The 72,089-nt window shown below is 34.7% G+C and overlaps 1 protein-coding gene across 2 annotated transcripts; it reads right to left on the reverse strand.

Annotated features, from left to right (window-relative positions):
* Positions 1-11,851: 11,851 nt before the first annotated feature.
* LOC145665790 (uncharacterized) lies at positions 11,852-24,374 on the reverse strand. 2 transcript variants are annotated; one of them, XM_081732909.1, is made up of 7 exons: positions 24,181-24,374; positions 21,446-21,535; positions 20,034-20,201; positions 17,985-18,140; positions 13,674-13,829; positions 12,436-12,588; positions 11,852-12,110 (listed from the first exon to the last, which is right to left on the reverse strand). In XM_081732909.1, the coding sequence occupies exons 1-7, from the start codon at positions 24,213-24,215 to the stop codon at positions 11,990-11,992; spliced, it is 879 nt and encodes a 292-aa protein (XP_081589035.1). In that variant the 5' UTR covers positions 24,216-24,374; the 3' UTR covers positions 11,852-11,989. The 2 variants fall into 2 exon arrangements, with proteins under 2 accessions (XP_081589035.1, XP_081589034.1); XM_081732908.1 differs by having other exon boundaries at positions 20,034-20,204; positions 24,181-24,370.
* Positions 24,375-72,089: the final 47,715 nt, after the last annotated feature.

Here is a 72,089-nt window from a genome sequence, read left to right on the forward strand (position 1 = left end):
TCTAGCTGCACTTTCACATAATTTATACGGTTTACCCAACATTGTTAGGGTCGTCAAGTCTAGGAGGCTTAGGTGGGTGGGTCATGTAGCTAGAAGGAAGAAAGTAGAAACGCTTTCAAAGTCTTGACTGGAAGACCAATCGGAAAACGACCATTAGGAAGACCTAGGCGCAGATGGGAAGCCAATATTAAGATGGATCTCGCAGAGATAGGAATACAAAGTTGAAACTGGATGCAGTTAGCTACGGACAGAAGTCAGTGGAGAGCTTCTGTGAACGCGGCATTGAACCTCCGGGTTCCATAGACCATAGAGTTAGTTAGTTAGTTAGCTGCACTTTCATTTCCATTAATTTAGTAATTTGTATGAGCATGGATTTTATTGAACTTTTAAGCAAGTTTGGATTTAATAGTGGAAAGTTTGGATTTAGTAGTTAGTTTTTTTTTCTTATTGATGTCATATAACAGATTCAAGAAACTACAAAGGAGATATCTACAATTATGATCTAAAAGCTATTTTTGAAGTCATAATTGTTATAGAGAAAATAAGTTGTATTTGTTATTTCCTTATATACAGATGTTGAGAGAGGTATCACGGAAGCGTGTGTGGATGCACATAAAACGAATTCAATATTTTATATTCACACGGATCACTTCTTATAACAAATGATCGTCTTTTACAATGAACAAAATTATGCATGCAAGTTTATAAAATCTTAACCTCCGGACATGTAATTTAAAAAAAAAACTCTAGAAACAATATGTTTTAGCGGTATGAAAGGTTTCGGATTGTATCACTGTAATATTTAAGGAACATAGAGTTATATATTGAAATTGTGACAATATCAAGACCCATAACTCCTCCTTTAAAAAATCCCTCTGTAAAAAAAAAAGAAAAGAAAAAAAGAAAAAAAGAAAGAAAGAAAAAAGAAAGAATGACCCTACAGATAAAGAACTATACAGAGTTATAGTAGATTGGTACATTTGTAGTTTAATGTCCATTTTTAGCATCGCAGCTAGTCAAGAATTAGGCTACATCTCGATGTGAGGCCGAAAACATATGGGTTCGTCCTGGGAATCGCAACAGGCTCTTTCACTCCGAAGGCATGTCTGCTAACAAATTTGCACGAGACAGTATACAAACTGAAGAACTGATTAACACCTGAATTCGCAAAAGAAAGAATACTCACACTTCGACGGAATTTGTTCCATAAGTTTTACGTTATTAAAGTTTTAGGTTGGCTAGCATAAACTGATAGACCGTGGATCGAGTCCCGGCCTGTGCTCCTTTGTAGTCAAGTAAGTAAAGTGTTCAGTTTCTATACACTAGTGTTGCCACGAGACGAGACGAGACGAGACTTCAGGTTGTCTCGTCTCGTCTCGTGCAAAGCTTGTCCCGTCTCGCGTCTAGTCTCGAAAAAGTATGCTCGTCCCGTCTCGTGTCTCGTCTCGAGAGGTTCTGTCCCGTCTCGTCTCGTTTGTCTCGTTTTGTCTCGTAAAAAATATAGCAGCATACCATGGGAACGAAAGTAAAATCTAGCAGGCTGCACCATGCTAATCAAGATACAACTAAGTTATTACCCTGAACACACAAGACAAGAACAGAGATGGATTGGGTCCGTGGATCGGTGGGTCAGTGGGTCAAGTGGGTCGTTTTCTGAGTGGATCAGTGGGTCGTGGGTCAACAGCATGTGACCCACTGTGACCCACCACCCACCTTGATCAATTGCGACCTCCCACCCACCGTGACCTACTGCGACCTACCACCCACCGTGACCCACTGCGACCTACCACCCACCATGACCCACTTCAGCCCACCGGCTCAGTATGATCTACCGACCCACTCTGCTCACTGCACTGTAGACAGAATATTCTGAAGAATGTAAATTTTTTTTCGTTTTACTTTCAAGACCTTCATTTCCCTTCCTTTTCCATTTATTTCTGTCTACTTACCTGAGATGAGTAAATCTAACCAAGTGAAAAAAGATCTTCAGGCACTTTTGGATATTGATATTTTTAATTGTAAAAATAGCAATAGGACTTACACTACAACTTGACTTTCGAGACCTGTGGCTTTTAGAGTTGAGTTGAGTTGATTTTGAGTTTAACGTCCCGTTCAGCAGCAAGGCTATATGAGACGTGGACCTACTGATTAACGTGGAATCCGAACCACATGAGCTCCCGCCGGGAATCGAACCCGGACCTCCCACGCCAAAGGCGCGTACGCTAACCGCTTAGCCACGGAGGAGCTCTAATGTGGCTTTTAGAGGAACTAACTACTGGAAAAAATACATTTTTGAATCACTGTAATATATAAATTATTATATGAAAAAATGAATGTAACTATGTGTGCCTGATCATCACGGTCAAATTGCAAAGTCAAATGAAATGAAATTCCTTTTGGTATATAGTTAGGCCTTAATCCAAACTGGGATGTTATATTGCTTTCATTATAATGCATAATATCCTAAGGAGGTAGTGAGGATCCGAATTTTTGCGAAACAAAATGAGTATTTCGCAAGCCGTTAAATTTACGGAGCTGAAATTCAATGTATTAACTGTTTATTGAAAATAAACATCCTAGCAGTTTTTAAAATTCTCCTTTATGGGGGAGGGGGGGCACATTCTATATATGGAAAATTGGTAGTGAGTTGGTTTGTAAAAATGATCGAAAACGATCGATGTTATTTAAGAAAAAAAATCAGAAGCAAAAAATACAGTGTTTGGCTTCATATATCCATTGCTTTCTACTATAATAATTGCTGAAGCTTGTGTTTATTATATAGAGCGCTTACAGCACAGGACAATCAACCCATAAAGTTGTGACTAAAATAGGCATAAAATTTGTACTGTAAGATTAATTACACGGAAATTTTAAGTTTGGATTGTACGCATAATTATATGGAAAATTTTACACTATTTTTTCTTTACGTTCGTACACTTACCTTAATTTGGAAGTTTCAAATTTCATCCTTTGTTCCACTCAAAAGTATCGATGATAATTTAATTGAAATTCATCGTAATTTGGCACAGGGCAAACAGTAATGTGGTAATTGAACAGGAAGAAGGAGGGAAATTCCTATTCACCTATGAACACTTTCCAGGAACCTCGTTCCCTTTCGCTTTCTAGACGGGGGAGGGAACTTGGGAATGGCATCAAACCTTCATGTGTAATTACAAAAATTAAATTTATAAACAAATAAGAAATCATCAGTTTATCAGGCTTTAATTGATAATTTATTCACAAGATTCCCTATCGAAGGCGTGAAGTTTCTGTTCTCCATGAGTCGACATTGCCAACTGGCATGGTCGATATGGAAAAGATGTTGCATGGTGATAGAGAGATGATACTTCTTGCTGGGTATTTCAAAACTGACCAAGAAATATCGTTATCAGACTTAAGTCTAACAAGCAGATTGTCGTTGGCTCAGTGGTAAAACGTTCACCTCTGGTGCTTGAGTTCTCGGGTTCGATCTCAGCCCCCGCCAAGTAAACTTTGTGGTGGAAAAACACCGTGTGCGTGGGTTTTCTCGGAGTTCTCCCGTTTCCTCCCACTTTCTTCATTGCACCATTTCATTCATTACTTATCATCACCGTCTCCTTTAGCCTAACCGGCATAATCGTGGGACGTAAAACTCAAAGATTTCATTTCATTTCATTTTTCGAATGTGTGTGTTTTCTGGAAGTTGTCTAATATCCTACCACTTTCTTCATTTCATTAATTTTCCCATCATCATCTATTCGGGGTGGGCCAAAGTTGCCTAAAGGTCTTAAAAAATAAAATAAAATAAGCTCACAAGGCAAGGACAAATAGTTTACAAGATAATATATCTCTGCTGTTAGTTGTCTGAGGCTTCTCGACCCTGTTGGTTTTTTTTTTTTTTTTTTTTTTTTAACATTTTGAGACATTAAAATTTGTTTAACCAGTTTCAATACACGAATATACAGTAAGTTGCTCATAGGTACGTCGAAGATGAAGACACTTATGTCAAATAATGTTTACACGACAAGCAAAGTTCGATCTAAAGGTGTCCCCGACACTATCGTATACTATCAGCGCACTTGCTTTATAGTGTCTGTATATATATATATATATATATATATATATATATATATATATATATATATATATAGAGAGAGAGAGAGAGAGAGAGAGAGAGAGAGAGAGAGAGAGAAAGAGAGATGGAAAGATATATAGATAAATAGAGAAATAGATATGTATGTACACTTTGATTTCATATATTCCAGCCTTTAGGCTTCACAGTGTTAACCACACCAATCCAAAAACTACTTTCCACTTTAGCATGTTTAGATTTGTTGCAATTGTTTTTTTAAAAAAGAAAGCTCGGAACCAAATAATTTTATTGAGTAATGGAAAGTATTGGATTGAAATTTTATATGTTACTGCACAGTAAGCTCTACTTAAAGTGCCATAGTAATGGGAGCTGAACGACACATCGGACGAAAGAATGCTTGGAACCAGTCTTCACCTCCATGGTACAAATCTGTTCCCATAAAAGCGGGGTTGTGTGACACTATATGGTGGTTGCCCCGTTTGTGTAACAAACTCATGACAGTACACCCAGATTAGCTAGTGGTCTAAAAAAGTTGATTTTTTGTGGCCATTTTGGATTAAAGTTTCTTATATTGTCGTGATCTATTCGCAATCATACATCGTACATCTTCATACCAAGCCGAGCGGTCTGCGGCGATAGACCGTCGGCTTGAAGGACCTGGGTTGAGCCCGGAAGGGTCTTGTGTATGGATTTTAACAGCATTTGTTTTTTCGTATTATGTCAGGGGGCGAAATCGTACGGGATAAAAGGATTTCAGTCTGAAAAAAATTGGAGAGAATATCCTCCCCAGGATATTTTCATTTGAGTAAGGAATTAGTAAAAATATAGGATATACATTTTATAGCAGGTTTAAAAATATGGTTTGGGTATCCTATTTCTTTTCTGTTAATTATGTTCTTCAATGTTTGAATTTTGATCATTCTCATGATATTTTCTGCTTTCAACGGAGTTCCATGAATATTATACCAAATGTTCTTTACACTCTGTAAGAAACCATTTCTGAAGATAATTCAGGTCCTAATGAATATTATTCACTAGGAAAGGGAAGTATTCCCCTCCTCACAACATGGAAACAGAGGGCAATTTTGCACTCTGGTCAGATGAAACATTTCCGTGTAGTAACAAAACGAAGATCCCCCTGTAAAACCTCTTCACTTTCAGTGTTATTGTTAGTATCATAAATTTGCTGAAAGGAAACAATTTGAAGGGTTCGTCAATAATATCTTTGTTTTCTTTGTTCTTTACCCGCCTTCCAAACGAAGAGGTGAATTTTACAACATGACTGCTGTATAATAAGCGAGCGATTGGTAAAATGGTAAAAGTGTGTCTTTATGTGTGTGTGTGTGTGTGTGTGTGTGTGTGAGAGAGAGAGAGAGAGAGAGAGAGAGAAAACAAAATTTTAGTTGCAAGATGACATACTTCAATTGCCGTTTTCGGTTCATTTCGGTTCATATAGCAAAAAGAATACCGTCACCAGAGAATAAAGACAAGTGTAGTCTGTTCTGTTCTCTTCCGCCATCTCAGCCAGAACTTTGAACTACAACCTGTAATGAGTATAGACCTTACCCAGTTTTCAAATTGAATAGATGGTGGTAGTAGTTCGGTTTCTTGACCTTGTAAAAAATCTTCCCTGTCTTTGATTTTGTTTGTCATCATTCCAGCCAGAAATGAAAAAAATGAGAATTCCTCAGTTTACAGCAAGGGGAATTGCGGACAAGACATTAAGGATGATATTCCTGGAAGCTAATGTATCACGATTCTTTCATTCAATAAACCAAGGACACTTCTATGAAGGCTTTTCAACATGTTTTCTCACAAAGGGGATTTTCCTTTTGCAATCTATATGGCCACTGTCAATTTCAATCTTGGCCATTCCCGCCAGCATTTTCATTTTCGAGACACGAGACGAGACGAGACGCTTCACGAGACGTCCCGTCTCGTCTCGTGTCTCGTCTAAAAGGGTTCTGTCCCGTCTCGTGTCTCGTCTCGTTTACGAGACGAGACGAGACACGAGAAATGTCTCGTCTCGTGGCAACACTACTATACACATGATTCCTAATTGACTCTAAGATGCTGTTTCGCTACGGATACAAATTTCACTAGTGCTCGGATTCCGTTTGAAACAGTAGCTCCTACTAGGGGTGTTCGATAAGGCTGAGGACCTATCGAACTTCGGGACTGAAAATTTATCGAGTTGTCATCGGTTACTCGAAACCTTTCGAGTAGGTATTTGAAATTATCGAAGTTTCGGGTATTATCGAAATTTCGAGTATTATCGAAGTTTCGGGTATTATCGAAATTTCGAGTATTATCGAAGTTTCGGGTATTATCGAAATTTCGAGTATTATCGAAGTTTCGGGTATTATCGAAATTTCGAGTATTATCGAAGTTTCGGGTATTATCGAAATTTCGAGTGTTATCGAAGTTTCGGGTATTATCGGAATTTTGAGTATTATCGAAGTTTCGGGTATTATCGAAATTTCGAGTATTATCGAAGTTTCGGGTATTATCGACATTTCGAGTATTATCGAAGTTTCGGGTATTATCGACATTTCGAGTATTATCGAAGTTTCGGGTATTATCGAAATTTCGAGTATTATCGAAGTTTCGGGTATTATCGAAATTTCGAGTATTATCGAAGTTTCGGGTATTATCGAAATTTCGAGTATTATCGAAGTTTCGGGTATTATCGAAATTTCGAGTGTTATCGAAGTTTCGGGTATTATCGGAATTTTGAGTATTATCGAAGTTTCGGGTATTATCGAAATTTCGAGTATTATCGAAGTTTCGGGTATTATCGACATTTCGAGTATTATCGAAGTTTCGGGTATTATCGACATTTCGAGTATTATCGAAGTTTCGGGTATTATCGAAATTTCGAGTATTATTGAAGTTTCGGATATTATCAAAAGTAGAGATGGACAGTTTGGTTTCTTCACCTCTCGAATGATTCCTTCTTGCAGCCAAACTAGTCAAACAACATTTTTCATCTGATAAGTTATTGCAAAGTTGTATTTGTGAGGAGAAAGGAAACCGTGCAGAAAGGGATTGCTTTTTCGTCCCCCCCCCCCCCCACACGCACAGAGAAAGCGTTCTTTTTTTCCTGAATTTTATCTCTTGTTTGTTAGTTGCTAACAGCTAGTGTATTAGTGTTGCCAGAGATACGGTCTTAAGCGTACAAATAAGGTAATTTGCTCTTCATATGATATAGTATACACCCAACACCTCAACCATATTAATCACGCACGGTGTTGCTAAAATGTTATAGCAAAATTTTATTTTTAAGCCAAATGTGTTATCTTCTGTCATGTTTGCTTTCTCTTAATGGCCACTAGTTCACACATTGCCGCAATCAGATATAATGATGCTTTGGGCGCAAACTCCCCCTTTAGCCTTTCAGTAAAATAAATGTTAGTCAAATCAGTGGTGATTTCAGGGGTTGTTCAGGAGGAATATTTCCCCACAAACAAATCTCTGATCATGTTCACCGTGGTTTACCAGTATTTTTGCTACTTTCACCCTCCGTGTATTCAAAATCTCCCGGGGTAGGATTACCATAATTTCTGGATATTTTTAAGAATGATGTGTGTGTTTATTGAGAAGTTAAGAAAAGTCTAATCTTAACTTCCTAAAATGCTTATGCTCATTTTCTATACTTAAAATATATTTTTTATATTATTGTCTTAATTATTTTCCTGAGTAAAGTATTCTTGCGAAGAACACCTTATCGTTATTGATTTTTTCATAAATATCAGCACAAGACAGAATTGCAAGCCAAGCACTTGACCAAACACAGCGAAATTTCTCAGTCTTCCATTTTCCCTAAAATTTCGGGCATTAGTTAATCCCAGACAATTTTCCGGATCGGGCTTGAATCTAGGACGTATGATAAGACTACGCGGGGGAAACCTTGAAATCATCACTAAGTTTAATGAAGGTGAAAAACGGAATAAATCTATTTCCTCGACAGTGTAGCATATGTTCTATACAGTAGGTTTGTACATTATGATGAATCCACACACTAGCGGATCCAGAAGCGCCGTTTGGTGAAGACAGATTGCTTCCTGGACAAATAATGTAGGTTTTAAAAACGTAAGAGTTTGGCATCAATTTAGAATAACGTGGTGCATTATTTTATATAGAGTGTTTCAAAACAACACCGCCAACGTTTGGGTTGCCACATTACCTAATTTTAGCGGATACCACCAGATTTTCAGGTCATATTCGTCCCCCGCTTAATCATCTCTTAATCACGAAAAACCACCCGCTTTTTTGGATTGGAGAAAAATCTAAGACGACTTTGTTGATAAAGTGTTGTTATATTCAACGTAAACCGCTCAATCGCGAATGGACAGATGACAGAAACAAGATGAACGCAAAAACTGTCAAATTATTACTACGGGTTTTGTACAATATGAAAGACGTATCATACGTAGAATTTTATGATAAGATTTTATGCCATCGAGATTTTTTAAAGGAAGTTAAAGGGAATGAAAAATGTAAAAAAAAAAATGGCATAATCATACACATTTTGGTTCAACCCATGAATACTAATGTATGATCTCATGGGTGCGTATTTCTTTGATAACATTCTGTCCAGTTCAAATAAACACGTCTATGTTGTTACGTGCCGTTTTATCCAGTGTAAAGCAGAATTGAAGCCCATTTTATCCAGTGTAAACCTGAGCGTCAAGGGGAGGGGGCTATAGCCCCTTAGCCCCCCTTTGGATCCGCCTTTGTGTTCAACTAGTCTTTATATATTCAGAAATGATTGCAAATTGAACCTACAGATCGTTAGCATATTGTTTAGATTAGATTCATTATTAGTATTTTTTGTTTTAAAATGTTTATACTGTATTTCATATATTGTGAAACTGTGGTATTTTCGTATGTTAGTATGACTTCAAGTAGAAATCTTTGAAAATGATAAGAAATTTTATAAGAGATGGACCAAGACTCTTAAGTATGTTTTAGCTTTCTTACGATAAAAGTTTAGAAATTATTTTGTATTCCTTAGAGAGAAAACCGTATGAACAACATCTGCCATATTTCGCTTGCTTTTTTTTTTTTTTTGGAAAACTTGTTTTACAGAATCCTTATTAGAGATATTTTACTGTAATACTTATTCAATACTTACTTTACAATTCGAGATTCACATTTGTTAAACTTAATAAAACATTAAAGGCAAAAACTAAGTTTTCTTTACTTTATTTTCTTAGAAAAGTACATTGGAAGTGTCGAAATCACTTAAAAAAAAAATGGTCAGAAGGATCGTCAGTATTTCTAATACACAAATTCACATCAGTACTTACGGTTTAGAATCCCCCGCTTTTCTAATTTCAAAATATGGCAACCCTATCCTGAGACCAAGATAAAACAAAAAGTATAGACCAACCTGGGTGCACAAATGCTTCCTTTTGGAGTTATAGGATGCCAAAAACATGAATAAATGAACTTTATAGGTCCATAGCTCCAATACTATAGGATCTACCGTAGTCCGGTCAAGATTTTATTTAGGAACTAGTATGAGCCCTATCCAAATATCCAAGTTTCAGAATGATCCGAATATCCCACATGACCTTTTCGTTGACATTTTCACTACAGTAACTTAAACACACTTTCCAGTACTGTTTCAGCTTGAATTAGCAGTATAACCTTGTTTCAATTAGAGAAATCTGATTACAACCGAAGTGCAATGTAATCGTAATCGGTTTCAAAGACATTGGCTTCTTGTTTCGGAAAAGAAAGAAACAATGATAAGTAGTCTATTGTATGCAGGACACAACAGGAGAGATAGGGTCTAATATTTCTTTCAACAACTGCAAAGCAAGTAACTGCACGACCATCTTTCTTTGAAAGGCTGTTTGCAACAATATACGAAGCAGCTAAAAGAACTTTTGAGGAAATAATGTTTTCTATTTTTCCTTAAGAAGTGACCGGAAGTTATTTTAATTTGATATGGAAATTGAATCAGAGCCATTGAAATGTAAGTCAGAGGATGTGTTCTCCTACCCTTTCCCCTTCATCCCTTTTGTCCCTCCCTGGTTCGATCCCCGACCAAGTAAGTTTGTGGTGGACAACATCGTGTCCGTGGGTTTTCTTGGCGTACTCCCGTTTCCTTCCACATTCCCATTCCACCAATTATTCCATCATCATTCACTTGCCTTAATCATACTTCTCTCTTAGCTTAACAGACATAATAGTAGGTCATTAAACTGGAAGATTTCACTTCATTTCATTTTCCTTTAGTCTTCGTTCTGTCATATGTAAAGTTCTCCCTTGTGCATAGCACCATGCCATGAGGGCATGTAGGGAGTGTGCCCTCAATCGTAGATGAATGTGGTGTTGTCGGCACCACGCATCGACCGCATCCCCCCTCCCAGGTACGCATTGAATCTGAGGTTGGTAATGCCCAGAGCCGCACGGCATCTTATGCAAAAAATCAAATATCGTAAAGTAACCAAGAGCAACAGATACTTGACATATGCATTTAGACCAATCCTCTTTAGAATCGGACAATTCATTCGAAAGTTATCGTAGCTTTCACACGCCTACGCCCAAAGTAAGAACAAATACTTCAATTCGGGAAAAAATCCCCTTGTAGTATGGCAACCAAAACAATAGGTGTCTGGTGAAAGCAAACGAGAGCATTTTAAAATGAGTTCCATCAAAATCGGACAATCCGTTCGAAAGTTATCGTCGGATGCCACATACAAACAGACAGACAGGACGGCTTCGCACCCAAAATTCTAAAGGTTTGTTTCACGACAATCTCAAATACTCGAAGGCATTCGAGCGCCGGAAAGTAAATTTTCGAAACGAAAGTTTGATAAGTCTTCAGTCTTATCGAATTTCCTTACTTCTACCTATATCAGTAGCTGTCTCTATACAGAACTTTAAATTAAACCTTCGAAATCATATGTAAAATTATTTTTCTGCCTGCTCCGCTATTGGCGCAGTCGGCAAAGTGACTATTAGTAGACTAATGGTGTCTTGGATTCCAATTCCATTCAGGTGATGCATGTTTTCTCTTCCTCTTTCTCTCTTCTGACAGACTGCTTAAACCTTATACAGATCTGTGGGAAAAAAAAAACTTTTCCTTCACTTCATTGCTAAGGGAAGAAGTTTTAATATGAACACCCTGCATATATGTAATACATATTATATACAACTATGATAACCTCGAATGCATTGTTTCTTCCGAACACTCCGATAACCCCGAACTTTCCAAAATATTCAAGCGACTCAACAAATGCGATCATATTGATATATTTCTGTATTTGCTGCTTTCAAACAATTCGAGACTCTCGAAGAGTTCGAGTGTCTCGAAGCTGTCTAATGTTTTTTACATTTCGAGAGTCCCGAACATTTCGGGAGTCTCGATCATTTCGGGAGTCTCGAACATTTCGGGAGTCCCGAACATTTCGAGAGTCTCGAACATTTCGGGAGTCTCGAACATTTCGAGAGTCTCGAACATTTCGGGAGTCTCGAAAGTTCGATAATTCGATAAAATTAAAATTCTTTATCGATGAAACGGTTTTGAAATTTTATCGAATTGTTATCGATTACTCGATTATCGGAACAGCCCTAGCTCCTACTCCTGCAGTCTCGGTACTGAAAACAGACATGAAAATCAAATGAATCAATTAATATTGCTTCCCTCACTACAATTATTTTCATTATCATCACATTTATGATTCTCAACCTATTAAGCAATACGGCATTATCTTTATTATCTTTGGACGTAAAGCTCAATAAAACAAACAATAAGTATATTGGACAATCACTTGATTTTATTTTCTAGCAACCTTGCTGGACATAATACAAAAAGTTTTCTGGGTATAATCTAATTTCTCTTCTCCTGATAATGAGGTAGTTATGACTCTGGGAACGAAAAATATTTCCCTGTTTTGTACTTCAACGGTCATGCTCTTCATATTTCATGTCCTGTCGCTGAATTTCTGTTTCGTGTGGTGGAGTTCTACATTCTTCTGATAGGAAGATTTCTTCGTCTTCATTCAATAAATATTCAAAGAATCTGTAAGAATAACACATTGCGAAGGAGTTATGTGAAACAACTTTCTATGATAAATTAAAGATTAAAATATTGCTACTGTAATACAAACAACACTGAAAACTTCTTGAACTACTATATGAAAACTTAACGTTATTTATATACGTATCGCAAAGACACTACAAATGTTTGTATGATGTATTCCATTTAGAGACAGTAAACAATATGTCATATAAAGTACTATTACGTTTTAAAAACGATAATTTACATTGATAATTAAAATAAGAAATCCCTTAGCTAAAGTTTGGGTTTGGTGCCTCCTCCCAAACATTGATATTTTGATACGTACAAGTTTTCTTTTCCACGTTCTTCCTCTTGAGTATCCATCACTTTGTTTGTTAATCTATTGGCTTCTTCTTTCCCAAATGCTTGGGTAATTGAGAAGCTCCATCTGTAAGTAGGCGATGTTTGAGGACTTCTTTGTAGCAAGGATTCTAAAGACCTATCATTGAGAAAAATCAGTGGTTAATATGCTCACATACAGAAATAATACATGATAAGTGATGCGATTTGCACTCAATTTACTAGAATACAGTACAAACAACTGAACCCATTGGATGCCAAATAACCTAACTCCAAAACTGAAAATTTCCACCAGTGAAATTTGAAGTTTAATATCTCATGAACAATTAATATTTCTGTTTTGTTTGCAATCAAAACCATGACTATATAGTTTATGGTTTTGTAATTTATTGTTTATAAAAAATTTTTAAGAATGTACTCATCTATAGAAGTGAATGAAAACATTCGTCCATTCTTTTAATTGGCATCCAAGTGGTCCAATTGTTGTGCTGGGTAACATAGTGATCCAAAGAATATATGTCTACATTTTAAAAATTGAAACTAAACCTAAGCTTCCAGTACAAGTCTGCAGTGCAGCTTATAGGATATAAATTAAGAGCTTTATTATATTACCTGCCAAATACAAGCATTGTAAACCAATTTTCAGAACAGAATGGAAATTCTAAGCTTGTTTCTGATTTTTAAATTATTGTTGACTCTACTGTACCCAGGTCCACATTGTTTTAAAGAAAATATTCAAATTAAAATTGAAACTTAAATTTCTATTTTAACGTCCAATGATTATGCACGGAGACTAAAGGAGACGGAGATGATGAGAAATGAATGAAATGGTGGAACGAAGAAAGTGAGAGGAAACGAGAGAACCCCAAAATAATCCACCCACATGATGTTTGTCCACTACAAAGTTCACTTGGGGCGAGCTGCAATTAAATCAGATCCCACGTACCAGAGGTGAGCGCTCTACTGTGCGCCCCCCTCAAATATTCCAAAAACTAAGAAAAATTATTACCAATAGTGACACTTGAAATATACTTTTATACACTGAAATTTTTCTCATTGCAAATCAAATTTATTACGAGATTGAGAAGAAATAACATTCAGTTTCATACGTAACTTAATCTCAATTTACTATAACAATTCTAAAATACAGTAAAAATCACTGAACTATAAAACTTATTACGAATATTAACACTTGAACTTGTCTTATTCTCAGCCTGTACTTACATGATTTCTCTTCCTATATGATTATCTTCCTGTCCCTCTTCGTCCAGCCCACTTTCTACAGTTGGGACTTCCTTTCCAAACGCTTGAGTTAGAGAAAAGTCCCAGCTGGCGGATAATGATGGATGTGGACCTTCCAATAACAAAGATTCCAGGGACCTATAATAATAATAATAATAATAATAATAATAATAATAATAATAATAATAATAATAATAATAATAATAATAATAATAATAATAATAATAATAATAATAATAATAATAATAATAAATCCATTAATATTTATCCTGTAATAGTTTAACTTCACTAACCTAGTATTACAATCGAACTTTTCTATGGGAACAGAAAAACTTCAACTTTTCTTTCTTAATTGAGTTCAACATGTCAAAATAAATGCTTATACAAATTTTTGCAATTCATCCGTCATTAATTTGGGTGACAGAATGTATTTAAAAGTTCCACTCGTTATAAAATGTTTCTCTTTCGGCAAAATTGTAGACTTTACGTAGACGCTTATAGCTCAAGCCCTAATTAAAGTATAAATATGAACTATGCTTCATTTGAATTGCAATTAATTAGCCTTCTCTTTGGTATATGTTTTATTTGAATACTCCCCAAAACAGCGAGACAACAGAGGAGAGTTTTGAAAAATAATTTGACAAAACTGTTCGTTTCTTTGTTTTATTCGCTTACAACTTTACAAATGCCTCGGAGAAAATCAAAAAGCGTTAAATGTCAAAGAAAATGTCTGAGTGTTGTGTTTATTGTTGCAATAATACTTTAGAAAATATGCAGTAGGCCTACATTATCAAAACATAGTAGAGAATTAAATTCATCAAGATGAAATAAAATGTTTAGCCATTCACGTTCAAACTGAGTTGTAGGCATAATCTATAGTACGTCAAGGTGACCAGACGTCCCGTTTTAGCCGGGACAGTCCCTTTTTTACAACCGTTGTCCCGTCTTTTTCTGATTCTCGAACGGGACGCCTAAATGTCCCGTTTTTAAGTAAAAATGACCTAGGTATCCCGTAATAATTATTCAAAATATAAATCGTAAATGCAAATTCCACTCTCTTCCGTACCAACACTCGTTGCCGAGATTCAACCGTGTCTAGAACTTTTGAATTTTAGGAATTGAGTGTTCGTGGTTGAAGTGGGAATTCTGAGTGTTCAACAAGTTAAAAGAATTGTTGGGTAGAACTTTCAATCGGGAACCATTATTTGTTGTGTGGTACACGTAAAGTTAGAAACGGTATGTTATCACTCTTACTTGTGTATTTTGTAAATTGAGAACACTGCTGAGTCCCAAAATGCAATCTGGAAGTCAGATATCCCCCCCCCCCTTCCGTAGCCGATTCGTATGCGTCCCGTTTTCGCAAGTGAAAATTCTGGTCACCTTGTACTACGTACCTTCTCTGAATTGTATTTAAGAGAGATTTTTTCAATAATTATTATACTTACTGTTGGACAAAACGTACGAAAAGGAGTAATGGAAGAATATTTTGATTATTTCCTTTAAATCGTCCTCTCGTTTGTAAGGTACCTGATTAATACTTGAGAATCATGTCTTTGTAATACGCATTACAATTAGTTCATATCCTTTTATTCCGGTAACGTATTCTGCAAGTTTTGTGTTGATATCTCTAATAGCACCTGAGACTATTGCCTAGATTGCCTATGAATAAACTACATTGTCTAACTTCGTGCATATTGCACGGCTGGAATAGAACCGAGGCAGTGGCTAGAAGTGATATATTTTTGAGGGGGGGGGGTCAACAGCATAAACTGTATATTTACGTTGTTGTTGACACAGCTGACTACTATTACATATATTAAGAAAAGACCCAAGCTGTAAGGGAATCAGGAAACAAAATTTTCAACATTTTCCTCTGTTATATCTTTGTTTTTGAGATTAATGAAACTGGATTTATACCGAATGAAAGGCCACTTAATTACATTCAAACAATCATAGGTTGCACCTACACTCCAGTTACAGTGAATGAACACTAAATTCATGTTTGGTGAATTCAATTTACTACTTTTTCTTTACGATTGAGAATATGCTTTTTTTCTCAGATACTACTGGGACAATGAATGAAACATTCTTACATTATCTTTGAAATAGAATGTGGTATATTCTCCTTTTCCTCCGGAGGTAACAGCTCCTTTTCAGTCAGTCTCTGAGCAGTGCTGAAAACTTAAAAGTGAATAAAGTAAAGAATGGAACATGTTTGCATGAAATTTTCAAAACTGTCCTCTGTCATTTCCAAGTTTGGATGTTTTCTAACTAAACTTGCGCCGGTAAGAAAGCCTCTTCATTGCAATTCAAATGAAATATAACTCGCATTTTTACTTTAATTAGCGGTTGAGTTATAATGCTTTTGCTAGAAAAGAATAATTTTGTAAGCATTATTTTCTGAAAAATCAATGGCGGTCGTGTTGCAAAAGTATTCATGAGCCAGGGCCGTAACATGTGGGGGACAGGAGGCAACTACCCCGCCCCCAGGGAAGCTTCCTTCTGTTTGAAGGGGTCCCATTTTAAGACAAAATTTTCTTAGTTCATATATGATATGAACACGAAATCATAAATGAAGCATCAAACTGGTTCAGTACATTACATAAACAAAACATCACACAAAAGGTAAATAAAACAAAAATGAATCGTGGGCCCGTTTCGATATATATTAGGAGCCCAAGAAATAATAATTATTCGTATTCCTTTGAGATTTGTCAATATTGTTACCCTAATTAATTTGTCATTTATGGAATGGTCTCAGGGGCGTAACCAACGCCCCGCAGACCTTGCCGTGCGGAAGAGCTCACGAGTTCCGGGAGTCCTATAAAGAGTAAGAGAAAGACGGAAACAGGGGGTACCAAGAATTATGGTAAACTTTTTCTAGGAGGCCCAAATACGAGTATTAATGCTTGCTTGCCTCCCCCTTCTCCAGAAAAAGATCTAAGTTACGGCGCTGCCATGAGCACTTATTTTGACATGTTGAATATAATGGAACAAGATAAAATAAATTATTTCTTTTTGCCTCCATCTCAGTGTTTGTTTCTACATTCAATATTATTTTTCTTAAAAACTGTGTAATTTAATGCACTGAGACTACGAAAAATAATTGTGCACAGAACCATATTAAGAAGTAATTATTATGCTGTTAGTAAAAAGTGTCAGTACATGGATAAAATTATAAGTGCAGTTCGTATACTAATTTGAAAATTATGAATGCAATGGAAATCAGTGGTTAATATGCTCACATACAGAAATAATATATGATAAGTGATGCGATTTTCACTCGATTTACTAGAATACAGTACAAACAACTGAAGACAAATACCCTAACTCCAAAATTGACATTTTCTAGCAGTGAAATTTAAAGTTTAATATCTCATGAACAATTAATATTTCTGTTTTGTTTGCAATCAAAACCATGACTATGTAGTTTATGGTTTTGTAATTTATTGTTTATAAAAAATTTTTAAGAATGTACTCGTCTATAGAAGTGAATGAAAACATTCGTCCACTTTTTGAATTGGCATCCAAGTGGTTCAATTGTTGCCCTGGGTACCATAGTAATCCAAAATATATAGGTCTACATTTTAAAAATTGAAACTAAACCTCAGCTTCCAGTAGAAATCTGCAGTGCAGCTTATAGGGTATAAATGGAGAGTTTTATTGTACTACCTGCCAGGCATTGTAAAACAATTTTCAGAGCAGAATGGAAATTCTAAGCTTGTTTCTGATTTTTAAATTATTGTTGACCACTACTGTACCCAGGTCCACATTGTTTTAAAGAAAATATTCAAAGTAAAATTGAAACTTAAATTTCTATTTTAACGTCCAATGATTATGCACGGAGACTAAAGGAGACGGAGATGATGAGAAATGAATGAAATGTTGAAACGAAGAAAGTGAGAGGAAACGAGAGAACCCCAAAATAACCCACCCACATGATGTTTGTCCACTACAAAGTTCACTTGGGGCGAGCTGCAATTAAATCAGATCCCACGTACCAGAGGTGAGCGCTCTACTGTGCACCCCCCTCAAATATTCCAAAAACTAAGAAAAATTATTACCAATAGTGACGCTTGAAATATACTTTTATACACTGAAATTTTTCTCATTGCAAATCAAATTTATTACGAGATTGAGAAGAAATAACATTCAGTTTCATACGTAACTTAATCTCAATTTACTATAACAATTCTAAAATACAGTAAAAATCACTGAACTAATAAAATTTATTACGAATATTAACACTTCTCGTCTCTAATATTTCTCGTCTTATTCTCAGCCTGTACTTACATGATTTCTCTTCCTATTTGATTATCTTCCTGTCCCTTTTCCTTCCTCCCACTTTCTACAGTTGGGACTTCCTTTCCAAACGCTTGAGTTAGAGAAAAGTCCCAGCTGGCTGATAATGATGGGTGTGGACCTTCCAATAACAAAGATTCCAGGGACCTATAATAATAATAATAATAATAATAATAATAATAATAATAATAATAATAATAATAATAATAATAATAATAATAATAATAATAATAATAATAATAATAATAATAATAATGATAATAATAATAATCCATTAATATTTATCCTGTAATAGTTTAACTTCACTAACCTAGTATTACAATCGAACGTTCCTATGGGAACAGAAAAACTTCAAGTTTGCTATCCTAATTGAGTTCAACATGTCAAAATAAATGCTTATACAAATTTTTGCAATTCATCCGTCATTAATTTGGGTGACAGAATGTATTTAAAAGTTCCGCCCTTTATAAGATTTTTCTCTTCCGGCAAAATTGTGGACTTTACGTACACATATATAGCTCAAGCCCTAATTAAAGTATAAATATGAACTATCTTCCATTTGAATTGCAATTAATTAGCCTTCTCTTTGGTATATGTTTTATTTGAATACTCCCCAAAACAGCGAGACAACAGAGGAGAGTTTTGAAAAATAATTTGACAAAACTGTTCGTTTCTTTGTTTTATTCGCTTACAACTTTACAAATGCCTCGGAGAAGATGGAAAGATGGGATACCAAGAATTAGGAAAACCTTTCTAGGAGGCCCAAATACGCGTATTAATGCTTGCCTCCCAGAAAAAAGATCTAAGTTACGGCGCTACCATGAGCACTTACTTTGACATGTTGAATAGAATGAAAGAAGATAAAATACATTATTTTTTCCTGCCTCCATCCCAGCGTTTGCTTCTACGTTCAATATTACTTTACTTAAAAACTGTGAAATTTAATGCACTGAGACTACGAAAAATAATTGTGCACAGAACAATACTAAGAAGCAATTATTATGCAGTTAGTAAAAAGTGTAAGTACATAGATAAATTTACGAGTGCAGTTCTGATACTAACTTGAGAATGATGAATCCAATGGAACTTCTTTTATAATTTATCCGTGAAAGGTGTTACGAGGAATACGACCTCAAAGCGGAAATATTTGACGCCAATGGTAAAAGCGCTCCGGATCCTATGGACAGATAAGTTTAAAAACAGTTAATTGAATTCAAAATTCTGAACTCGGTATTTTAAAAAAAATGCAATTAGAGAAATATATCGAAGCGTAGGCACCTTTACCATTGGCATAAGCGGTACTTCAAACCTCCCAACTTTTATTTGCCTTCTGGTGATTCCACCGACGAATGCATTTAAAACTATTCCACTATATTCAGCATGTGCCCATCCTTTTATACATTTCTAATTACACTTTTTATACTAATTTGAGAATTGCATTCTATGGAACTATTTTTTTTAAATATATGCATCCATGGAGTGCCTAGGAAAATGATCTCAAATTTGGGATATATAAATCTAAATATCTCAACTCTGAGTCAATTTTTCCCAATGACTTGAATGGCAGATACTTGGTATGTTTCACAATAGCTCTATTGGATTCAGGATCCTCAAATTTGTGTAAAAATCATAGAAATGTATCAAAGTCTGAGCACTTTTACTATTAGTATAAGAAGTATCTCAAAGTTCCCAAATTTATGATAATTTTTCTCATGACTCAATGAAGAAATATGTTTAAGAATAGTTTTATCGAATCCCGCATCCTCAAATTGGTATACAAAGTGAATGTGCACCACTTATACGATTTCATAAGCGATACTTCAAAGATCTCAACTTTGAGCTAATTTATCTCATGATCTTTCATGGACTGACAAGTTTAAACTTGTTCTGCTTAATTCAGCATTCTCCAGTTAGTACAAAAAACACAATTAGAAATTTATTCAAGCGTGGGCACTTTTCATTAGTCGCACGATTTTTAGTTCTTTGACACGAGTTTCACAACGTAAAAGTTTCTATTTCCGAAGTTTATGTGAAACCTACCTGTTTTCTCCTGAATGATGTTCTTGTAGATAACACATATCTTTCTCCTCCTCGTCTTTCTGCTTCTCACCCCCATTATTTCCTTCCTTGCCAAAGACTTGAGTAAGAGAAAGGTCCCAGTCGTAAGATGATAGGATTCCGTCCTCCATTACTAGGGACTCTAAGGACCTACTTTTTTAAAAATCAACAATTTACATGTCAATAAAATACAATTCTTTGTCAATTAACTCTAATTCATCATAAGTAAAATGGAATATTTCAATATTAATAGTTGGGAGAGAAAGACAGGAAGGTAGTGTCATAGGCAAATATGGCTTAGGTGAAAGATGTGAGAGAGCGAACTAATAATTGCGAACACTAGGTTCAATCAGCACAAGAAAAGAAGATATACATAGGGTGCACCGAAACTGCGCGAATTTTCACTCCCTTATCTGTTGACACAGATAAAGCCTTAATGAGCAGGCAACAAAATTGGAAATTGCGCTAAATATGTTGTGCAACTTTGCCATCATTACCATAAGCCATCATGTCTATCTGTAAGATTGCTTATAAAATTTAAAAAAAAGTCAGAAAATAGCTGTTGGAAGCAAATAGTTATTTGAAAACAGTAAGGAAAACAATCTATAAAATACACAAAAAATGAATAATTCTAGAAGTTCCCTGTTGTTGGCAACGTCGCGGTGGAAATTTACGCAATTTCTGCATTTTCTGCTCCTCGTTGATAAGTCATAGATTACAGAGATTATTAACGATTTAATCCTTAGAAAAATTTGCGCAATGTCCTTGCACCGATACATAGAAATTTTCAACAGACTGCCGAAGATATTAAATAGATTATATTATGGTTCAGGACAACACCAATGGCACCCCCTTCTTATAGTAGAATAAATTTCTAGTAACTGATGCTGAAATTAAATTAGGTGTATTTTTTTTTATTTATTTAAACAAACCTTACGCCGTATATTTGACATTTGTATCAAGTAACGAACAACGTACGATATTTCGAACATCTAATCTTTCACCTATATAGTTACATGAAAATAAGAATTATGACATTTTAAGGAGTAAAATGCCTGTCATTTGTTGTTTCTATGCGCAGAAACATAGCAATATGAATGCTTCCTTGTGAACTCAGAATTTCTTCCATTTGACAAACTTCTTAAATTAAAAAAAATAAAATAAAATATCTTTAAACAGCACAAAAACTTGAAAAGAATACTGACTACTCTAAAATATTTCACACTAGTTCTAGTTAAGTCAAATTTACGTTGTTTTTAACATTCTTAATAAAAACTATCATTGTAACATAATGGATCTCAAATTACATATTTCCTGTTTTACAACGTTCTTAGTGAAAAAATGATCATCATTTGAAAGATCATCATTTAACAATGTACTTTCAGATAGCATACCTCTGAATTTCGTTTTCTCCACCTGAGTCCTTTTCTTTCTCATTTCGCTCAATTTCTCGATCAACAGCACCTAAGAGTTCCTCCAGTGTTCTGTAATAAATTATAATGGTTTCTATGATAGAATATAACTTGATCGAAATAATCATGTTATTTCCTCATTCTTCAGTCAAAACTATTTAAATCTAATTTTTTGCATTAATTAAATGCCGTAATTAGATACTCATAGGGTCCACAAACCCACCTCAAAAATAAATTATTAATTGTAGCTTCGATTACCTTGTCTAATGACAAAAAAAAAAAAAAAAAAAAAAGAAGCTAATTGAGGGTCGAATCTGAATCCTTAACATTAAAAATAACCAAGGTACCATTCTCCTGATAATACATCGTAGTAGCCTTTATATACATACATGTACGTGCAGCATAGTAATACGTGCATCTATATGTAAATGTTCGCTTAAACTGAAATGCTTACCACACGTGCTTTTTTGCGCTTGATCGTGTGTTCGATTCTCATGAAATAATTTTTAAAAGTTCTGAAGCAAGTCTCAAGCTATTTGAAATAAGAGATAGTAGATTGAAGACTTGAAAACCATAAATATTACATCTAGGAGTTAATACATTGACAACACAAAACATACTTAAACATGCGATATCTTTGTAATTCTTAGTAACCATACTATCAAAGAGCTTAAAACAATTGCTTTCCAACATCAAAATGTGTTTAGAATATTCTTAAAAAAAAAAAAAAAAAAAAAAAGATTTGGACAACCCATCCGAAGGAGTAACATATTTCAAAGTTGTAACTGCAAATATACCATAATAAAGTTCGGCACAATAAGGATTTCAGGAACGTGAGCGTATACAATACTAAACTTTTAAAATGAATTCAAATATCGTTAAACATACTTAAGTAAACTTTAAAAAAAAATTGGTAATAACATACCTGCTACATATGCTATATCAAAACATTATGAATAATTATGCAGTGTTGACAGCTCGGTACATACTTTTATTTTTAAATATCACTGCGCCAAGTTATTACGTATATAGGATACTATTGGACAAAAATGTAGGTCGAATACGTAGCAGTATTGCAAACTTTAAGATTAATTTCACGAGATGGATCGCACAACACACGAGAAAAAATAATAGTTTTTAACGGAAGTAATTACGAAGAGGATTATGCTTCTAACCTCAAGTATAAAGATGTGTACACTGGCTCAACAGTGTTGCCACATCGTAAAATTATCTTTCAATAATTTTGTAAAGAATATTTTGAATGAAACAGTTTCCAAACTAATATAACACATTTCTCATATCAAAATCTTTAAAGCATACAAACCAAAGCACATAACAGCGAATTAAAGAAATTAATCAATACAGAATCAGACCAGGAGAAGAGATTGACATAAAAATCACTAATACAAATTCCGTTTAGCAGTTCTCAGCGTAGTCGCGTGGTTAGAGTTTAAATGTTACTCACTCCAACTCTTTTTTCTTTTCTTTTTTCTTTCTTTTTTTACATGTGGTTTTGTCATTGGAGAAAATTATTACAGAACAATATGAAACGTGTTATGCACTCGATCTATCGTCAAATAATAACATCAAATAAATCTTTGGTGAACGGTTATAAGGGCTTAAGCCACAACTTACTTTTTCAGGAGAGACGGGCGAAGCTTCAAGATCTTCTCAAAAATCCAAATATTTAATTTACAAAGAAGTAACTATATATAACTAGTGTTGAATACTTCCTATTAGATTAATCAATTTTTCATTGACACTTATATTTATCTCATATCATTTTCATCTCTTCAACTGACTTATGCCATTTTTTCATTCACAATATGATCATATTAACTTAATAATTATGACCTTCAGCTTCAAATTATTTAGCAAATAATTGTTTTAAACAAACTAACATCTACAGCACTGAAAATTAGACAAAAATGGAACACTTTGCTAATACTGTATTTCTATTAAATATAATTAAGATTATTGAAAACACTTTATATCTACCATAATTAAATTTCAATTAGATCTGAGCGTTGTGTAATTACACAAAGATGTAAAGGAAGGCTTATATAAAACTGATGGATATTAGTGGTACAGGAGGAAGCACGTTCAATAAATAATCATCTTTTTATAGCCCCTATAATGTGTGTATTGTTTCCAGGCATTTTTAAAGATAACTGAAGAAGATTTGAAGATATTTGACTTCATTTCAAAATTTTACAATTGTCTAGGCTCACTTTCCTGTAATCTTTATTATGCCATAACTTCATTGCCACAGAGACCCGAGTTCGATTTCCGATGGGAGTTGTTGTGGTATGGATCTCACATTATATTAAGCTGTAGATCCACTCTCATACAGCCTCGCTGCTGAAAGAGAGACTAAACTCAAATCAAAATTCATTTTTTATGCTTATTTGTAGTTATAACTTTGGTAATGGGCTATCTAGGTCTGTTTTCGAAATTTTCAAAATCCATTTTATAGTAGGAAAGCTATCCCAATCATTTTTATATTATTTTCTAGTTCAGTTCAGACTTACGAAATATTTTCAAGTTCATCTCCATATTTTGTGACATTATTATTATTATTATTATTATTATTATTATTATTATTATTATTATTATTATTATTATTATTATTATTATTATTATTATTATTATTATTATTATTATTATTATTATTTTAGTTTTACAAATTTACAAATAATAATTTTGTTCTTACTTACTTCAAGCCATTCAGCGTATAATTCCGTCCCTCCATGGTTTGATATTGGTAAGAAGCTTCCCCAGACCTCTTCTACATAATGTAACAGGGTGTTCTGAACTATACAAACTTTCCAATTCACACACATTTTATATGCCCAATGTTCAGTACTCGTACATCGTATTTTCTAGATTTTTGCAGGGGCCAAAGTGACTCAACCAGCACAGATTAGAACTGGTTATCAATGAGATGTTATCTCTCTTATCACTACACTGAATTTATCCATCATGCCACATGAAGTTTCTACAGACATCTCGACAACATGTGAGTCATATTTATTATTATTATTTTAATATTTACGCATGTAAAATAATAACATACTTTGATTATACATTAAGAAAAATGTTCTCTCTCTTCGTATATCAAAATGGTGCTTTTACACACTCAAAGGAATCAAAGGGAATTCATATTTATATTTTTATATGTAACAAATGTCTGCCTAAGTATTGTACTATTTTGAAACATACATTGTATCAATATATATATATATATATATATATATATATATATATATATATATATATATATATATATATATATATATATATATTCTATCTTATGAGTGAATTATTCAGAAACAAATAATTCTCTTCACACTTTGAGTTCCATTTTCTACTACTTCCTGATAAAATTATGAGATTACTCAGTAAAAATTTACATGTAATGAGAAATACATTTCTCCATGCATGCATTTTTATTGTTCTTCTAGAGCACGGTTCCGGTCCATCCAATTCAAGAACAAAATAAATTAAGAAAAATCGAATTCTGACCTATTAAAAGCATCATCCTAAGTGGCAAAATGTACATGCGTTAGTTACGAGGGTTACTAAAATAAAAAGGTTTCCTCTATATTTAATTCTTGTCTAAGCCCATACCCTTTATGGTGTCAGTTCTTATTTTACAAATTATGCAGAATGCATATCTTTAACATTAATGCCCTCTCTCTGGTCTAGTGGCTAGTGCGCGTCCGTTCAACACACGGGGTTCCGAGTTCGAGTCCCCGTGGGAGAGTTTAGAAATTTGAACGTATTACTGTGTCTAAACTACAAAAAAACAAAACAATTTCACGATAATTGTTTATTCCTCTGTAAATTCGTACTAAATTCAGAGGAGTTCAAACATTCATAATTCCACAGTTATGTGGCGATCATTTTTAAGTAAACCAGTATACAACGAGAGAACATTGACCTTAATTTTAACACCATTATAACATTTCTTTTCGGGTGCTCACCTACTCTACTTGGTTTTCTCGTGGTCATATAGTTCGCGTACGCACCTTCAACACAAGAAATCCGAGTTCGATACTCGTGGGAGCTCAAGTGATCAATATTAAATGTTAAGCTTTAGAAAGAACATATGGGGCGTTCATACCACAGAGAGGATTGTACTGTAAGCCTAAGTTCATGGATTTTTTTCACATTACAAAAATTATTTCTACTATCTGAACTTGAAGCTTATGAGCCCTGATAAGAGCTTCAGATAGAGATTTTAAAGTGAAATATGTCGAAAATAACTACAAGCGGAAATACTCTTTCGTTCACTGAATCCACAATATTTTGTCCTGACCCCAAACAATGCCATGGTAAATATGAAGTAATCAATGCGTTAAATGTTATGCTTTTTCCTATGCAAAAAGGAAATCTTAATATCCAATGCGCGATACAACAGTGACGACGCCAGATGGGGGGCTTTAAGCTCCTTCCTGGTGGCCATGTCTTCCCCTCAGACATACTGTATTGAAATGGAGGTCGAGCAATATAAAGCTATCATTTTCGATATAAAAAAAGCAGCCCCCAAAATTTTCTCTATCTTTCCGCTTGACTTCCAAAAAATTAAAGCTGGCGTTCTCACTGCGACACAATTGTCATTAGCTTTGGCAATGTATACTTCTTCAATAATAAATGCATTTTTATTAGTTTATCAACTTTGAAATTGAATTATACAATCCATTATTTTTTATTTTTATTTTAACTAGCAGAATACCCGTTCCTCGTACGGGGAGAATACATTTCATTTTCGACATAAAGAGCAATGGAACTCCCTCGTGGCTAAGCGGTTAGCGTACGCGCTTGTGGCGTGGGAGATCCGGCTTCGATTCCCGGCGGGAGCTCATGTGGTTCGGATTCCACATTAATCAGTAGGTCCACGTCTCACATAGCCTCGCTGCTGAAAGGGATGCTAAACTAAAATCAACTCAACAATAAAGGGCAATGGAGGCTAAATTTGACACTAATATAAGTCATTTTCGATCATTTATATGTATTTCTCTTCTTCCCTTCCCCAAGTTGCGGGGCTAAATTTGTAAGTAAACGTGATCGGAATCGTCACTGTTCAACTCAGCGGAACCCCGGAAACTATGAAATTGACATTAATATTCGTCATTCCGATCACTTTTTAAATATCTCCTCCGTCTTTAAGTTGTACCGTCAGATTGATGTGACAAAAACCATCCCAAGCCCGAACCTAATCTAAATGGAAAACTTGATCGAGATCAGTCAGGTGGTTCAAGAGTTATTAAGTCACAAAGACAGTCATTTTCATTTTTTAAATATATATATATATATATATATATATATATATATATATATATATATATATCACTTCCCCCTCCGCTACGTTGCACGATCATTGCCCTTTATGTAAACCATCCCTTGTCCGAACCTCATCTATGTTGAAGTTTGTTCGAAGTCGGTCGGGTGGTTCAAGAGTTATTAACATTAAACATTTATATCTTCTCCTTCCCCTCCCCTAAGTTCTACAGTCAAAGTGAATGGATAAAAAACACTCCTAGGCCCGAACCTCATCTATGTTGAGAATTTGATCGAGATCGGTCGGGTGCTTCAAGCGATTAAGAGTCACAAGCATAGTGACTGATTACCTCCCAGATGCGTACATGTCAAAATCCTTCCCAGATGCGCAAAAGTGCCATGGGCGATGGCATGACATATTTTGATATTGATAAGTTTTCCACCTCCGTAACTGACACTGTTTCTGTGTATTTTTAATAAAGTTTGAGCAAACGATTATATGGAAATGCATACTCAAGGAAATACGAAAACATTCATGCATGCTTTCTATACTGTTGTAAGTTTTCTTTTTCTTTTTTTTTTCCGACTCAACTCTTCACGTTGAATTCAAATTCGACCAATGTATCCCTGAAATGTGTGTGATATGAATTCACAAAATAGATCAAAGGGATATAGAAGTCGGCTTTTATAAAGAGTTTTCGTCGAACTAATATCTGGATCTTCAATGATCTTTGTCCATGTGCAGTGGGAAGTTTACCGTTGTTACCACCACCTATAAGTAATGCTTATACGATTTACAGTTTATGACAATTTATGAATATATGAAAGTGCAACCAAATATCATCTAACATATTTTGAAACATCAAAACTACCCAAAACTCTTTTTGTCGAGCTGCATATATACTTTCTTCTTTTACCTTGCAAGTTGAGCATAGTCACTTGTCCTGGCTTCTAATTTGAGAAAACGGACTAATTCGACGACATGAGGATTTTGCTTGTTTAGCAGATTATTTAATATGTTATCCCAATCCTGTGCGATATTATTTATTCTATGGCGTTTTTCATGACAGTTCTACATGCTTATTGGGACTGTAGAATTTTCTAGCTACTAGTCAATGAAATATCCATAGAACTGCTCAAGCTTAGGGGATGTCTTCTTGAATAAACAGTCAACCACTGTCGACGATTTCTAACGGAAGAAAAGCTAATGACGCAAACATTCGAACCTGAAGTCTTATATCATCATCGTTTTTGTAATCTGTAACCAAGACCAAATCCTGTTCTTACGCCAAAGACACTGGTTAAAGTGAAGATTGCACCCACTTATGGAAGCTGAAGGGAAAATTGTTCTAAAAGAATTTATTACTGCTTCCTTGAAGCCTACCATTACAACTTCAGTATTCCAATTTAGGACTTCAACCTTTCATATATATGCTTTCTGATGTTCGGGACAAGGCTAAAAAACGACTTGGAATCACATTAGTTTCCTGTATTGAACTTCCAATATCTGCATGAGTTACAAAAATTTGGGAGAAAAGTTTGTTGTAGCCCTTAAACGTGCCGTCAATAAAGAAGGTCATGCTGGCCTGCTAAGGAGTCTACAAAACGAAACTATTCAAGGATTCTTATTCTCTGTGGCTGCTACTCGAAACGAAACCTTTAGTAAATTCTATATCCCCCTCTGCTCAAAAACTAACAAAAATTCTCAGAAATAATGCCAGCTATTGAACCTGTACGGAAATGGGAATTCTTATCTCGCTTTCAAATCATGACATTTCATTGCGTCTGGCACTTGTACGCAACTGAGAAAAATTTTGACATGTACGAAAATGGGAATGTACGCAAGTGGGAGGACACCTAGTAACTTATAGGCTATTGCCTTTGAAGTATTCGATCAGTCACAAAAAAGGAAAGCAAAATTTTAATTAGTGTTATTCTTTACTTTGCTTATGTATCTCAGTCAGGTTGTACAAACGATAAACATCAATTCATAACTATGACTCAATCAAGATTGCTTCTCGAAGTCACCACTGTAATCACTCTATTTGTTTCTGGAATTCAGGATAAACAAAATTTCCAGACATCAACTCGTAAGGAAGACCAGCCGCTTTCTACAAAACAATCTCGTTTTGCTATCACTTACAGCAAACGAGTGTCAATGAAATTATCACTGATAAAAGATCACCAAATACTCAAACTTTGGTAAACAAGTCCGTGCATGACCCCCATGAAGAATAACAATAATCAACAATAAACAGTAGCCGATAACGTAATTGGTGAAAGTGGTGTCAATTGAAAGGTCCATTTCCAACAGACAAATTCACTCTTATCAAACTTTGAGATAATGTTGAGTTGAGTTGATTTTTAATTTTAACATCAATTTCAGCAGCGAGGCTGTATGAGATGGGACCTACTGATTCACGTGGATTCCGAATCACATGAGCTTCCACAGGGAACCAAACCCAGGTCTCTCACGCCAAAGGCGCGTGCGCTAACCGCTTAGCCACGACGGAACTCTACTTTGAGATAACTAACTAGGAATTTCTTCTGTAAAACTTCCAAATAGAACTCATCACCAATGAGAAACTTCTCCTACGAGTAAATGATAATATTGTAATTCATTAATGATTTGTACTTCTTGTAAATTCAAGCTGCGTATATTTAAACAGTGCCCAAAGATGAGACATATATTATTGAGCAGAACAAAGTATTATGAATAATTGTAAATCTCTATGCGTACATTTCGAGAAAATCGAGAGAAAAAAACAATTGCTCTCGTAAACCTGAAAATTTATTCTAAACGATAACCACGCCACCTATAAAATAAAACTGATCCTGAGGAATATAGTAGCCAAGCTTTTCATTTTGCTACTACTAAGACGACAAAATACAGTATGGTTAATGAAGTATAGCCCAAAAATAAGGTTAACGATTAATGTTTTGTTTTGTTAACTATAATTTTGAGTAAAGATGAGACATGAATCAATCGATAGAGTACATCGAGTTGGGTAAAACGAGAATCTGGTGCATAATTCTCGAGAATATAATAATAACAATAATAATACGATAATCATGCCTGTTGTTGTGTATGGTTGTGAAACATTTTCGCTTACTCTGACGGAAGAACATAGACTGAAAGTATTTGAGAACAAAATCCAAAGACGAATATTCGGACCCAAGATCAACGGGAATGGGCAATGGCGGAAACATCATATCGCGGAACTACATAATTTATACGGCTTACAAAACATTGTAGGGTCATCAAATCTAGGAGGCTTAGGTGGGCAGGTCATGTAGCTAGAATGGAAGAAAGTAGGAACGCTTTCAAAGTCTTGACTGGAAGACTAATCGGTAAACGACCATTAGGAAGACCAAGCCACAGATGGGAGGACAATATTAAGATGGATCTTGCAGAAATAGGAATATAAAGTAGAATACTGGATCCAGTTGGCTAAGGATGTAATAATAATAATAATAATAATAATAATAATAATAATAATAATAATAATAATAATAATAATAATAATAATAATAATAATATAAGAAGAAGAAGAAGAAGAAGAAGAAGTTGGCTAAGGATGTAATAATAATAATAATAATAATAATAATAATAATAATAATAATAATAATAATAATAATAATAATAATAATAATAATAATATAAGAAGAAGAAGAAGAAGAAGAAGAAGAAGAAGAAGAAGAAGAAGAAGAAGAGGAAAGGGTTTTGAAAGCGTTCTTGCTATCCACAAATTTGATCAGACTTCTGTTCTCTTTAAGCCCCATCGTCGCATTTATTGTCGTCATTCCTTTATTCATTGCATGTAACTTCATCAAAGCACCCCTTTGTCGTTAACTAACAGGACTCCAAAGGCTTTATGCCGAGTCATTTTGATGTATGATTAGCGTCATACTAAAGGCTTGACTAGTGCAGGAAAGATACGTTAGTCGAACTCTTTAGTAATGGCACTAATCACGCGTCAGAACGACTATGCATAAGGCCACAAGTGTAAACCCACTCTGAGTAACCCCAGAGCAGAAGATTAACACCCTTCTTTCAACTAACATCCTACGTTCTTGTGTTCTGTTACCTACACTTCATTACATCATTTACAGTACATGTAATGCTAAAACCTTCTTCTGTATGTGTAAATAAAAACGCAATAAATACATAAAATCGTGATACCAAACTCCAAATACACCTGTAAGTAAATAGATGCTCATGGCCCTAGAGAAGGCGTTACCTTCTGTAGCCTCCCCATTTCGGATGGGAACGAAACTGCACTTTAAAAAAAAAATGGCGTTAAGAAGTAAGTCGTTCTCTGGTAATCTGATGCAAATCGTAGTCTTATTATTATTATTATTATTATTTTTTTAAGTTGGAATATACTATGTGTTTATTTCTGCTCAGTATATGATCAACACAATCGCAGTTAAGCAACGTTATATGTTGTTTGATTTCCTCTTACACTATAACAACGACACATGCAGTAGACTCTTAATAGTGAACCATACACTCTTAACAGTAATGCACATGCTACGTCCTTGAAACTGCATAAAAAATAACTTAATCACCAGTGTATAGAGTGCACTAGTTTCAGCGAAACAAATAGATTTAATTTTCTTGTATACAGTAAATTAAGAGTTTCCGTGAAATTAGATGGTGCGGCAACAACGGACAGTCAGAAAGACACTCAATTAAAAAAAAAAGAAAAAGAAAAAAAAGAAAGAAAGAAAAGAAAAAAAGAAAAACTACTTAGCACGAACATGATTTTAAACAATTTTTGTATACTGTAAAGGGTCTTCACATACTATTATGACTTAAACAGTACTGTGCTGTATTTAGAAGTTTGTTGGTTTACTATAATATTATTAAAAAGTCGACTGATTATTTTGATTTTTTTGTGTTTTAAAACTGCTTGTTTATCAGTGGTTCAACTTTTCCAACAACTTTTGTCACAATACAATGTATTGTCGCAAAAAGAAAGAAAGAAAGAAATGAAGACCGCAGATAATCTAAAGTTTACTGTATTGCTTAGGTTTCAACAAGAATGAACAAAACCCGGAATATACCTGTAAACTAATTTGTGTTGGCTAATGCAAATTCACGTTAAGGAAGAAAAAAATGTGCATCTATATTTAAGAGTAAATTATGTTTGGCATTAAGATACTGTAAAAATATACTAGTTTAAACTCAGCGAAGAGGAAAGTTATATATATATATATGAACAGCTTGGTCGAACACAATGGTAACTCCACTCCCGGTGAAATTGAGTTATCAAGAGTAATGGGTTAGGATAAAACCACTGAATAGTATGTACGCAATTTAGTTTTGGGAATGTACCTGCAGATGGTAGAGAAAGCTTGTTTGGTATGTATCATTGCATTGTATTTCATAGGAACATTGAAGCTTTTTTTTTTCCACTTTACTCAAAAGTTAGAAAATGTTACACCATTCATATATACGAGGATTAGTCAAAAATTATCCGCAATTAGCTATAACGTTTCTTACATTGTTCATACTAATCTGTGTCCCCGTTTATTTTATTGTTATGCTGTTGTGGTCATGCCATGAAAGTTTGATTCTAATTCTTCCATTTGTCTTCCTTTTGTTGCAGATAGATCATGACCGCTCCATTAGAAGTTTGCACCAAAGAGGAACAACAAGCAGTGATCAGGTGTTTTGGTCGGAAGGTATATCAGTGGCCGCAATCCATCAAAGACTTGCGGCAAAATATGGGAACAGTGTCTTGCTGCAACGGAGGGTTTACGAATGGATTGAAACATTCAAAAATTGTCGCACAAGTGTTACGCAAGAGGAAGGAGGCGAACAACCAGTGGCGGATCTAGCCCGGGGCCGGGAGAGCCTAGCCCCCCCCCCAATTTTCAGAGTGAGGAAAATAATTTAAGCTATTATTTATATATTTTTGAGACTTTATAGTAAACTCATGACACACTTCTCATAGTCTGGGGTATGACAGCTCCCCCCCAGTTTTAACCTTCTAGATCCACTACTACGAACGACCATCTACGCCCACAAAAGATAACAACATTCAGCGTGTATGTGACATGGTTCTGTTAGACTAACGAGTGATCCTTGATGAAGTGGGACATCGTCTGGAATTTAGTCATGGTTCCTGATTCACCTTCCGACAACAAAAACCGAATCACTGCTTGTTCCTCTTTGGTGCAAACTTCTAATGGAGCGTCCATGATTTATCTGCAACAAAAGAAAAACAAATGGAGGAATTAAGATCAAACTTTCATACCATGACCACAATAGCATAACATAAAATAAACGGAGACAAGGGTCAGTATGTACAATGTAATATATATATATATATATATATATATATATATATATATATATATATATATATATATATATATATATAGTTACATTGCGGATAATTATGACTTATCCTCATATATATATAGAAGCAACTATAGCCCCCCCTTGATCATATCCTGGATCCGCCACTGTATATATATATATATATATATATATATATATATATATATATATGTGTGTGTGTGTGTGTGTGTGTGTATAGTAATGTTCAATATTAAAACGAGTTAGAATAAACTTTTTCTTCAAAATATGAGAAAATAAATAAATGACATTTGATGTTTTCTATTTCCTGGAAGCTTTCAATTTACACAATATTTATATCCGAAATAAAAAAAAAATCGGCATACATCGATGAAGTAATATGAGAAAAACGACAAAATAAAATGAATAATTAAAAAACCAAAGACTTCTGCCAGAGACAAATTTAACGTCACGCACGGTCGCTTGTGATGATTGCGAAAATACACAGGAGACAAAAGGATTAATTCACTTCATAACGCTATGCCTAATTGCTCCATTTCTCACGATTTTTTTTTTTTTTTTTGCAACGATCTGTGTATGCCAGTTGGTTTGAAAGTTAACTCGGTGTGTCGTATGCATATTTATCCAGACAGAAAACCGTTGTCAGTGTGCAGTACATAAATATGTATATTTGTAGAGACGGAAGAAATAAGAGAAAGTATACTCATATATACTATATACTACTGTGATGGCATTTACTGTGAGTTTCACAGTTTATCAAATAAAATGTTCCCTCTTTCTTATTGCAAGGCAAGTGTTCGGGGATTCGCCGTCTATAAATTATGCATCTGTCTGACACTTTAATTTCCTATATTGTGTCATTCTCATACCCATATCCATACTCTTGAATATCACAGAAAAAGTTACGATATGTAAACTATATCAGTGTAACGCATCGTAAGTTCTTGTGGAGGGAAAAGTTACGAAAAAAAGATAAAAAAATCTATGAAAACTAAGTTCCTTGCAACTTTGTTCGACAACAATCAAAGCTTTTAGTGAAACAAAGTTCTTCCTTTGCTTTCAGGTTTTGTGTTTTCGCACCTATTGTGGAATGAAGTTACATAATAAACGTACAGTTCCAACCATTTGTGGCTGCAGCTTGGTTTATTGGTTTCTTTCCTTGGCAAGAATATATATATCTGGAACTTGAAATGTACTGTACTTTTATGGCCAGATTTTGTTTGTATTCGTTAGAATGGAAATAGGAGCTTAGTTAAATAAATAGAAGTTACTGTATCTTGAATAAACTGAAAGTTAAAAAAAAAAAAAAGTAAATGGTCTGCTTTTGTATGTTAGAGATATTTGTTTGAAACGATGCAAATGTCGTGTACTTGGTTATAAAATAAAAGATTAATTCGTGTGAGGAGATGATGCATTTTTTCTATCTGGATTTGACATTCAAGATCTTGACGGCACATCAAACATTTAATAACTAATGGCAAGTTTAACAAAACGAACGGTTAACATATGTTGAACTATAAATACATTATGGAAATGCAGAACAGAGAATTTTTTGACACCCTGTTAAAATTTCCATATAGTTCACAGGCTCAGCTTGGAGTTTTGTGGCCCTTTTTCAGTACTGAGGCTATGTAAGACGTGTAAGACTTTAAAGTTCAGTCCTAACCTTAAATTGTAAACTGCAATCCAGAACCTTAAACTTTAAACTGTAATCCAAATATTAAAATTTAATTACAAAGGATAGGATATAGGTGTATATACTATAGGCAGTCGGTGAAATTCAGAATACCTTCATCAAACTTGGAATGAAATGAGATCTTGACGAGTTTAGTAGCATACTATTATGGTATGTAAGCCTTTGGTATGTAAGATATGGGCCATCAAATATGAGGTTTGGGCTTAGTCTAACCTTTTCTAAAATATATATATAATTAGTCTTTGTTTAACTGGGGAGTTTCCCCACCAGACCCCCCCCCCCTTATTAGCTCGGCTTACGGTTTCGCACTTTTCATGTTCCTAACATACCTCTAATATTAAGGAAGTTCGAGATGTGACTATCTTGTTTCAGGAATTACAACGCAGCCCTTTTTTACTTCAAGCCTTTTTTCTACGCTTCTAAGGGAAACATCTAAAAACGCTGAAACTCGTATTTAACTATTTTAAATTAAAATCCTAAATAATAACTTTCATGACTCTAACCGCAAGAGATTTGGACATATGGATATTTTATTGCAACAGTTGTCACCTCGATTCTTTATTTCTCTCCGCCTTTTTTCTTTCCTTGTAAGTGAAATATATATACAAAAGAGGAAACACGTCTTTGATTATTGTAAATGAAAACTCTGAATTCCAAATTTCATGTCTCTAACCTTAACGAATTTCAAGATATTGCGTGCAAATTATACAATTGTAATCCCACGTTTTATTCTTCCCGCCTTTCTTTCCCCCGTTTCTCCATCGAATTAAAAATAAAATATATATCTCGTACTGGGATCTTACATCAAAAATCTTATGCCCTGTCAAAATTTCAAGTTTCTAGCTTAAGCGATTTCGCCTGAGCGTTGACCAATGTCAGTCAGTCAGGACTTCTTCTTTTATATAAAGAGATTAAATTTAGAACAAAATTACGAGAAACGAACCTGTTAAATGTTCGGTTGAGGCATATAAGAAAGTAAGTTATGAGTTGGTTCATTAGATATGTTGCAAATTCAAGATATACTTCTAATAAAAATTCGCTAAGGTAATAATAATAATAATAATAATAATAATAGTAATAATAATAATAATAATAATAATAATAATTATTATTATTATTATTATTATTATTATTATTATTGTTATTATTATTATTATTATTATTATTATTATTATTCTCTGAATCAAACGTATTTGCTTCAGAGCGGAAGGAGTTTTACATATACAGTAGAGCGTCGATTATTCGAAGTAATTGGGGGACATGTGTGTTCGGAAAACTGGTTTGTTCGGATAATCGAACTATACTGTACTGTACTGTACTGTACTGTACTGTACTGTACTGTACTTCTACAGCCAGTGCCAAACCGACAGAAGTGTGCTGATTGTTGAAACACAGCGACTGACGGTTTGGCCGGTCAGCAGCGCCTTATGAAGGCCCCATTAGAAGCAATGTTCCGCCAGCGGTGGCTCAGTGCGGCGACTACAGTGGGAAACTTGGTTAGGGAATGAGGGGAATGATGGACGGTAGGGTGGGAGAGTAACAGGTGCGAGCGAGTACACAGTTCGGTTAAGCGGTCGTTCGGTTGACCGACGTTCGGATAATCGACGCTCTACTGTATATATATATATATATATATATATATATATATATCGTTACGTACTTCAGTTGAACTGCTGAATATACAGTCCCACGATTTGGGTTTATAGGAACTTAGTTCTACAAGAATACGAATATTGGAGTAATGTGGATGAGTTATGTAAATTTTATCCCGAACGGAAGAAGAAGGAAAAATTGAACAAGTGTTGCATATTTGAAGTACACGAAATTCAAACTGCGAACGTTTCAGAGCAGACATTTATACGAATTCAATACGCCTGGTGCAGAACAGAGGTGGTGATGTATTTCTGATCCGAAAGGCGTACTGCTTGACTTAGATGTAATGAGATGAAAAAAAAATATTTCTTTTATTTAAGAGAATACGAATTCATGTATCATTCACTTGTATGAATTCAATGAGACAGATGCACTGTGCTAAATGTACATACTGCTACTGCAACAGAATGCGAACGATTTAGGTGATTTTTCCCTTACAAATTCCATTTTTTCTTTCTTTTTTCTAACGTGGTTTGAATTATTATGAAATTATAAGAATTTAATATTGAAACCAAAAGTAGTAGATCAGCGCCGTAACAAGTTAGATTTTTTCTGGGGGGACAAACATTAATACACGTATTTGGGCCCCTTATAAAAAGTTTTTTCTAATTCTTGGGCCCCCTCTTTCCATCTTTGTCTTATTCTTCATGGGCCCTTCCGCACGGCAAGGTCTGCGGGGCCGTTAGTTACTTCCCTGGGCTCTTCCATACATGGTAAATTAATTAAGGGAACAATATTGACAAATCTCAAAGCCATACGGATAAATATCATTTCTAGGGCCCCTAATATATATCGAAATGGGCCCACAATTCATTTCTATTTTATTTACCTTTTGTTTGCTGATTTATTTATGAAATGTAGTGAATCTGTTTGATGCTTCATTTATGATTTCGTGTTCATATCGTATATGGAGTAAGAAAATTTTGTCTTAAAATGCCCCCATCGAACGGTGGGAAGCTTCCCTGCGGGGGCAGTTGCCCCCTTTCCCCTTCCCACAAGTTACGGCCCTGTAGTAGATGTATAACTTCCGATTGCAATAGAGAGATAAGCTTTTCGAGATAGAAATTGTTATTCAGATGATCAATCCACATGAAAAACATAGAATATAGTATATTTCGCTACTTGTTATCTTTTTGTTCTGAGAGAATCAACATCGAAACTGTAAGATAACAAAAATAGAACCCATTCCTGCTACACTAAATCCATAACAGGAAGTCATCTCTCGCTATTTGTTTATAATTTTTCTTCATTACGATCAGTGTTGAAAACGAAAATCTGTAGATTTCTAACCCTTCCTTTTTCCATACATGCTCAGGGATGAGTGAATTTTCTTGTGACGCTGAATTCATTTTAATAAACAACTTTTTAGCTCTTACCTTTTTTGTCTCATGGTGATCAATTCCAAAACAGATGTCTGATTTCTACCATTTCGGTTTGAATAGAAGACTAAGAGAGGAAATAAAATCCAGTATTGCGACACTGAAATTACATTAGAACAACGCTTTTTTCTATCTATTATGGATTTTTTGCTCCGTTATGATCAGTGTTGGAAACGATAGCTCAATGTGGCAGGTTTGTACCACTTCCGGTTTGAGCATAGAGATAAGAGTTTTGAGCTGAAGCTTATTTCTAAGAAGTAAAGGTGAATAATTACCAGAAAACCAATTCTCCCTACATGGTACTACTTTCGCTCTGTGGAAAACAATACTAATACGAAAGTGGTAGAAACGTATTACCACTTTCAGTTTTAGTAGAGAGATAATGATAGACATTGAACGTAGTATTGAGACTATAAATCCATTTCAGAAAGCCGTTTCTTCCTATCTCTGATCACTGTTGCTCTATAGTGATTTCTTCTCAAGAGCCGTCACTGCCTCGAAAAAAAATATATATATATATGGACGATACTTATCGATTCTATTTTACATGGAGTTACCAAGTTAGTATCAACATTAAATTTAGTAATATGTAACATAAGGTTATTTCTTTACAAACGTTGTGCAAAAATGCATTCAGTTAGCTGATTTGGAACTTAGTGTCCCTTTTCCAGCACAGAGGCTCTGAGACTTGAATCCACATCTTAACATGCACTATAAAAAATATCGCCTTAAATTTACTGACCGATTACCGTCAACTCTCGCTGCCATCCGATTACCCTAAATTTTACGGACCACCGTCTTTTCATGAAAACGGCAGACCGTATATTTAGAAGCAAAATAATATTGACCGTGTTTAGAAACAAATTTGGTACCGTATATTTTACGGTAATTTACCGTAAAATTTAGGGATCCTTTTTTTTTTAAAAAAAAAGGACAGATGTGTTATTACCGTACAAGATTTACGGTAATTATCACACAGATTCCCTATCTAGAGGTCCTTGCCGGTCCAGCGTGCCCTCTTGCTAGATCCAGTAAGAATTCTTGATGGGCAATATATTGACCCAAGTTTCATCGAATTGCTAGAAACTGTATCAGTTCACACACTAGCTAGCAATAATTTTTGCAGGATGAATGCAACTAGAGTGCACGCTGGTCCACTGGTGTTAAAGACTACTTAACTAAAGAAAACACAAAAGTGAACGAAAGAAGCGTTGCACCTACGACGTGCATAATATCCATAAGAATAAAATTAAAATTAATTCTTAGTTTTTAATATCGAACCCTTGTTCTGATATCGTCTTGAACATACATTGCTTTTTCTTTTCAAAATTATCAATTTTGTCATGTATTGAACAAAACACCAGAAGAGGATTCGATATTACATACAAAAAAAAAAAAAAAAAAAAAACTACTTCTTGAACTTTATAGCTGAGTTTTTGCACGCTTTGAAAATGTAGTTGGAACAAACATCCATGTCCTTTTAAGATATTCATAAATCGATAAATTGTTGCAGTCTTAAGACTAGCTTTATCGCATGTATTTTCGCTATGAGTACCAGCAGACTAATAGACCTCAAATATTCTAATCAGCGATTCATTCGATTAGTCGCGTTATTACGGTTTCAGATAACCAAGCAGGAACGACAACATAGCTTAGAATGGCCAGAACTATGACTGAACAAGTGTAAAACCATATGACTTCTCACAACACTGCCTACAGCAGTCTTGGGAAGTAACGTAACGCAGGTAACGCGTTACTTTTTAAGTAACGTTTCCTAGTAACGCGTTACATTTTTTCCAAAGTAACTGTAACGGTAACGCGTTACAAATTTTTAAGTAACGTACCTAGTTTGCGTTACTTTTTTCGCGTTACATTTAGGATGAGTAACTGCAATAACGTTTCTTTCCTGTAAGTGAATTTCTCAGAATGAAACAATCGAGCATAAACTACGTATGTCAGTGACCGACGTCACCGACACACAGAGAAACAGATAAGTTCGTAATGCCACTTGCTGTTTTTGGAAGATGAGGACAGCCTCAGGAAAATCACGTGAACTGATTGCAAGCACCTGGAAGATTTTGTCGTAGATTTTGACAGCTCCAAATCAATACATTCAATGAGTGAAACACAAGTGCAATGATACCTGTAGTCTATTTTACTTGGATTGGTTTTGTTTTTACAAAGATGGAGAACGAAAATATTTTACCGTTCGAACATTTGAAAGAATATTTTTTTCTTAAGAGCTGAGGATGATGGTGGACAGAATTTAAAAGTAAAGTGTGTGAAGTGCCCCGGTGGGAAATATCAACAACTAGGGTACCATAATTAACGATATACAGTAAGGGGTTAATATGAATAAACTGTTCTGATGACCAGACCTACTTTATTGCTAGAAAATAGTTTGCTGATGGTATGTAATATTGGAGTTCTTTCAGATCAGTTTGCTTATCCTCGAGTCCCGTTGATTATAGAGTTTGAAACTAGCTTTTAAAAGCATGTATCGATTTTAGAGATTCTGGCAAGTTTTGATTCACCCCCAGTTCATGTGTTCATTTTATTAGTTGTAGTGTAATGTTTCTCTATATTCTGTATTTTTAATTTTACCTAACAACATTGTTATTATTATATAATTAGTTTAGCAGAACAATAATAAGCAACCATTTTTTCTAACGCGCGAGGATGAGCACGAGTCAAGATAAAACTCGACTCGACTGGAATTCAAGTCGAGTTTCGAGTCAAGTCAAAGGTAATATTCTCGAGTCGAGCTCCGAGACGATTCAGTTTTTGCGTCGAGTTTCGAGTCCAGTCGAGTTTGATAAATCGCTCGTTTGTTTTAACTCGTCTTGAAATCATGGCCTGATTACACTGGAAAGCGAAAGACATAAGAAATGTAAGCAAGCAGAAATATGGAATACTTTTAGTGTTGCTCACGAGAGGGTACACTGCTCGCATCTCGTCTTGTCTCGATAGCGAGACCACAAGATTTTTTTTAATAACAAGCTCAGCTCCGCTCTGCTCAACTCAGAAGATGGCTCGAGCCGGCTCGCTTGTGGTGAACCATCGACCCGAGCTGGCTTGGTTGGGATGAGCTATCTGCTCGGTTCTGCTAAACTGAGCCGAGTCGGTTGGGTGAGCTGTTAGCTCGTCTCACTTCTCGGTTCGGATCGATAGTGAATGAGCAGCTCGGCTGTGAGCTGAGCTGCTCGAGTCGTTGACAATTTTAAACCCAGGCCGAGCAGTTTTGAAGATATTTGGCCAGTGCCCTATAACTTTTAACAGTGTTTGGCTCGAGCTCGAGTACTCAACCTAGACCCTCAACCCAAATTCAGAATCTCGTGAACAATGTCTATGACTCCTACACTTCACGACTTCCGAGGTTGGCAATCAACTAGTTTTTTAGTATTCAAATACAAACCGCCTATCTTTCATGTTTATATAAAGTGTTGTTATAATAATAATAATATAAGTTGTAGTAGTAGTAGTGTCATTGATAATAATTATATTGTCTATGTAATATACTTGAAGAGAGTACTCGAAACTACACACCGGATTTGGCTCGACTCGACTCGAAACTCGACCCAATTCGTGTCGAGTGTGGAGGAAATTTTTCGAGCCGAGTTCTCGGGTCAAGCTCAAAGATGTATGTTTCTAGTCGAATCGAGTTTCAAAGAAAACTCGCTCGAACTCGCTCGTGCTCATTCCTATGAGTAACGCAGAATGGCATTTTATCAATGTTACATTATATGAATATGTTCATAGCAAGTAAAAATTTGTCCTTCCATTTACATAAAGCGTTTCAGAAGTGCAATAATAGTAATAATAATAATAATAATAATAATAATAATAATAATAATAATAATAATAGCGGTAGTAATAGTAGTACGGAAAATTGAAGTAATATTTTTTCACATATTTAAAGTTTCGGACCTAAAAGTAACGCGTTAGTAACGCGTTACTCTCGAAGTAAAGTAACAGTTACTTTTTTGGGCCAAGTAACGCGTTACTAACGCGTTACATTTTAAGAGAAAGTAAAGTAACTTGTAACGCGTTACATTTTTACAAGTAACTTACCCAACACTGGCCTACAGTATCCAGTATCCGCTATCCCAAATTAATAAATACGTGTTTGCATAATTATGTAACAGTGACATCAATGCTCCAAAAAAAAAAAAAAAAAAAGTCACCAAACTTACAGAGCATCGAACTTTTGCATATTTATTAAACGCTCAAATGTATTAACAAGACACCAGAACAGATTATAGGTACTCAGAACAAAATTAAAGATAAAAACATTTACAGAAATATTTTTCAAATCTAACAATTCATTTATCTAGAAAAAATAATGACAGCATGGGGGCCCGATGAAAATTTTCTAGGATACTCATCTCCCTGGTTACTATATACCCTATTACTTTGATATTTTTTATTTGTATTAAGAAATTTAATACGTTTTCATTAACTAGGCGAGCGACCCTCTGCCCCTCCTTCGGGCACACATGAGTGACATTATGCTTTTATTTCTGTAACATGAAAAATTCCAGTTGATGCAACACAATTTATGTAATGCTGTACTAAGTACGGTAAACTACGAAGCACTTTTCCTATTTTTTTTCTTTTTTTCTAAAAAAAAAAAAGTATTTCAACATTGTGATTCTAATTCTAGCTTCACCACCACTTGTAGTTGGCTACATTATCATAAGACTAGTTTATACATCCAGCAGCTTCTTGGTTTCGAATCGTTGCACTTTGGAGCGATCTGCTTCCCACGAAAAGCAACTAAAGTTTTGTTTGTCACCGAACAAAGTTCAGATATTAACATGGTGCTTTCCCATACATTACATTGCTTAATGTTGAATTTCCAGGATATCTTCAACAGTAGTAAGCCTACTGTATATATCACACAAGAAAAGCACACACTAAACAAACAAACAAACAAACAAAAGAAAGAAACACAACAAAACAAAGCACAACACATCCGAACCTACGCGCCATCAAACCTCGCTTCGAACATGTGCTTTTTCGCTCCAATGCGCATGCCCGACACAAGCATCTGACAGGAAAACGGTCTGCTACCATTATTTTAGAAAAACGGTAAACCGTATATTTTTTATCTTAGGAGGCACTTATTTTCACGGTTATTGGTTACAGTGTGGGATCCGAATCGCATACTCGATGGTTTTTGCCCATTGATGAATTTCGTGACTCCTCCTCAATATAAAAAATATTGTCGTAGATTTTACTCGAAATGCACAAAATCAATCACAGGAGAATGCGTAGTTACACATTCTAATACATAACATTAATCTTTACCGCATTTAAATCTTATACTAGCCTATGAATAGAGACCCAGAATTATGATTTGATGTTGAACTACTGCAGTAAAACAACAATTTATTACACACCAGAATTTTGGAAATAACAAAATTGAGCACTACAATTCTGCCATTTTTTCTCTCAGCACTTACTGTACATACAGTAACAATGGTGGATACTCAAATATCGGAATAATTTACAGAAAAGTAAAATGACATTTACTAGGATACATGTTAAAAGGTACATCTGACTAGAAAACTTAAACAAACCCTTGTCTGTGATTGGTCGAAGACTTGTTCACGGTACCTAAAGCAAACTTATAGGAAATTTTGTTTTCACTTTGATTTAATTAACAGCTTTCCAATAACTAATTGCCAACAGCTGTTCAGAGTTCAAATACAACATAATTGTTACTTTGCTAGTATAACATTGAGGTACTTGTAATTAAAATTTATGGAATTAATTATCAAACATCTTGCCAACGTCAGATTTTGACACAAAATCACTATATATATTCTGAGGGGATACATCAATAACTACCAGTACAAATGAATTCAATTGAATTGGAATTTTTTTAATGCCTTAGGATCTGCGGTGTGAATGAGGAAATGCCCAGGAAACACCAAGTGTCTGTTCTCGGTAAATAATTTTCTTTCAGCTTTTATAAGATTGACTTAAACTATTGATTTTCCAAAACTTCCTTTTGTTTTAAGCCCAGACGGAAACATAACAGCAGAACTTTCCCGAAAGTGTTAAGTGTTGCGATTTTCACTGCTAGCTTCTCAGTTTAGGTAGTGTATATTTACAACGAAGCAGGGGTGTACGTGCTCCTTGCACACCCTAAACCCGGTCATATGAGGGAGGACCCAAAAGAAACCGGACTTTCGTTCTAAAAAAAAATAAATAAATAATTTATTACATTTTTACAAAATTCTTTCAGTCCCCTTCAAAGTACTCTCCAATAAACGCGATTCATTTCTTCCATCTTCTTTTCCACTGTTTGAAGCACCTCTGGAACTCTGGAGCTTTTATATCGTCCAATGCGCTCTGCGAAGTTCTATTTACAGCCTCTACACCATCAAAACATTTTCCTTTTAGATTTTGTTTAATTCTCGGAAAATGTCATCATGTTGGTCAAAGAATTTGGTTCACTTTCAATCTGATTTTTCAAGTCCTGGCTGAAATTCAGAAGAATGATTTGATCCTGTGTGAGCAGGCGAGAAACAAATTAACATGTCTCATTTGCAAAACCTCACGCTGGCATGAGCTCCAACTCACTCCTGCCTGTTTTGAAATATCATCAATCATGAAACGACGATCCTCGCTGATTTTGGGGCAGATTTGTTCGATGTTTTCGTCGTTTCGAACTGATGAAGAGCACCCAGAACGAACATGATCTTCAACACTCATCTCACCACACTTAAAGCGCCCAAACCACTCAAAAAATTGTGTGCGGTTCATAGTATCCTTCTTGAAAGCCTGTTGAAGCATTTGGTAAGTTTTCATTTCCGATTTTCCAAGTAGGAAGCAAACACACTCCTTGTTCCTTTGAATCTGCCATACGATTTCGCAGGCGGCAAACGAGAACAGTTGAGAAAAACAATAATACGATCAAACGTTAACCTCCTACGCAGACGCCGCTTGGCCAACTGATCTGGGAAGGTCTCTACTAGACCCACCTAGCAGTAGAACTCTCTACTACGCCTAAGAACGGTAGCGCTCTTTCAATCCAGTTTCTTTTGGGTCCCTCCTCGTATATATATATATATAGATACAATATACAGGGTTGCCCAAAAGTAGCTATACAGTCTCGACTGATCTACTTACGGCGTTTTATATAATTTACTTTTTGTTATCCATACAAGTTTAACTTAGGCTAGTTTATCATTTGTTTTTAATTTTTCACTTATACACTAAAATCGGAATAAACCGAAGCAAATAAACTCAATATGTTTGGGCCACCCTGGATATATATATATATATATATATATATATATTGATCAAGGTGTGCTGTTTTGATTCAGCTGAAGACGAAGAAAAATTAATTTTAATTTTTCTAGTTCGTTTATCTTTTTTTCTTTTAATTTAGTTTTTTTGTGTGTTTTTCGCAATTGGCGATTCGGAAAGAGCCAAAGTGTTCTCCATTCTTTAAATCAAGACTAATGAATTTCGGCGAATAGCCAAAAGTAGAAAATCATTGTGGTGAAAGCCACGACGGTCAATCATCAATATAGGTGGAAAATATCTCAACGGAATCACATGAGTTTCCACCGGAGATCGAACCTAGGACTTTTACAACGAAGTCATGTATATTAACCATATAGCCAGGAAGGAGCTCATTTAAAAGTACAGTAATTCATGCAGAAATAAATAGTTAATCCATTGCTACGCGCACTTAATTGTGTATTAATAGTTATAGCCTCTATCATCCTGGAGATTAGCTTATAGTAGCAACGTTAAACTCAGAAATTATAATTTATCGTCACCTTTTTGATCCTCATTAATTTTCTTATACTTCTAATACTTTTATATATTGATTAAATATGGTCAGCTTATTAGAAAAATAAAAATCTGAATAGGAGAATAAAGCACATTACACCATATGGGTATCCAGCGTTACGCATGTGGATGTTAACGGAATGAACCCATTAACGACCTCATCCGAGCATCACTCTAACTGGCAATTACAAGAACAAGAATTCAAAATTTATTTTTTCGTTCAAGAGTTATGGTGTAGGGTAACGTATCTAATATTACGATCTTCCAAGTGCCAAAAATGAAACAAAAATGAAATCTTTCAGTTTAACGTCTCACGTTTATGCTAAGGGAAACGGATAATTCCAGAGATGGTCATTTTTTAACCCTCCCTCACCCACTCCCTCAATTGACACCCCTCACACTCACCCTCCATTGACGCCCCCACACTTCCCCCTCCCTCACACTCACCATCCATTGACGGCCTCCCTTCATCCTCCCTCACACTCACCCTCTATTGACGCCCTCACACTCACCCTCCATTGACGCTCTCACACTCACCCGCTCTCACACTCACCCTGCATTGACGCCCTCACACTCACCCTGAATTACTTTATCGCCCTCACCCTCCAACGACCTCATCCTCAACTACTAAAATGAGGGTGAAGGGGCCCTCATGAGGGCAAAATGAGGGAGGATGACCATCTCTGATTAAGACAAGTGAATGGTGCTGGAAGAATTGGTGGAAAGAGACTGTGGAAGGAAACGGAAGTAACTCGATAAAACTTGTGGACACTATTTTATCTACCACAAGCTTACTTGGTAGTGGATCGAACCAGGGACTCGATGCATCAGAGTTAAGCGCTCTACCATAGAACTACCGTTCCGTTTCTAAGTCCTACTGCGTGATCCTAATAACATCAACAAAAGCAGGAAAATTGGGATCTGACGATGCTAATAAGTTAATATTATTTTCGTGCTGGTATAATCAGCACAAAACAAAAAACGTAAGCAGATCAATATCCATATCAATGACTTTCAGAATTATCCCAGGTCATAGGAGGTGTAATGCACTGTAATGCTTCTGGAAATTTGATCACTAACGTCCTCGCAAAATTACAGTCATAATTAATCTAATTATGCAATTATAACCGAAGAGTTAAGCTTTAGGTCACACTTGCTTCAGTACACATAGCGGAAGAAACATTATGAAGAAATTATCCTAATGTCATCGTTCATTACAGCATTGCAGTATTTGAAGAAAAATATGTTTTCATGGCCCAGTGCGCTGCCAGAGCTCAGTGTGGTTTACATTATAAGCAAGGAAAGTTACTTCTAAGCCCAGCTCTTTCGTACTCTGTTCACCCTCCTTTTTTTTCTTTTGGACACTGGTGTCAACTTTCCCTCACATTCTCCGAAGCTATTACTTAGCGGGAAGCCGCATTGTTCTGTTGTGGTCGCTACTAAGCGACTCTCTCCCAGACACCGTTCGCACATCCTCGTACACTGAGTTGCTGAACTCCTGAAAAGTTTCCGGGAACTAGAGCTTGCAGACTTTTATAAGAAGAGCAGTATCATAGAACACTTTCACCTTTGAAAATAAATAGAAGCATGTAATGTAATAGGTAACTAGATAACCCCTTTCTCTTTTACAGGATGGATCGTGCTAGAATCACCTCCAAAGCATCCAGGAAAGCTTGAACCAAAGGTACTTTCAGAAAATAAGACTTTTGTGGGTTTGTATTATATGAGGAAGAAAAATTACAATACCTCATTAAAATGTTGACTAATATTTTGTGCAAAAGTAGGTACAGCATTGTTATTTATTAACAAGTAGTATGTACGTAAATAGTAAGTGTGTCGCCGTTAGCAAAAAAAAAAAAAAAAAAAAAACCAATAGATACAATTTACTACCTACACACACAAATAAATTACAGTTTCTTCCAATAAAATGAAAACATGAAAACTAGCAATTATTAGCAGCATTGAACGACGTATTTTTCATATATCTTCTAGCTATTGGCAGGTCATGATGATCATTTACACCCATTCGTGTCACCATATTTTCAGATGGGAATGACATCTTTCAGCAGAGCAACACTCCGTGTTACAAGACCAATGTTGTGTTGCAATGGTTCGAGGAGCGCAATGCTGAATTTTAATTGCTTCAATGGTTCCCAAATTCATTCGATTTTAACCCAGTGAACACCTTTTGGATGTCATTGAGCGTCTGATCTGAGTTAATCACTCCCCTTTCCTCCCTCCGTTTACTTTAGAGGTGCCTTTTGTGTGCAGATGTGGTGCGTCATGCTTCCAGCCACCTACCAAGCCCTCATTGGTACCATGCCAAACTGCATTGCTGCTATGTGAGAGCAAAAGGTGGACATACCAGATATTATGTAACGGGTCATAATATTTTGGCAAGTGAATGTGTCTCGATTTTGGACATGTTTTCCCGCTAAACGCTAACAATGTTGTAAATTTACGTCATCATAATTGAGTTTGGAAACTTTCTTAAATAATCTAGACGTTATTTTTGTCATGGAGTGTCAGTGCAATTCTGCCCTCAGAAGCTAGAAACAGTGTTTGTTGAAAAACTTAATTTGAGAAAACTATTATTTTTCGTTTGGTTTTTCACCATTTACATCTTTGAATTTAGATATTTAAGTGGAGCATATTTAGTAGTTTATTATGGATTCTAAAATTTGATCTATTTTCCGTGGGTGCATCCCTTTTACATTTCAGTTGCGGTGAGCAAACAAATACAACCAACCATATCGGTTTGTTTTGATTTGGATACCTCTATTAGTGAACACGGTTTAGTTACACTCGCTAAACAACCCTTGTTCTCTTCTGTAGGTTTTCTTCTAACCGTCAACCAACGAAGAAAATAACCACGTGATCTCTTGGAACGTCTCTCAAGAACAGAGTTCGTAACGTACGTATAAACAACTGATTCCAGTTACAGAAAGAGTCAGTGTGTTGAAATCAAACATGTTACGAAATTAGTATTTGTTCACTTCCGAAAGTCTTACGCCTTTTCTAGAAGATGGTTTTTCAGTGTTTTATCTCAATAATAGTGAGTTTGTGACAGGATAAGAAGCCTGTTTATCTTAGTACTGAAATGTGTTTTTTTTTTTAAAAAAAAAAAGGATTCAATTAGTACAAGGATCATTTAAATTGGCAAAATCATTTATTTGATTGATATATATTTACGTCTTTTGTCAGCAGGGAACTTATATATAAAAAGACCTTCAATTTAAAGTGGAATCTTAACCACTGTAATGCGCGATTGATGATCTCTTACAGGGAATCGAAAGCAGGACTTCGCGCGTAAAAAGCATATATATTCTTAATTTAAATTTAAAACTCATTTTAACCTGAAACACACTTCTGGCTATGAAGGGAAACATGCTCCCACCTTGATTCGATCAGTCAAATAATGTTCTGCTGTATATATTAGAGACAGTGATGATTTCAGGGAGTGGCTCTCAGGGTAAGTCCTTCCCGGAGGTGCGGAAAATACGGAAATAAATTAGAGAATAAAGAGGGCCCCTTAGCAAGAAAGCTCGCCCCCTTGAGTGATGCACCAACCTATATCTACGTTGCACCTCCTACATGCAGTTAGAGATCTAAAGCAGCATGTCGTCTGTGGTGTCGCGCCGCGGTTTTTATCCTAAGACATTTACCGGACAGTGTGTATTAGAGAAAGAAAGAAGAGTAAAAAAGAAGATAGGAAAGCGCGTGAAGAATTTTTCACCTCACCATTGGCTTGGGTAGTAGGAGGAAAAAGCCCGGAAACACATGGAGTCCAGGAAAACCCCCTTTATCGGTCATGCACATGCTCAAATTATTTACATGGTAAACCACACAAAGAAGGGGTGGGAAAAACCATGTAAAAGCATATTTTACTGTCTGTAATATTTCAACTTTAAAAGCTGGGTGTGATTTAATCTAACTTGTTAATTGTCTGTAGTTTGGTGGGCTATTTTGGTTAGTGGGACATTATGCTATTTTTTAGCATGCAATTTGGGCTTCTTCTTCTTCCCCTTCATCCCGTTGCTGCTTGGCTTGGTTTTGTCATGGTCAGTTTCTTCCTCCCTCTCCTTTGCTTTGGATCGATGTATTCTGGATCTGGGATGTACATGTATCCATCTGAACTGGTTATTGGCTGTAGATGTGCATTCAGAATTTTCAGTGAGGCAATTTTGATATCTCTGGCTAGTTGCCTACTGGTTTCTTGGTTTGTAGCGCTGGTTAGTAGGCTGGACACCCACACTATGATCTTATTGGTGGCTTCTTTGACGGCTTCATTAACATATTGTTTGATGTGATCTGGTACTGGTATCTGCTGTTGTGGTTCTTTGGTTTCTTGTCTTGTCTTCTGTTTTTCTTTTGGATTATGCGTCACATTTTGAAGATCCTGTTGTTTGTTTTCCTTGGTGTACTTCTTTGTGAAGATCGTCCTTGTTTGCTGTGGAGGCTCTGGATGACGAGGCCGTTTGGGAGGGACAACTGCCACTTCCGGTCCTATGTCCGTCCGTAGCACAAGTTGCGCAGAACATATTGGAAATGGGTCTGTTACAGGTGCTCCTATGTGCTTTCCCACAACGAAAGCAAACTCTTTCTTGGTTGCACTGCTGTCTACGGTGCCCATACTGGTAACAGTTCCAGCATGGGTCTGGTCTTGCCTGTACTTTGGATTCCTCTACCCTGTGGTGCTTTCCCTTGATGTGAATTCCATGCATTATCAGAAAATGGACCTGCTCTGGATTTGCTGTGAAGACCCGTAGGAGCGGGAGTGGCCCATCTGCTGATTGTATTGTTATGATATTCAAGAATTCAATGCTCTGCTTGCGTAACTCCTGTTTAATAGGTTCTAAGTCTTCTTCTGGTGGTATCCCTTTTATAACATAAGTAAACGTTTGGGTTTTTTGCCTCTGTTTGCGATTTGGACCTGTGCTTCTTTTCTCTTCTGGGCCTGGAAAGGGCCGGTTCCCCTGCATTTCTGGCTGTGTTGTCTTTCTTCTTCTGGGTTTGACTTCAATGAAGCTCCCAGTTTCTTCATTTTCTTCTTCATTGTGGCTCTGAGAAGGGCCGCTTGCGCTGTTTCTGCTCTCGGTACGAGTGGAGTTTTCTGCCCGTGTTGCCTTTGGGGGAAACTTTCTGTTGAAGGCATCAAGTTTCTCTTTAAAAGCCGGGCTAGCATAGAAATCTTCCTCCTTCTGTCGCTGTTGATCGTCTTCTTGGTTTTTCACCTGTGTTTTGTCTTTCTCTTTATGTGGTGGTTGGCTTTTCACCTGTGAGGTTTCCTCCTGTGTGAGTGTTTTTCCGTGGCTCTGAAAAGGACCACTTTCTTCTTGTTCTTCATCAGAGTCCGGCAGCTCCTCCCCATTGTCGATCACGCAGCGGACACTGAAATCTTCATGGTTGAAAATTCGTAGGAATAGCTCTCGAACAACATGAGTAGGGAAGTTTATCATAAACCTCCTCTTTCTGATTTGAGTTACTTCCATCCCGGAAGCATCCATCTTCTTCTTTATCTCCTCGATGATATCCTCTGACGTCTGAAGTCTGTGTCCAACGGAGTACATCACCACGGGTAGAAGGTTACTCCGTTCCTTCCCTGGTTCAACTACTACGGTTTCATCTGGTTGTGGGCACTGTGGCTTCTCTTGGTTTGTTGTCTCCTCTGCGGTGGGGTTCTCCTGTCCCTCCTTCTTCTTTGCTGATCGCTTCTGCTTCGGCATCTCGGACTGTTATTCTTTGTTTCAGATTGTGGCTCTAAGAAGGGCCGAATATCTATATAGGTATTATGGACCTAAAAAGGACCTTATTTGCTCTACTTTTTGTGTGTTTTGTCTCTATGCGAACTAGAAAGAATAGTACTGAGTTCCTGTCAGCCGACTGTCGGCAAAGCCTGTTCAACCTATACGGCCGGTGCGAATCTTGATCCGCGATAGAGGGTCCAGCCGACAGAAAAACAATGACTATTCCTTATAGAAAGCAGTGTGTGTAGGTCAATGTTGTGTTCTGAGTAATTTTATTTCGTAAATTTTCTCTCAGCAGCCTATCTGAAAAGACTGGCTACTGGCTCTCTTCTCTAAAAGCAACTCCTTCAGTTGGCACCGTTAGGTTTCCGGAGTATTAACTTGCAGGTCATTTGATCTCGAAGTTCTACGACGAAAAAATCTTCAACCGCAATCTTCTCTCTGTGCTCTCTACTGCTTCTCTCACTACACACGAGCCGGAGGTGCGAAATTCGCCCGAAGAATTTAAGCTATCGGACTTTACCCTTGACTACCAGTGTTTAGCAGTTCTACTTTCATTTCCCGTTCATTCGAAGTTCCCCAACCGGAAGAAAAATATTTGAAACCATTCCTGGTTGCAGAAGTCGAGGTTAAGTGTTTATCGCTACCCTCTGTTAGTTATCAGTGCAGGAGACCTAGGTCGAATATGGTGAAAACTAATTTGAATTCCACGTTAAGCTAGTTTCCAGTCTTAATAGTGGAAAGTATTACCGGACTGCAAAAGAAGCAGCAAATAAAATTATATTTAAAAAATAAAACTTATAGCTGGGCTATAAGTTATTAAACTATTAAAGGCAATAGTAACTTCAACACTTCAATCAGAAAATAAATATTGTAAGTTTTAATGCAGTATACTGCAGCAAGATATAAATGTTTAAGATTGTATCAGTGGTGTACTGAAACGGTGTGTTCATGTTTTAATCCTCACTCAAACAAGATAGTATGAAACAATAAACACTTCCCATATTGAAATATGTATACAAAAGATCTGGAAGGGTGTTAGGCCTTTCGCGTAGTAAAGGCGACTTAAATATAACTCAACACGTTAACTTCACCCTTATTATTCGGAAGGTTTCATGTCAACTCGAGAATTTTGATGAAATTCTGTGCACACCACTGGATATCGTTACCAATATTAAGCTAGTAATATCACCTGGTGATTCAAGAAAATGTAGAAAACATCTAGTAGGGAACTGTCATATTGGAAAGAAGTTTCGAAGGTAAAGTCGTTATTAAGAGAAATGAGCTAATAAGATTATTGTTGATTCGTCCTAATGAAATCGAGGCCAGTTTTTCTCCTTTTTTTGCCCCTTGTTCTGCTTCCTGTTGTAACTTGGATCTTCTTCTCTTGTCTAAATTCAAGGCTCACGTGTACGAATAAAGACGAGAAAGAGATAAATACACCTTCCTCCGAGAGAAACATCAAAGAGTTCATTAGTGTAAGTAGAGAAGGGAATGCAATCTATTCTGAAATGCTGCTCCAGAGAAATGAAATGATTAAGCTATATCAAAGTTTCTAGAGTCTACAGATGAAGTACCTTCAAAATACTTAATTATGCAGTTCTGCAAAAAAAGAAAATAATACTATTCATGTTAATTATTTAAGAAAATGAAATAGGAACTATGAAGAAGTTCTAGTGTCACGGAAATCAAGCACAACATGAACTCATCAAAGGGTGAGTTTTGTAAGGTTATGGATACGTTTATGTATTGTATTAAGGAATTAAGCAAGGAATATATACACGAAAATTTGTCCCTCATTTTTCTAGATACCAGCAAAATTTAGTGTTGTTAATAATGTAATACCTTCCATTATAGACAATTGCGAACTTTACCTACACCGTATATTTGAATGCATGCACCAGTTACTTGAAGATTTAAGTAGGAAATGTAGACATCAATACAAAACCAATCTAAATTATTTCTACAGATGAATTAACTTTGAATTTTCGCACATGAAATAGTGCACATATATAGCATTTACACAGGAAATGTAATTCAAAAATCCTGTCATCTATAATCTGGTTCCTTCAGATTTTCGGCATGTATTTCGGAGAGCATTTAAAAATTTACCGCGTTCATGGGTCATTATTTACCATCGCTGAATTAAAATTCTGCGGATATATATATATATATATATATATATATATATATATATATATATATATATATAGGGCCTATATAAAACTTCTAAGGAGCTATTTTGTTTAGCTCAATCAAAATTCTGTAAAACTATTTTATTCAGTTTGAACCAAAATTCTGTAGAATTGTTTTATGTAGTTGGCTAATATTAACATTTCATTTGCATGTCATTTAGTGCTTAATTTTCTTTGTTTAAGGGACAGAATAAGTAGCCACTTTCTGTTATATGTATAAAACATTGGGGGTCAGATCGTTGACAAGATCAGGTATGCAGGTGATACTGTTATTATAGCTAAAACAGAAGAAAGACTACAGAAGATGATTGACAAACTATTTGACACTGGAGTACTATACGGAATGGAAATTAACATCGAAAAATTGAAAATTATGAAAATATTCCATGAAAACGCTCCCTTACAGGTTAGGATAGAACAAAGAGTTTGAACAAGTCGGTCATTTCAAGTATTCGGGAAGTAATGGAAGATGCTTACTGCATCAAAGAGATCAGGTCAAGACTTGCCATAGTCAAAGAAGCATTCAACAAGAAAAAAAAATCACTCTAACTAGCAGACGTAACATTCAACTAAGAAAGAGGTTGGTCAATAGAGAAGTGATATTTAGAAAACTTCGAAACCTAGTGTCGGAGGAAGATAAAATGGACAGAGAGAGCAACAAATGAAGATGTTTCAAAACGGATAGGAGAGAAGAGAACGCTTTTAACCAGCATCGTTTGTAGAAAGGCCAATTGGATTGGACAAATCTTGCGAAGAAATTATCTTTTCCATACTGCAATAGAAGGAAAGATGGAAGGAAAGCGAGGGATATAAAGAAGAATACAATTGATCGATAATTTGAAGAATAGAAGAAAATATTGGGAGTTAAAAGAGGAAGCTGAAGATTGAGAAACGTGGAAGAAACATTTCCGGGCCAAACCCTAAATAAATAAACAAAAGTGCCTAATTAGTCCTTGGACCTGCTAAAAGTTAGTATATTCAATAATAAAAATAACAATATGCAACATATACAATATATTTCCGTATCGAAGACAAGAATTTCTGGCACAATCTTGTGGTCAAAAATATGCTTTCATCTTGCTTTTGCAACATATCGTCACATGAGAACCAGATGAACTTAACTCCATTTTCGTAGGTTTACAGGCGAGAGGACAAAAATATTATTTTCTTAGAAAGATTTGTTTTTAATAAGATGATAATTGAGCTACATTACAACAGATGATCGATAAGGAGAAGAGATGGCGTTACGTTCCACTTATACCAAGTGGGGCTTCCAAAATTATGTCCAAACATGAAGAACATGAAAAGAGCACTTTTGGAGTTATGTTCTCATGCTACGATGTGATGTGGGGTTTTGCTTTACTCAACAGAAACACTAGCTTGCATTAAGCTATAAATTTACCTTCTTCCGCCCCTAAAGCTTTAGCCTTGAATGTTCACAGGTTGAGTGGACACTTCCAGCGAGAAAGACCAAGGGAGGTCTGTATCTTATTAGATTCCTGTTATTGTTTTACAGTAAGATCCAAAAATATATCCAGTGTGTGCTGTAGATGTATCTTTTCTGTAAATATATAACCCTTTGCTAAAAACATAGTCGTCGTCGTCTTGGATTCAAAATATACTATGTAACCAAACAAAATAGGCATTTTCAAATATTCGTCACTCCTCAGCTCCGGCGGTTGTCGATTTTTTTTTTAAATTTAAACCTCTACTAAAAATATCGTATATCATTTATAGTATTGGTTCCCAATTTAAGGAATGTATTCCCTTGGGGAAGGTGAAGAGCCAGCAAAGAGGTCACAAACAACTGACTGCAGTAAACTGTGGAATTATGAATAAAGTAATCATTTATAATTAAACATTTGTAAAACTTCACACATACTAACTTAAAATTTCTAATTGTTTACATTAACTTTTCTCTTTTATTTTAGCCACCAAGTACCTTGCAGGTACACAAATATTACTACTTAAATCAACGTATTGCTACTGTTCTTGTGTTAATATCAAATGTTAAAGCATGTTCATGTCCAGCACCATCACTATTCTTTATTAAATAATTAAATTGAAACAACACAGCCTAATTGATTGGATGGTTTGGAGTTTGAAGTTCTTTTCAGCAGCGAGGCTATAAGAGAACTGGGCCTGTAGTTTAACACGGGATCCGAACCACATGAATAGTGTTGTATACGGGACTACATTTGGGCTTTCTAGTTTCGAAAAGATGTAATGAAAGTTGTTTCTCTTCTCTAGAAACAAATTTGTTTCTATTGAAAAAGTTCTGTCTCGTCATAAAATTTTTGCCTCGTCTCGTCGGCAACACTGGGAATTGATCCCAGGTCTTCGCACTCAAGGCGTGTACAATACATTTTAAGTTTTAATTAAATCATTACGATGTATTACTCTACAAATACAGAAATATTAATTATGAAATCTAAAATGGTTACAGTCTTGTCCTGTTTTGAAATACAGTAGACTCTAGATTATCCATGTTTCGGTTAAGCGAGACTCTGAATTAACCAAAGCAGTCTAAACAAATGTCAGTTGACCGTCTCAACCTATAGCGCTGACGTAACATCACATCATCAAAGAGAGACCAAAACATGTTCCAGAAAGCAATCACTGACCTTTTACAATCACTGACTTTTTCAAAAACTGTGTGGTACTATATGTATGTATGTAAAAATAATGAGTTTTGTAAGTTTTACCATACTGTAATAAACAAATTCCTATTGAAAAATTGTTTTGTCGTTTACAGCTACTAACCTTGGTTTACAGTACATACTGCTGTACCTAATAACAGCTTATGTCCGTATTATCACAGTTTTTGCCTATCCGAAGTAAGATTGGTTCCCAATTACCCAGGATAATCAAGAGTCTACTATGGTAAAGTTGAAACAATGAACTTCTAAAGATGCAATTTAATCTTACAACAGTTCTGAATCTGCAAATTGCCTGCATGCAAACACCATGTATTGGCACCCGGCAGGCAGCATTATAAACAGACTGAGTAGTTCCCCTTTTACAATAAGGATTGAAGGTTTGGGGATTTTTAATGCTGTATCTGGCGTGGAGTTGCACTACTAGCGCTAAACGGCACAACACCTAAACTGTAATAAATCTAAACGGCACAAGACCTAAAAAACAACTCGTTTCACAAGCCCTAAATGACATAAGATCTAAAAATAAATTAGTTACACAAGCCCTAAACGGCATAAGATCTAAAAGTGAACTAAAGACCTAAAACGTACAAGACCTAAAATCAACTAGTTACAAAGGCACTAAACGGAACAAGATCTATAAAACAACTACAGTAGTTGCACAAGTCCCAAATGGTACAAGATCTAAAATTCAAGTAGTTACTCAAGCCCTGAACGGAACTAGTATAATCGGCACAAGATCTAAAAATCAAGTAGTAGTATAAGCCTTAAACGGCAGAAGACCTAAAATTCAACTAGTTGAACAAGCCCTAAATGGCACAAGATCTAAAAGTCAACTAGTTACACAAGCTCTAAACAGCACAAGACCTAAATATCAACCAATTGCACTAGCCCTAAACGGCAGAAGTCCTAATTTGCTTCAGCTCTAAAAATATCTTGTTGCGCTATCATTACGACCATGCTAAGTATACTAGAAACAGTACAAATATCGAATATTTAAGCTTGTAGTTTGTAGCGGGGTTCTCACAGAGGTGAATGTTTTAAAACCGAGAACGCATCATTGAAATTTTAAGTGATCTTTTAAAAGTAATGCAGTTGAAATTTATGATACACTTTTAATATATTTAAAAATATTATCACTAAGAACAACACTTTTAATTAAGGTTTTACCCTATTCAGAATATATTGAAGTACGAGAGATTGAATAAATTTAGAATCAGTACCTGAATTTGAGCTTTTTCGAGTTTCTGAGTTTTGGGTCCTCATGCAACATCATGGTTACAAATAATGGAATTTATTGTTAACGTTGGCTTCAAAGCACGACCGGAGATGAATCCGGTGCAGTTAGAAGTGTATAGACTATCTGCAAGATCAACACCCACAATGAATTATAGGGCCATGCCATCGGCCCCATTACCAATAGCTGCTGTTTTGGAGTACATATGTGGTAAATTTAGGAGCGTGACATGTATCAAAGCGGATGGGTAGCCATGTGTTGTAGTGCACAGGGAGTCCACATGAAACCTCCCTGATTACAAATATTAATTGCATGGAAACTATTAGTACCAAAGGTTAACAGTTTGCGGCATTTTGAAGGGCAACTCAAATAGTTTATTTTTATCTACATATGCACTTCTATATATTCCCCGTTAGTAGCTCTCAGAATATCCAGTCGAAATTTTAATATTCTGCCAATGTGTTGTGTTCCATATGGTGTGTTTCGAGTTGTTGGCTTGTTCAATTTTGTGATGAAGAGCATTAATATCACGTACAGGTGTAGCGTAGGCTCTATCCTTGATATAGCTCCATAGGAAGAAATCCATAGGGATTATTTCGGGAGATCGCGGTGGCAAAGGAGTGGGTCCGTCGCGTCCAATCCATCGCTGTCGGTTTTTTGACACTCCCCGTAGCTGAAAACTTCTCAAACCATGTTTTAATGGTCTTGAGTGAGTCTGGTGGGTCCTATTGGCACTCTCATCTGTTCCTTTGCACGGTGATTGATGATTTAGTCTCAGCCAATCACACCACACATTGCGCTCTATTTTGTGCTGTTGACATCTTTGTCCGTGAACAGCTGCAACAAACAACAAAAATTCATATAACCTTTGTTGCTGAACACTTGCAACAAATAACAACAATTAAGAATCAAACTTAAAAAAAAAAATGTTTGTGTTGCTCTTCAAGATGACGCAAACCGTTATCATCTCTCACTAAAAGTTTCCATGCAATTAATATTTGTAATCAGAGAGGTTTCATGTGGACACCCGTGTATTTTGGATGGCACAGTCCATTGACAAATAAATCAAACTTATGAAAATATGCTCCTTCTTAGTGAACCCCTTTCCGAAGGTAGTTTTTATTATACTAAATCTTCCATAGCCAAATTTACCATGGTGAATGGCCCATATAATGCAATATTGGAAATTATGCATCTGAACCAGGATCCAAATAAAGGGTCTCCTATGTTAAGTGATTACATGCAGGGAAAAGAGTTTGAGTCTTTTTTTAACGTACTTTATTTTTCGATATACCAGAGATTAATCAACTTGAATAAAGTTTCTCCAGCTTCACTATTCCTTCGCGAAAATGAGTTTCTTCGAGAGTTTCAATACTCGTTTACTTCGTATATGACCTCTTCATTTGGCTCAACTTGTACTTTTGCTAGGAAAGTTTTGAGTTTTGAGAAGAGATAGTACAGTAGTTCGAAAGAGAGACAGATCTTGTAAATAAGCAGGCTCCGGAAGCAATTTAAATCGTAGCTTAACAAAGTTTTACTCAGCCACACAGCTTTTTCTCTGCCCTAGAGTAAGTAAACATGCCACCTGTCTTGTGTGAAGTTTTCTACCCATTCAGTTGAGATGCTTGTAGGCTACGTTAGTAGAATGTTTTCCAAACGTCGCCTCGCCTTTTCTAATCCTTAGGATAGGTATACAGGTATATACGGGCTTACGATAGTTTTTTATATGGTTAGAGGGACTTTTTACCTGTTTGTGGACCGTTAATGACGTAATTTTACCCATAATTCACCTGATTTTTCATTAAACAAACACAATTCATTTTTTATTAGACATTAGAAACCCCTATTCATTTTTTATTAGTCCTCAGAAAGCCCTATTCATTTTTTAGCAACCCTTAGAAGGCCATGTTCATTTTTTATCAGTCCGCAGAAGGCTTTGTTCATTTTTTATTAGTCCTCAGAAAGCCCTATTCATTTTTTAGCAACCCTTAGAAGGCCATGTTCATTTTTTATCAGTCCGCAGAAGGCTTTGTTCATTTTTTATTAGTCCTCAGAAAGCCCTGTTCATTTTTTAGCAACCCTTAGAAGGCTCTGTTTATTTTTTTATTAGTCCACAGAAAGCCCTGTTATTTTTATCCGCGACCAATGTTTATTTTTATTGCGCATTAGAAAGCTCTGTTTATTTTAACAGTGCTCAGAAAGCACTGTTTGTTTTTTATTTACCTTATGACGCGTGTAAGATGTTTCCGCTGGCGCCATTACTGCGTGGTTTTGTTATAGATTTTTTTTATACATTAGTAATTGTTTTGTATGATTACGTGATCACTTATAGCCATACCCGTTTTGGATGGCTTTATGGACTTGGAATTACACGACGTGGCGCATATATATGTGGGAATTACGTATTGCTTTACATGATATATTTATATAATTGCAAACGCGCATTATTGTTATTGAATTTTAAAACTAATTAACTTATAGAATTAATTAACCTATAATACTTACCATATATATATACTTACGTATGAAGAATTGAGCTTTGCCACGTGTGGTTTATGATGGAACAGAGGTTCCTCCATAGTATGACTTTGAAATACAAATACGCGCATTTTGCTTGCATTACCGTGTAGATTGATGCTAACTAAACTTGTGAAGAATTTGGCTGCGCGAAGTTGCATAGTTTATTATATTATTACACTATATGTTTAATTTATATTAAATTTTGTTTTACCGTGTGTTTAATTATTATAAAATTGAAATAATAATAATAGATAACGATACATTTTAATAAAGAAAGCGGAACCCCACAGTACTATGATATGTACAACTGTGCTGCCATCTATTGACAATAATTACAACTCCATTTAACAGACACGTTATATGGGAGACTGATACAGAATGAATGGGAGACTTAAGATGAATTACATGAGATTTAGATGTACAAGAAAGAGAAGAGAATAAAATAAATAGAGAAAAATATTATTGTTTATTGAATTGAAGCAACATTTAAGCGTAATATATTAGTTTGTAATGAGGTTATTAAATTAGGTTTAACTGGATACGTATGCACTTTGTAGGATAGTTTATTATTTATTTAGGATTTTTATTTAATAATATGGTTTGTAGAAGTACAGTGAGTTATTATACAATAGAACAAACTTATATTTTATTTGTATAGATGTATTTAAGATTATATCCGGGTGCAGTTTTAGTAGTGGTTTGCGTTAGCATATTTGAATGTGCGGAACGGCACATGACGGATTTGGAACGGGCGTAGTATTACAATTTTATACGTTGCTTGGGAATTGTTTAGTATCGGTTTGCATTGATGAATATGTCGCACGGATTGAGGAAATGGTAAAGAATGTTTTATGCTAATTGGCACTACGATTTCCATTTGAAAGAATTAGATAAATAATAGCTTGAAAATATTTTAAATTGGATTACGGTATGGAGCATAATATTTAAGTATATTGTATTTACTGCGAAATAGAGAATATATATATATATATATATGTAGCTGCAATTATTGAATTAACAAGTACCAGAGATAATTATAATGTTTTTATTTACAATGTATTGAATTATAAGAATATATATCCCTTATAATATTTGATAGCAGTTGGGAAGCTTTATATGATGATTGATTTTTACGTGCGGAACTGATTTAATTTGAAGCAACAGCAAATACATTTGACAGATAATTGACGTATTTGCAACTATTGAAATGGGTATAAAATGTTTTATGTATGTAAAAATATTTAATATTTTTTGTTTGTAAAGGACGAGATAATTTTATCAGTTAATGTATAACATTACAGATAGGGTTTTAAGCTATTTTAGAAGGAGCTTAGGAGATAACGAAAATTATTATGGAATGAGACTAGCATGATGTATAGGGAAGATGACATATGGAATATTTGGTAAAGTTTTATTATTTTAGGAAATAATATTATATTAATTAATACGAAGGCCAATATTTTTTAAGAGAAACCCATATTTTTAGTATTGGTGTACTATTGAAAGCATGAATTATCAATTTTGAAGGCATAAGATATACACAAAGACTTGTATTTACTGGTGTTATTGTTTTACATTTACCGGAGAGGATGTTGGTGCACTTTGAATAGATTTGAATTATTGGAATATAGTATTTTTATACTTAGGGACTTATTTATAAATACAACTTACGAAATTAGAATATTAACGAATGAATTATTTTACATTGTACCTAATTATATATATTTTAATGTTATTGACTAGTTATTTAAAATTTAGACGAATTGTACTTTTAGTGCTGGAATGCTATATTTATATTTGTATAGATCAGGTACTAATACGGAACACATTGATTAGCATACAACTTTGCAGACTATATATTTGCGTAGACGAAATTATGAAAACTTTTGATTTTATTATTTAACACGCTTATACGAAAATAATTGTACAATTAGAAATTGTTGAAAGTTTTGAATAGACAATTTATGTATATGTGTGATGTAGTACAAGTATTTGGAATATATGTATTGTATTGTGTTATCAATTATTGATACAAATAGGGCTGAAGGATCTACGTAGTATTTGCGTTTGCGACAATATAAATGTTATGAGAATGACATGATACTACGTGAATGTCAGACTTGCATTATATAGTAATTAGATTTATGTTTTATTAAGATATAGATGTACATACTACGCATTAATACAGACACAGATTGATTTATTTTATTTTAGGCATGAAAGAGAAAACCCATATATTGGCGTTGGCTGTGGAAAAACACAGACATGCGTACATTACATTTTTTTTTATACTAGTATTTGAAAAGTTACACACAATATAAAGCTTAATTTAGCTTATGTTTTACGATTATGAGGTGCGTATTGCTTGACTTGGCCATGGAGGCGATGCAATTTATGCTTAGGGCAGTTAAAATATGGGATTATATATGGGAACTTATATGCGAAAATTTGGTAGACAGAACATTTTTTCCTCTTATTTAAAAAGTATTGTATAGTTACAAGAGAATTTTTGAAACGATTTTAATTTATTTAGGAAGTACCATATACAATATTATAATTATTTATGGTGAATGCGGTAGCAATAACAGATTGCGTGAAAATTTGTGGAGCCATCTATTGTATAAATTGGAAAACACAATTATGACTGTACTCGATAGAGGCAGACGATGATGAATTACACACTTGTAACATTTGTGATAACTACATAAAATGTTATGAGAACGAGATGATATTACGCGAATGTCAGACTTGCATTATATGCTAATTAGATTTGTTTTATTAAGATATAGGTGTACATATTATACGTTAATACAGACACACAGTGAATTATTTTATTTGTGCATGAAAGAGAGATACCACATATATGCGTTGGTTGTGGAAATGCAGAAGCATGTGAACATTGCAACCTAGCATTGTCATATGAACAAATACACAAAATATAAAGTTTAATGTAGTTTGTTTTAATATTTAACAAGAGTTTCATTCCCATCCAATGGATGGGAGAACTGTAGAAGGCAATACCTCTTTTTTTTTGTGTGGCAAGAATTGTAGTTTATACTCATGACACTTAAAATATGAGAGTATATATGAGAACGTATATGCGAAACAATTTTGTAGACAGAACTTTTTACTTATTTAACACTGCTGTGTAGTTACAATAGAGAATTTTGAACCCGATTTTAATTTATTTAGGAATGATCCAATATAATATTATAATTACTTGTTGTGAACATGGTAGCAACACATGATTGCATGAAAATTTGTGGAGCCATCTATTGCATAACATGGAAAACACGATTATGGGTGTACTTGATAAAACTACACGGTGAAGAAGTATATAATTAAAGCATCTGTGACAATAACATAAAATCTTATGAGAACGAGAGATACCATGCGAGTGTGAGACATGCATTATATATTGAGTAGATTTATGTTTTATTAGGATATAGGTGTATATACTACACCTTAATACAGACACAGAATGAATTATTTTTACTTTGTGCATGAAAGAGAAATTCGTCATATATGCGTTGGTTGTGGAAAAACAGAAATATGCGTACATCACAAATTCCACATTAGTATATGAAAGATACATAGTATATATACTTTAATGGAACTTATACGTTTGTTTGTTTATAGCTAGTTATATTGACTTGTACCCTTTTAGAGGGTTACGCACTTTTTAGGGAAGAGTGATGTATAATTGGAGGATTTAAGGATTGTGTGATGGTTTCATAGAAATTTTTAATACATTATAATAATTGCTAAGGTCTTAAGGATCTTTCCGATTCTTAACATTTGCTGGATGAGGCGAGGTGTGCTAGTACATCACAGCACATAAGTGTTAGGCAGATGAAGTTTTTTTGCCTAGGGGTTGCTTAAGGCTTTAATGTAGACAATGGGAACCCTGGTAGTGGTAGATGGATTTAGTGTACAAATAATGGAAATATGAGTGGAAGATGATCATGAATTTGATAATTTGTGAGGTCCTACTGGTCTAAGGGCTTAGGAGGTAGATTGTAGCAATAGAGAGTATAGACTAATGATAGCGCTGGAGGATAATATTGACATGGAGAAGGATGGAGAGCTAAAAGGTGCGTAGTATTTTAAAGTAGGGGCCATAGGCTATAACGAGAGCATATGTATGCGAGACGTAAAGTTTTAAGATGAAAGTGAAGTGTAGGAAACTGAATTTGGTTGTACAAGTTTGCTGTAGGACTACTCAGTTTGACTCGATATGCAATGCGGAAAGCACATTTTTTAACATTAATAAGTTTTTAAATTGTGTGGGTGGTTTAATTCATGCAGCATTTTTATAAGTTAGCACAGGCCGTAAAGAGGCCTTGTATGTATTTAGAATTGTGTTCGCTTTTAGTACCCAGGACGTTTTGCTGACCCTTTTTTTAATAAGTTAACTCTATTGTATGCTTTTTTGCGAATGTTTGAAGATGTTTTCAACGGAGATGTTTAGTGAATGTGAGCATTAACTAAGTTACACTTGAATGTGCTTGGAGGAGAGTTTGGTTTAGTTTTAGGGAAAGGCAGTTAGGATTTTTTAGGGATTTTTGATGTTTTTTACGGAGGAATGAAGATGATAATTTGTGTTTTTTTGTGGCGATGATTGTTAGTTTTCATTTGCTGCACCAGTGAAGAAAACTGTTAATTACTATCTGTAGAGCAGTGTTGACGGATTGGATACTAGATTTTAACGCAAGAAAGGCAGTGTTGGTGGCATATTGAAAGAGGTGAAGTTTATCAGGAAGTGGAGGCATAAGATGGAGATCTGGTGACAGAGCAGATTTTAAGGTACTTAACAGTGAAGGAAAATAGGATGGGAGAGGCAGTTATTTATTGAAACATATGACAGGCGGTGGATTTAAAAAATTTGCATATCAGTTTTATATATGAGATAGGAAATTGAAGATGAATTAATGTGTATACAAGTGTGCTGTGTTTTACTCTGTTAAATATTTTTGAGGTCAAATAATACAAGACATAATGGTTTGACTTAATTATAGTGTTGTGTAACCATGGTGGTTAAGACTGGTAGTTGATTGTTGATTGAATATTCCGGACGAAATTTTGCTTGATTTATGGGAAGTATTTGACGTCTTTTATGTATACATGCAGACGTCTTACTATAATACGTTATAGGGTTTTACTAAAAGCAAACGTTAACTGAATTGTGCGGTAGGATGATAAGATGGTATGAGTTTTTTTTTTTTTTTTTTTTTTTAGAAACATTATCGTCTTAGGTTTTCCAGGTGACAGGAAAATATCCAGTGTGCAGAATGAAAGTAAAAATTGTGGCTAACAAAGTAAGTAATATAAGAGGGCATAGTTTTATATGACGATAGTTTATTGAATTAAAGACAGGTGCACTATTCTTTTGTTACGAACAACTGTACTGATATTTTGAACTATGATTGGTTTGTTTGAGATTTATTTTGCGGATGAGTATGAAAGATATGAGATTGTAATGAAGGAGAAGATGAAATGACTGTGTTGGATGGATGTCTATATGAATATGTGGGACGGAGTGGTGTGAAGAAGTCTTGAAGGAAATTAGCAAAAACATCAGCTTTGGAAGAGTTTGTCTATATAGATAAGGCATCATTTAATAATGGATATGATGTTTACTGCTTTTGCAAAGAGCATTGAAATGTTTTCAGTACTTGTTAGGATGAGTGACGTCAGAGAGAGTATTACAGATTTTATTCCGACACCGTAGATTGTAAGCACAGATATATTTTTTGATTAACCTTTGAACTTTTGGTGGTGATGAAGTGTTTTTGGATTTTTATACGTTGATATTTACGATAAAACTGTTGAGATTGAGTGATAAATGTGAGATATTTTGGTGGCAATGTTGGTCGATAAGTGGTTAATGTAATTACTGGTATGTAAAGTGAACTAGCTTTTTTGGATTGAAGTTATGATGATATGAATGTTATGATACAGTTTGTTTTTGATGTAGGAGCTTGCAAAGGCTCTATTGCTATCAATAGATATGTTTTCTATTGTTTTCAGGTGAATTTATTAAAATGGACTTTAATTCTTTGAAATTTTTGTAGACTGAGACATATGGTGAGTACTAAACTGTAATGTGATTGGAACATGATTACATCAATTCCTAATGGACTGAGAACATCAATTTAGATTTGTGAAATGTGATTAACAGAAGTAATGACAATATTTGGTATGCTTTGTGATACAAACCTATAGGGATTTTGGAAGATTATGAATGATATCAGTCATGTGACTTGTGACAAAGGTTTGAAAGTTAGATCTTTTTTTTTTTTTGATCTAATGTGCGTGTTGAAGTTGGCTGTAATTATGAATCTCTTTTATAATTATTGGAAATATGCTGCACAATTACAGTAGGTAGTAGTTTTACATGTTTGATTTAAACTCTAGCAACGGTTATAACTATATTACAGAAGTATAAAGTAATGATGAGATGTTTAGCAAGATTTGTCAGCCTACAAAAAATGTTGACATGACGGATTATGTGGAGAAAATTTTATGGATGTTTGAATATTTGAGTGTCTTCTAGGAAGGGGCTATTTTGCTGAATTAATGTATATTAACAAAAAATGACAAATGATGGAAGGAGTGAGAAAAAGGTTTTGTTAAGGATAAACACTGCAACTCGTTTTCCACTAACAGCACTTTTAATAAAACTTTATTTTGACGAAGGGTTTTAATATTGAGAAATATAAAGACTATGTCCATGATCAGTAGGTTAGATAGTAGTTTTCCAAGGGTGTTGTATGAAAATAGACATTTTTGACCAGAATAAATAGTATGAAATGTATCAATGAATATTTCTTTTGCTGAGGGGTGATTTGTTTTAAGACATATGAACGCTGATTTGATTGAATATTTTGAAGAGTAAGCGTTAGAAAGTCAGCTATATTGCGCACTGTTATAGAAGAGTCCACTGATTGTGGAATGTTTGCAGAATAGTTGTATATACGTATTGGTTTCACCTACTACGGATGAACTTTGGTAGGGACAGGTTTGCTCTTACATTTGTAACTATATGTTGGATGATGTCTGTGGCAAGTGTAACAATTTGGGGCGTTGTTGTAGATGGCAATATGCGTGGTTGGAGTGATTACCAGAATAATAGCTGCAGATAGAGGTATTTGGGCATATTGCGGTAGAGTGTTGATTATATGTCAACCATTTTTTTTTTTTTTTTTTTCATTTAAGTGCTAGGGGATGTTGGCGACCGTGTAGGCTTAACTATGTTTTTTGGTATAAATACATACTCCGCTAATTAGAAGAGAATCATTGCTGGTTTGAGAAGATGTTAGTACTCAAACAATGTATGTGAGATATGTAACATTTTTAATTCGTATAATCTTAGGAGTATGTGTTTGCCGTAGATAAGTTTCTCATGAATTTCTTTATTGGTATAATGATCAACACCAAGAATCAGCACAGAAAGGAGAGGAGGACGCCTAGACGGTGGTATTTGCTTGCGTTGAGATACATTGTATTTAGTAAGTTTACCATTTTTTTTTTTTTTAAATCGAAGATATTTATAGGTATTTTGTTCCTTATAGTGCTGACCAAGTCTGCATTTTTCTGTTTTTTTTTTTTGAAAATAAACTTATTTTTAGTTTTAACTATTTTTTTGAGTGAGCCATGAGGAAAAGTATTTGAACTGTTGTAGAGCAGCTTGTTTATCAGTTGTGAAACGTGAATTGAATTGAAATTGGTCAACAGAAACGAGTAAATTGATTGAGATAAAGTTTGAGTTAAGTTGGAGCCATAGTAGAATTTGTTTCAATGTTCATAGTGTTGTCCACTCTATTTGGTGTAGTGTGTGCTTTCTTTACAGTTGGTGAGAATTGCATTTGGTATGATTAAGTTTGCATGAGTGAAGAGTGGGAAGCCACAAACGTAACAATGGTTTGAGACGAGCTTTTGATACAACCAGATGTGGTTTGTGACTGCATTTTGCGTTTTTTTTTTTCACATTTTAGTGAAGCAACCAGGAAGTTTACGGTAATTATTGCTAGATAGTAAGGTTACGATTGGTACTTTGATACATTTTGATAGTTTATACTTAGGAGATGACATCAGGAAAGATATGGTAGAGATTTATTATTATTATTATTATTATTATTATCGATAGATACAACATATTATAATTATCAATATAGATTGATATGTTATGAAATATGGAGAATTTAATTGACATGCTAATGTGTTTTTTTTTTTTTTAGGTTCTGATAAGAATTATTTGACTTATAATACCACAGAACAATATTTGATTGATATATTAGTGTTATGCTTATGTAATAGATACATCATATCGTATCTAGTATCAACAATTATATTATTTGAAATATGACAAGCACACATGATAGTTGCTAATTTAACTTCTACAATATGATATGGTTTATGAATTCTTGTGGATTAATATTTGATTACTGCAGAATCATTATGTATTAGCATTAAATATAAAGCATCATAACAATTGACAAATATTATCATATTTGAAATTTTAATTGTATGATTGTAAGACTGAAATGTTTAGCTTTACAAAAATTACGTACAACACAATATTAAATCAAGAATAATCAATATTATACAAATTTAAAACAAACAAAAATGTAAAACTGAAAATAAAAAAGTGCAGAACTAAAACTAAAAGTGCAACTTGAAAACAAAAAATGTAAAACTGAAAATAAAAAAGTGCAGAACTAAAACTAAAAGTGCAACTTGAAAACAAAAAAATGTAAAACTGAAAATAAAAAAGTGCAGAACTAAATTTAAAGTGCAACTTGAAAAACAAAAAAGTATAAAGTGAAAATGAAAAGTGCAGAAGTAAAATTTAAAATGCGACTTGAAACAAGAACGTCAAACTGAAACTGAAAAAAAAAACTGCAAACAAATAATGTAAATTGAAAATATTTTAAAAAAAAACTGAAACAATATTCAAATGAATTTTGCACCTACATATGTATTGCAAGACTTGCATTTTGAATATTGTTTCAGTTTTTTTTAAAATATTTTCAATTTACATTATTTGTTTGCAGTTTTTTTTTCAGTTTCAGTTTGACGTTCTTGTTTCAAGTCGCATTTTAAATTTTACTTCTGCACTTTTCATTTTCACTTTATACTTTTTTGTTTTTCAAGTTGCACTTTAAATTTAGTTCTGCACTTTTTTATTTTCAGTTTTACATTTTTTTGTTTTCAAGTTGCACTTTTAGTTTTAGTTCTGCACTTTTTTATTTTCAGTTTTACATTTTTTGTTTTCAAGTTGCACTTTTAGTTTTAGTTCTGCACTTTTTTATTTTCAGTTTTACATTTTTGTTTGTTTTAAATTTGTATAATATTGATTATTCTTGATTTAATATTGTGTTGTACGTAATTTTTGTAAAGCTAAACATTTCAGTCTTACAATCATACAATTAAAATTTCAAATATGATAATATTTGTCAATTGTTATGATGCTTTATATTTAATGCTAATACATAATGATTCTGCAGTAATCAAATATTAATCCACAAGAATTCATAAACCATATCATATTGTAGAAGTTAAATTAGCAACTATCATGTGTGCTTGTCATATTTCAAATAATATAATTGTTGATACTAGATACGATATGATGTATCTATTACATAAGCATAACACTAATATATCAATCAAATATTGTTCTGTGGTATTATAAGTCAAATAATTCTTATCAGAACCTAAAAAAAAAAAAAAAAAACACATTAGCATGTCAATTAAATTCTCCATATTTCATAACATATCAATCTATATTGATAATTATAATATGTTGTATCTATCGATAATAATAATAATAATAATAATAATAAATCTCTACCATATCTTTCCTGATGTCATCTCCTAAGTATAAACTATCAAAATGTATCAAAGTACCAATCGTAACCTTACTATCTAGCAATAATTACCGTAAACTTCCTGGTTGCTTCACTAAAATGTGAAAAAAAAAAAAAACGCAAAATGCAGTCACAAACCACATCTGGTTGTATCAAAAGCTCGTCTCAAACCATTGTTACGTTTGTGGCTTCCCACTCTTCACTCATGCAAACTTAATCATACCAAATGCAATTCTCACCAACTGTAAAGAAAGCACACACTACACCAAATAGAGTGGACAACACTATGAACATTGAAACAAATTCTACTATGGCTCCAACTTAACTCAAACTTTATCTCAATCAATTTACTCGTTTCTGTTGACCAATTTCAATTCAATTCACGTTTCACAACTGATAAACAAGCTGCTCTACAACAGTTCAAATACTTTTCCTCATGGCTCACTCAAAAAAATAGTTAAAACTAAAAATAAGTTTATTTTCAAAAAAAAAAAACAGAAAAATGCAGACTTGGTCAGCACTATAAGGAACAAAATACCTATAAATATCTTCGATTTAAAAAAAAAAAAAAAAAAAATGGTAAACTTACTAAATACAATGTATCTCAACGCAAGCAAATACCACCGTCTAGGCGTCCTCCTCTCCTTTCTGTGCTGATTCTTGGTGTTGATCATTATACCAATAAAGAAATTCATGAGAAACTTATCTACGGCAAACACATACTCCTAAGATTATACGAATTAAAAATGTTACATATCTCACATACATTGTTTGAGTACTAACATCTTCTCAAACCAGCAATGATTCTCTTCTAATTAGCGGAGTATGTATTTATACCAAAAAACATAGTTAAGCCTACACGGTCGCCAACATCCCCTAGCACTTAAATGAAAAAAAAAAATGGTTGACATATAATCAACACTCTACCGCAATATGCCCAAATACCTCTATCTGCAGCTATTATTCTGGTAATCACTCCAACCACGCATATTGCCATCTACAACAACGCCCCAAATTGTTACACTTGCCACAGACATCATCCAACATATAGTTACAAATGTAAGAGCAAACCTGTCCCTACCAAAGTTCATCCGTAGTAGGTAAAACCAATACGTATATACAACTATTCTGCAAACATTCCACAATCAGTGGACTCTTCTATAACAGTGCGCAATATAGCTGACTTTCTAACGCTTACTCTTCAAAATATTCAATCAAATCAGCGTTCATATGTCTTAAAACAAATCACCCCTCAGCAAAAGAAATATTCATTGATACATTTCATACTATTTATTCTGGTCAAAAATGTCTATTTTCATACAACACCCTTGGAAAACTACTATCTAACCTACTGATCATGGACATAGTCTTTATATTTCTCAATATTAAAACCCTTCGTCAAAATAAAGTTTTATTAAAAGTGCTGTTAGTGGAAAACGAGTTGCAGTGTTTATCCTTAACAAAACCTTTTTCTCACTCCTTCCATCATTTGTCATTTTTTGTTAATATACATTAATTCAGCAAAATAGCCCCTTCCTAGAAGACACTCAAATATTCAAACATCCATAAAATTTTCTCCACATAATCCGTCATGTCAACATTTTTTGTAGGCTGACAAATCTTGCTAAACATCTCATCATTACTTTATACTTCTGTAATATAGTTATAACCGTTGCTAGAGTTTAAATCAAACATGTAAAACTACTACCTACTGTAATTGTGCAGCATATTTCCAATAATTATAAAAGAGATTCATAATTACAGCCAACTTCAACACGCACATTAGATCAAAAAAAAAAAAAGATCTAACTTTCAAACCTTTGTCACAAGTCACATGACTGATATCATTCATAATCTTCCAAAATCCCTATAGGTTTGTATCACAAAGCATACCAAATATTGTCATTACTTCTGTTAATCACATTTCACAAATCTAAATTGATGTTCTCAGTCCATTAGGAATTGATGTAATCATGTTCCAATCACATTACAGTTTAGTACTCACCATATGTCTCAGTCTACAAAAATTTCAAAGAATTAAAGTCCATTTTAATAAATTCACCTGAAAACAATAGAAAACATATCTATTGATAGCAATAGAGCCTTTGCAAGCTCCTACATCAAAAACAAACTGTATCATAACATTCATATCATCATAACTTCAATCCAAAAAAGCTAGTTCACTTTACATACCAGTAATTACATTAACCACTTATCGACCAACATTGCCACCAAAATATCTCACAT

The sequence above is a fragment of the Thermobia domestica genome, chromosome 12 (assembly GCF_964235325.1).
Source record: "Thermobia domestica chromosome 12, izTheDome1.hap1.1, whole genome shotgun sequence".
Lineage (NCBI taxonomy): Eukaryota > Metazoa > Arthropoda > Insecta > Zygentoma > Lepismatidae > Thermobia > Thermobia domestica.

What these genes read in the sequence shown, in the direction of transcription:
- LOC145665790 (XM_081732908.1), bottom strand. Translation starts at nt 24,215, where the DNA reads ATGGAGGGACGGAATTATACGCTGAATGGCTTGAA. An exon ending in CAAATAGGAAGAGAAATCAT is followed by an intron (nt 13,830 to 17,984) that starts GTAAGTACAGGC and finishes TTATTATTATAG; the next exon opens with GTCCCTGGAATCTTTGTTAT. An exon ending in GAACGTGGAAAAGAAAACTT is followed by an intron (nt 12,111 to 12,435) that starts GTACGTATCAAA and finishes TTATTCTTACAG; the next exon opens with ATTCTTTGAATATTTATTGA.